Here is a 72,089-nt window from a genome sequence, read left to right as displayed (position 1 = left end):
TTCTTCTTGCCGAGAAGCCGACTGAGTTTTAGTGTGCAAAAGTCTAGATATTTTTCTGCTGTAGTACGTTTTTTTTAAAAAATGGTGTACTTCTCGAAGATTTATTCTCGAAGAATTATTTGCAGCTGGAAATTCCGTGATTTTTTTTTCAAGCGTCATAAGAATTACAAACGTCATGAAATAGACATTTCTAAATTTTTTCGAATAATTAAGAGGATATTTTGAACAACCTTAACACTTGGACGCATTTTTTTCCAGCTCTGCTACTAAACATATCCTTTCTTTCAGTGATTCTTATTTTATAACCTCTCCTTGATAATTTTTCTAATCGATATAGTTACATATGCTATTGGAAACTTTGCGTTATTAATTTGTAGAATCTTGCTTCACATATTGTTGTAACTTTTCCAATATCAGCGTTTGTAAAATGCGGTTGAAATAGTGTAAAATAGATTTAGTGGTCGGAGAATCAATGATGAATAAAATCAAAAATACATAATTTTTCCCATTCCTCAATTCTAACAAGGAATATCTATTATATAGAAACTATATGAAATATGGAAATTGGTATTAAACCTAAAATCTAGCTTGTGTGAAACACATTCTTGAACTCCAGAAAATAATTATGCCCGCGAAAGTTATGCATCACACACCTAAGCAATTCTTAAATCTTTCTGCGTTTTTCGGTTCATGTCTCTATAATGTTGACATCATAAGGAGCGTAATGAAATCACGTTCGTAGCCCAAAAAATAAAATTTCATTGGATGGAAAGATGTAACGAGCTGTAATATCTGCCGTAGAGGTGAAAATTATGTCCAAAATCCTCTCACCAAATTTATTCAGATTTAATTTCTCAAGTTTTCCTATGTGCGCTGTGACGCTAGAAAACTAAGAGTAACGTCTCGGTAATGCGCTAAGAAAATCCCAATGCTTCCCAACCTTCCTCTATCTCTCCCTCTCTTTTCTTTTTATGCCACCCGCATTCTCACCCAGCGCCAGCGTATAATTTATTTTTTCCCCTTTCCTCCGTAGCTTGTTTCCAACTTGTCCGTTACATCCCATCGCCTGCTCCAATCTCTCACTCACACATCAGAAAACAAATCCCTCCCTGCCGTCCCCACTCCCCGTTCCTTTCCTCATCCCTAACTCCCACCCTCTCCTCCCATCACTCCGCCTCATTCGAAGCCTTCATTTTCTCCTCCTCCTCTTTCTCCCCTCTCCCAACCCCTCTTCCCAAACCTACAAATACACGCCAACCCTCTCGGCTCTACCTTCTCCCCCACAGTCTCCCGCGTCTCTTATCTCGCCCACCCTCCACGCACCACAGCGGCAATCCGCCGACCGCCCCGTCCTAAGCAACACTACACCGGCCGCTCCCCCACCTTCGTCTCCGCCCACATTCTCCTCAGTAAACCCCATCCCGAAGAGTCCCGGCGCCACTACTACCCCGCCGTGGCTTAGGCACCCTCTCCCCTAACAACCCCCTCCAAATCCTCCGGAGCACCGTCTTTTTCCCCTCTTTTCTACCATCTCCGAACAATCTCCATTCACTTTTTTTTGTTAAGGGTGCCGTGAACTCTTCTGCTCAAATTCCACGCGATACGAGGCCGAGAAGTGTGCGTGCCCCTCCCGCCCCTCTCCTTCCCTCTCCCCTTACCTCCCCCGCAGGGCCACTATCTCAAACTGATTCCGCAGATGTGCTTTGGAGATGTTGAGTGCTTTCCTCGTCTCCTCTTTCGATTTAGATATTTGCCAACCCGGGACTCAAGCCCACATTTAAGGAATTGTTGCTCGGTCTGTTGTGGACGGGGAATTTTGCATGCAGGAGGGGAGATTCCGGGTGAAGATTTGAAATGTCATACATTTTGTGTTAGGGAATTGTTTCCGCTTCCGTAGAAGGGTATTATATTTTTCTTCTTTCATTTGTTGAAACAGTACCGTTTTCTTGCTTAAGTGACAGGAGTTGGAAAATCGAGGGCAATTTGCCTGAACTTAGTCAATTTATTCTTGCAGAAGAATTTTTCCCATTGTATGTTTTCGATGTCTCCCATCATTACTTACTTCAGTTACTCAGCTTATATTTAACTTGGTTGTATAAAAAGGAAATCCTATTGAATTGTTTTTTCGAAATATTAGAGAAAACTACCAAGCCCGTCGTTCGGGAGTAGATAAGGAAATATCACGCTTACTTGCTAAGGTTATTACATTGTACAATAACCAATTAATCTTAGCTAAAAATAGCCTACCTACTTCAGTCATTCTGTGCAAATATAATATGTCCGCAACAGACTTCTTTTAAGTCTTGAATTTGCAGTTTTTTTGTGATGCTTTTGTAACTAATTTCTTTAAATCTTTAAGTGGCTCTTCGTGTGTTTAGCTATAAGCAAATAAAGAAGGTATGAGAAATATTTAGTAATAATATTTTTTCACCATCAATACTATAGGAAATAATTAATAATTTTGAATTTTGAAAGTGTTGATTTGCTAATAATTACAGAAAATGTAGTTCATATTAATGCTTGTGCGCATACACACGCTCTCATCACACACAAAAATATGTATATGTATATGTATGTATATATATATATATATATATATATATATATATATATATATATATATATATATATATGTGTGTATACAATCAAACACGAAATCCCGCCAAACGGCGAACAAGTACTCATTTATATAGAAACGGCTATGCGTGCCACGAAACACACTGTTCTTATCCTTTATGATGTTGTATGATTCCTTTACTAGTTACCTTTCCTCTTGTGTGTCTTGTTTATTTACCCTTTGGTGGGTGAAACAGCTCCCTAACGCCATCTCTTGCCCAAAGAATCGGGGCACTTGTTTGCATAAAGCATCGCAGATCTCTGGGTAAATTACGTTTCCTGGATAGCTCAAGTGGTTGTGAGCCTCCGCCCGGCAAGTGGAAAGATCCGGAGTTCAAATCCCGGTCTAGGAAATATTTTTACATTCGTGATCTGCTGGATTCCGCCTTCCCCACTCTCCTGTGTTCGTCCTTTGTGTGTGTTCCTATCCCTTTTCCTTATATCTGTTTATATATATATATATATATATATATATATATATATGTATATATATATATATATATATATATATATACATGTATCTATATATATATATATATATAGATACATATATATACATGTATCTATATATATATATATATATATATATATATATATATATATATATATATATATATATATATACACATATATACATATATATACACATATATACACACACACACATATACTTATACATATACACCATCAAAAACCATAAAAACAGTAATCAACCCGAAGTTCGGTTTGGTAGGTGATGGTAGAGTTCACCCAGTACTAAGCCCGACGGCGTGTGAAATTCACACATCAGGGTAGGGGGGGCCAATTTCTTTCCCTGTGCCGGTTATGGTTTCCCAGGAAGACCTGGTACCCAAAAAATTACATAGCTTGGGTGGAGCTGCAGGTGCCCAGAGTGCCTTGCCCGGGAATCGATATGATATTATATACATTTACTTACGCAAATTACTTAAGATAAATTATCAATAATGTAAATTCAACTAGGAATTATTTGCAACATCCTTGCCTGCCAAGGCTAGCATAAGAAAGACCTTTGTATACAAAGCAACACTCATCAGAGAAATTTTACGCCAGTAAGTGGACTTCAGATTCCAAATAAATACAGTAATTGAAATGAATGTTTGCACACCTTTCCCATAAGGGCAAATAATTTGAATAATTTCGCGAGTAACCTCACCAGTAATGAATAGCTAATTACCGCTACTCTAATGCTGAGGGCAGGAATCAGCAGGAGTATTTTCTTGCGGATTCAAAATGTGCGAATATCATTTTGTCGAAGATTTCCACATTTAAGAGGGACGGCCGCCGCAGATGGACAAGGGAGAGGCAAGAGTTGGAGGGAACGTAAAAAAATCACGTATTTGCGAACGCTCCGGATGAAAAAAAACAGGTAATCTTTCCCCTTGGAAGTGGCCGGAGCGGGACTCCCCTAGAGTCTACCGATGGAAACGAGAAAGGCAGAAGGGAAGAAGTCGATGGTGGAAAGTGGGGCGGGGGAGCGGCTTCAAATGGAGTCTGGATAAAGAAAATGGAAGCAGAGAGGGAAAGGAAAGTCAAGTTTTGGTAGGAAGAGGGCGGAGATGGCGGGTTGCTGAGGGGTCCACGAGGGTGGAAACTAAAGATAGGCTAGGAAGGGAAGAACGCAAAGAAGAAAAGGTGAGAGGTAGAGGGAGAAGAGGAGGAAGATGGGAGTGATCTGGGAGAGAGGGAGCAGTAGATAGGGAGCGGGGCAGGGAAGGCTATGGGAGAGGGGAAGGAGGTTCCGTAGAATCCATAATTCAGTGGAATGTTGGAACCATCTGGTGCGTTACCTCCCCTTCCCGCCTCCCCCCCAACCCTCCCCTTACGGGGTCACGGTCCTCCTCTCTCCTCTGCTGCCTTCATCATGCCTCCGGCCCCATCCTCCTGTCTCCACTGTCCCCAACACCTTACCGCCCCATCTCACATCCCTGTCCGCCTGCTACCGATCCCCCCGCCTCTACCATTCTTCCCTCCTCGTCGCCCTTTCTCACTCCTTCCAGGTCCGAAAAATTCCCTCTCTCTCCCTCAATCTCTTTCCGAACCCTTCCCTCCCACCTACCTCACAACCTGCCCCCTCCCCAACGATTCACTCCGATGAAACCAGGCCGCCACCAACTCTGCCATCCTAAACCACTTCGCACCCCCTCTGACTATCCGCAGTTCGACACCGTTTCAACCTCTGAGAACTACCAAATCCGCCCACGGTGGACTTTTCCGCTCCCTCTACTCTCTCACCGATTCAGTTTCCCTCCCCCTTAGCATCCCTCTCCTGGTCCCGGTTCACTCCGGGAAGGATATTGTGGGTAAACCTTCCCTCCATAGCCCCTCCCTCCCACCTTCGTACCCCTTTCCCTTTCTTCCCACTCTTTCCGACTCTTTTATCCGCTCCAATCAATACCCTCACCTCTTATTTTACTAAATATTTTTCCCGTAAACATCTATTCCCGTTTTATTCTTCCACTCCCGTTCTTCCTAGAATAAGACTTTTCCAGCTATCGTTCCTGTAGCTACGATTAGCGGGTTGGGTTTGTCGTAATATTTTTATATTGCCATGCCTTCCGAGAAATGTTTTACCCAATCCGAAGGATATTTCCGTGTATTATTCCTCAAGTCCCAGGTAACCTCAAATTAGTTATCGTTTTTAAGACATTTCCGAAGGACTACTTCTTCCTGCTATCGAAATGATCAATAGCTGTTTCATTTGAATGGCTAGCGTTAGAATCATACGTCATTGAAGTCATAAACATTGCACAAGACGTCTCAGAGTTGAAGATGAAGGTTAGGATTGTCACTGGCTCACAAAACCAGAGATAGTTTCGATTTCTTTCCCTTTTCTTAGGACTTAAAATATTATATACTCTTTAAACTCTTCTCATATAACATATTTTCTTCAACCACAAAGTGACCATGAGTTGCGAAAACTACCCCATGTTATATTCACAGAAATTAGTGCATAGATTAACTGGTCGATGAAAGCACCTGAGGGCTCGAATGTTTTGAAAAATTCAGAAAAATTTAATAAATATTCTTCACAGGCTTACTATAAATGAAGTGAAGACTTTTTTTAGATGGTGATTTATTAGTTAGGAGTTAATAATAAGAAATACATATTTTCATGTTTCGGCATTTCTTTGATGAGAATTCATTATAATTTAGTTCAGACCACATCCGTTGCAACATAACCAAAACCAATTTTGACAGCCTATTTGATCTCCATCAGTTATTAAAAAAATGCGAAGTATAGTATCCCATGCTTTGCTTGTAACCTTTATTTTTGTTCAATAGGCTAAGGCGTTATTTCAAGTTATTTTCATTTTTCTAAACATCTTTCGTTTCTTCCTTAACATTTAGACAAGGATATTATCCATCCACTATTTGTGAGTTACTTTAATTTAATGTATCTTTGGCGACATGTTTCTCTTGGGTAAAAAAGTTACTCAGTTGAAATTTGATTGACAAACCTGACTAGCATAATTTTCCCCTGAATGGTAAGTAAGATCAAGGAATATTCCCTCTAAGGTTATAAAACACTTTGTATTTTTTTAGTATCAGGAATTAATTGAGCTCTTCCGACTATACATCGCAGCTTTAAAATACCTGTATTAAAGATTTTTGTATATCCTATGTTTGGTTTCGCGTCACTCAACGTGATATTCTTTCGTCAATATGTGCTCAAGTCATTATTTTTTTCAATCAAGCGAATTTCCATTATCGGTAGTGGCAAACAAGCCGCAAGGAAGCAAGTATTTGAGAGTCGATGATGTCTTATTTTAATGCAGCTACCTTCGAACATCTCTACTCTGCAAATTATTAGACCGTCAATATTTAATCTAACCATGAGATAACTTTTGAATCCTTTTAGAGGAATTTACTGCTTTATGAAGACGTAAAAAGGTTGTATTGATGGTAACATTTAGCTCAGAATTTCCACATAAATGCACTTTTTGATTTGTCGTATGACAACGCCGTTTTTCCCTGAATGACGACTTCCCGCGAGTGAATAAGCACTTAAATGTATTTAATTTATTATTGATGGTGATTAGAATTTTGTTTTCACGTTAATTCAGAATTCACCATAGCCGCGTAATGACAAATTAAAGTATTCTTTTTCATTCCATGAAGTATTTCAATTATCCTTAATTTCTTTTCAGTGATACTTTTGGATAAATATTTCAGGGAAAGTTAAATTATATGTAATTCTGGATTTTAAAAAGTTGAAAAAATATCGTGAAAAAATTGAAAATGAATAAACCTTACAAAGGGTAACACGAAATAATTAATGATGAAAATATTTTGATAATATTTATTTCGATATATTCTACTGTGACATATTTTACGAGATGGTCAAGGCTTCGGTTCTAAATATGACGTAAACAGGTGTAAAATATTTTTAGTGCATCGTTAAAAAGGGTGGGATTTGTCAAAAAGGTGCGTATATGATTAGAAATTATTCTCAGGCAAATTAATCGTTGCATTTTGTGAACAGGAGTGTATGATTTAAGGGTGAAAAGGATTAGAAGTGTATTCCTTTAATATTGAAATTTTATTTACTACGGATATTCCTTTATTTTTTCCGGACTTCGTCTTGAAAAGTGCTCGTAAAACCATTTTTTATGAAGCGATGGGATTTTTTTAACTATTGGTAGTCTACTCTTTTTAATTGGCTTTGGCATGGAAACAGACTACAAATAAATTTGCGGCGCTAAGTTTCTTTGCTTCTTCTGGAAAAACATAGCCAGTCATCACCTCACATGCATACATTAAAATGTTCGTCAAATCCACAAACTTTCTATCTCCCTTCATTCCGTCTGACATGCCTAAAATGTCCTCCTCTTACCTCGTCCCTCTAACTCTGTCAAATTACGATAATATATAATTTTAGTTTTTCCTGTGCTTAGACTCACAGTAATTTCCCAACGATTTTCTATAATACGCTTGTCTCAATGAAAAAAGGTTAATAATATTAATAATTATTTTTTAGATTTAAAAATAGGAATGACGTCATGACCGATTTAATAGTTATTCCGTCTTGGCAATCGAACAAAAAAATATAGTAATTTAACGGATATATGTATTTGTTTATGTACTGTTTTGACCAATTTCTTTTTTTAACGCGACGTATGGGTCATTTCAGAAGGTATCCAGTCAGTTCATACCGTTTGCCCCTTAGATGATGGCAACCGAAATTTTGCCGACTTTATAGGCGTTCTCACCCTTTTTTTCTGAAAGCTATTTTGATGCATTATTTGACTTTAAATAACTGCAATGAACCAAAAGCAAATAACCACATCAATTTGCAAGAATTTTAAGATAAAGCTATTCCATGCTTTGATTTCTAGTTAGTCTATCTCTAACAGCACTTTCATTAAGCTTCTTTGGATAATAATAATAACAATTAGCATAAAAATTTGTACCCCATCCTGTTTAGTTCAAATGCAAAATAATACAAAACAACAAATACATCTCGCAATAAAATTGCCTTTTGCGTATAGGCCACAAATTATAAAAAAATTAATTATATTAATGTACATCACTTGAATTTTAGAAGACCAGATCTGTTCCAAAAATATAAAACCTCGAAACGGCCTTAAAATATGACCTTATCAAAGTGATTCTACCGAAGTTGGCATTAATTCCAACTGTTATTTCCCATAGTCAATTCGTGTTTCTGTACGATTCATTTATTCTGTAATAATTAATATTCTTTGTAAATGATATGTAATATTTTCGTCATTTATAAGGTCAAAATCATTCCCATCGTACAAATATTCGCTCCTAGCGATGAACACTCTCATGAATTGTTATTTACATAACGATATAGCATCCGCAAATGGCCATGTGGGATTCAATTGCTTTGTTTTTCCGCATTATTTTCAATTATAACAGTAGTATATTTACTCGATGAGTATTCGACATTTCTGGATTCTCCCTCCTACATATTCTGGATTCACCCCCATAGCGATGAATAAGTTGACGCCCCCTCGGCTTCCCCTTCTCCCTTCCATCCGCAGTCTTCCACGTAACCATACCCTTCCCAAAACTTTGGTCATCGTTCCGCCATCCATCCGCCCCCTTCAACCTCCCCATGACCCTACTACACCTTCGAACTACGTCCTTCCCCTTATCTTGACCACCAAACGGATTAACCGTCATCGTCTTTCGACCTCTTGCCGGCATGCATTCATAACCACCAACCACATATCCCCGGTGTCAAGTGTTGCTTTTGTTTCGGTGGATGCAATTGATCTTCCGTGTTTTCAAAATGTTTCTTAATTCCTTAGTAGCTAGTACTTTTATGCCACGGTTGACTGGATTATTTCTGCTATTTATTTCCCGACTTGTTGTCATTCGTTTTGACATTCTGTCCTTTATTTTAAGCTATTTTCTGTTCCGTATGAAATGGAGTTTCCTTCCTTTTATCTTATTTATTTTAGTAGATTTTTTCTGCTGTGCCCGTTTTCTTTTCTTGTACTCCCGCCAGGGTGGCCCATTGCCATATCGGAATATATATTTCAGCACATCGGTCCTAAGTGCGTGTTTTTCATCCGGAAAAAAATCAAAACGCCCAGTTATACTGGCGAGATTGGAAATTACCGCCTTTAAAATGAATTCATAATTCTATTACCGAGTATGATGGGGTTCATGGAGTGATTTCTATTATGAAAACAGTATTGACTTCCTCGTTATAGAAGTGTATCTTCTATTTTTCTCCGCGAGGGAATATATTGTGGGCTATCACGCTTAAAACATGCATAATAGCATTAAAATACCTCGGCTTCCGATCCGTTTTTGGAGCAGTTTAAAACTGCGCATTGAAAAAAATAGCAATGGAATAACTCATAAGAAAATAATAAAAGTATTTTTAATGGCTGGATTATTATTGATAAAACGTTTTTGCGATGGAATATTTTCTGTGGCTGTTTACCGATACACTCATTCGAAGCAATTACACCTATTAATAAATCTCATCAATTTCCATGGTAAAAGAGGGTGCGATTTTCCTCCACGCCGTTTATAGTGTGAAATTCGTTATTGGATATATATTTTTTGCGCTGAATTGCAAAGAATCATTTATAGATTGCTTTCTTTTTCCACAATCTTATACTCTCTTCTCTCTTAAAGACCCTGGACTATAATTATCTGCAATGGAAACAGGTCATTCAAAAATAAATGATAAAAAATTCTTGGTCTTTTTAAAAATGTATACGGACATTTCCATCCCGGCAAGTGAAAAGTCCCACTGATGATATTGAGGAGGAAGCAGAATAAAAAATGGTTCTTTTAAATGTATTCCCTCACAAGTTGAGTATTTGCTACATTAATGAAAAACTTAATGAATTATGGAGCATATCTCATGGTGACGGGAGAAGGAGAGGAGAGTCTGAGAAAACTCACTCGGGTCTTGAAGCAGGCGGCCCGGGTAAATTACTCCAAAATGTTTCCATCGCAACTTTTGTCCTCTCTTGCCCATTTACTTGCCTTCGTGGAGCAAGATACGCCTTCTCGTCGAGCGAGTGTGCGGCCGCCACCGTGAGCGAATGACGAGTTAACAGAGTGGGAGGGTAAAAGTGGATTCATCCCCCCTTTGGTATTATATTCAGAGTGGGACGTGACAGTACGGGTTAGAACAAAGGTTCGAAGCTCCCGGCGTTCCCCGTTAGACTCAGGTGGGTGTCGGGAATCTGAGGAATGTATCCTCCGAAAGAGAGATATGCGAGATGGGTTGTGTGGGTGGAAGGGGAGGTGCACGATGTCCGTGTAAAAAGGGACCTCGAAAGAGAGGGGAAAATGTTATGATGGGCGCCACCTGTACGAGAAACCCGTTTGGGGATATTTTAGATTCTGGGAAGTTGGCCTCGCAGAACCAGCTGAGGGAAAAGTGAGGTAAACAACTTCGCAATTCTTTGTCTTCATCCGCCCCGTGTGTTGGGTGTCTCTATCTCTTTGCCACTCTCGCGTGAATTCAGTCATCATGGCCCCCGAGTGTCCCATAGGATTCATTAGTAATTTGCACCCAAGGAAAAAGTGCCCCATTCGCATTTGTCTGTCTCTGTTTACGTAATTGAATGACTTTATTAATTAGTACGGATTGCGAATTCACTGCCAATTTAATCGCAAACCCCAAAAACTGAAATTACGTTTTAACATTTTTTACATTAATTAGCTACGAAATTGGAAGGTTAATTTTGGTGGACAATTAGGTAATGACTGTTGCCGTTAACGATTAACTTTACTTTTTTGCTTCATGGAAAACAAACAATTTTTCCAATAGAAAACAAATTATTATTTCTTCAGTTAATATATCTACCGAGAAATAATTATCATTATGTGAATGCATCTAGCCACCGTAATAATATCTGTGGCAAACATAAATAGTCAATTTTGTGAAGACCCTCCCCCCCCGCATGTTTACAATCTCCTCTGCGATCATGAGTCCTCCTCGATCTTAATCAAACTTGACAAATCCCGTTCATTTAACTTTTTGTCGTTGCCGGCTCCAAATACTTCGAAGAACTATAAAAAAACCGTACTCCTTTAAAGGGATTTTGGTGTCACCAAGTTGGGAGCCGAGCGCTCTGTAAACAATGATGCCACATATGAGGGAATTGAGTTTGGGACTTCTTGAATGGAATCGGAGGACACGGAGGATTAGTTTTCGGCAGAGAGGGAGCTCAAACAGTCTTCCGGCATTGCCCTCTCTCCTTCCATCTACTTCTTCTAACTCACCCCTCCCTGCACTTTCTAAAACCACTCCTTTCCGCTTCGCCTCATCCGGTCAATGCGTTTGAAACTTTTTCTCCTCCTTCAGCCGGTTGGGTACCCTCTGCTATCAGCCTTGCCCTTCCGGGAACCTAACTGGGTAACTGGGTGCCCCAGCGCGTTTGGACTGTCTCTGGGGTCAGTCTAGGAAAGATTTAATTGTAACTGTTCTTTTCACATTTTTACGTTCGGTGTGCGGTTCCAATTGGTTCAAAATTCTTATATTTTAATATTATATTCGCCTGGTTTTTGACAGCACCCACCCCATTCTTGCATATATTTAATACGCGATTTGATAATATTCAGTGTGAATAATTAATTTAGCGTATCCTAAGCTTTATAATAAGCCTTATATTATTTCGTTAGCAGGAAATGATAAATTTTACTCCTCTTATCGGGAAATGGCTTAATAACTTAAAGGTAATTCTTTTAACTGTGTCAGTGATTACCTAACAATCCAGTCACGATTTTGATATTTTTTGTAGCCAAAGTCATCAAATTGGCGCCGATTGTCTCTGCATAAGATTGTATCTGCAATAACTGGAAAACTAGAGGGACAATAAAAATGAAAATGTGTACATTTACGCAATTGCATACATATACATGAATACATATTTAAGTTTCAGTTATCCGGGAAATAATGGTTGCAGGTGATGCAACCTAACAGTCGCTTTAATCTTTTATTACATTCAGTAATTTTTTCCATAATAAATCTTTAATTAGAACGAAGATTTCTTTGCCATCTATCGAATATTTTTGGGTCTAACACACATAATGTTCCCTTCATTTCTGAGATTTCGTCACCGATGGAATGAAATTGCCAATTAGCCTTAATTGCCTAAGATCTTTATTTGTCGGAGCAGCTTAAAGATTAACTTCCGATATAGTCTTTAAAATTTTAATGTGAAAACTTATCTTTCAAATTCCTCCAAACGGTTTTCCCTCTATAAAAGCGATCTGCGTTTGACTTGTGAAGTATATGTAATAATTTCATGCTCACATAAAATGAGCCTCGTGTCAGTGTCGAACGGAATAACGGCTCTCTCTGGTTCCAAAGCAACTACCGCTCGCATTACCCCAACAGCTTCCAGAAGTTAAACGTTTCTCACTCAAGGTATCTTCTTCAATGGCTTCTCCTGCATTCCAGTCTCATGGAATAACGCGCCCCCGTTTTCGGAGATGGCAGCCCACACACCACGGCGTCATTCAGCTTGTATGCTCAAGGGGGCGTGCAGGTGGCGGAGATTCCCATCCGACCAAGTTTGTGTACACACGACGAGTCCCTGGCATCACGGCTTCAACCAAGCCCACGACGTGAAGTGGGCGGAGTAGGAGGCGGTGGAGATATGGGTGCTTGAATCTGACGATCCAATTGCTTTGTCCATTCCCACCGAAGACGAATCTTGGTGCTTTGGAGTCGTTCGGGATCGTGTCTATCTCTTTAATTGCGTCCGGAGAGAAGCTTCGGTTCTCTCGCTTGCAGCCGTTCCAGAGTGTTAAATGCATCGCCGCACCGGTGTGGAGGGCAGGGGAATGTGGCAGGTAAAGTAAAAGGGATGGGCGAATGAGAAGGTGGAAGTGTATAATAGGATCATAGATGGAACCGAGCTTCGCGGGAGATGGCCCATCTCCCGCGAACTGAGTCCATGGCACGAGCAAGGATGTTAGGGAAGAACTTACGTTATGCCCACGCCATTCCCGTTTGCTTTCGGCGTTCCTTAATAGTAGGAGTTTGGAGGCGGCTCGCGGATGCTTTTACCGAGTAATAAATTGATCCCAAGTACTCGAGGAAGGACTATCCAGTTTAAGAGGCGCATAAGAACAATGGAGCAGTCTGACTTTTAGACCAATTTATGGTCTAAAAGTCAGAGTAGTCAAGACGGTAGTGGAATTCTTGCTTCAACTTTTTCATGGTGACAAAATTGCGTTCACGATAGAGCAAAAACTGTTGAATTTATTGAAAACAAGTTTAATTCTGCATGTGTCGGCGTGACAAAGATACGCGATTTTTTTTTTCTCAATGAGTCTCATCTTGATGTCGCGGATCTCACTGTTGCCTGACCTACTTCTAATTCATTACCTACTTGGTTTTATCCTAATGCGCAAATACATTTGTAAGTAATCTGAAGAAGTTGGAAGAGCCGTAACGAAAGAAGCAAACTCCGCCCATGATACTGCTCACAAATACCTTTTCTTATTTCGCCAATAGAATTTATCCATCTGATTTAATCGGATGTTCATGTTATTTATTACATCTTTATCTTATATGATAAAAAATAGGTTGGAGTGCAAGTGTCCTGTTTTTGCAGCACAAAAATTTTAGTAATGCCAAACTAAATGGTAAACAGGAAGAAATATTTATTTTTGTACTGCCGCCAAGTTGAACAGGGAATTTATATCCTGTTATTATCCCATGAAACTTTGTCTTCCTTATTTCTTCATTTCCCTCTGCACGTTTAAATTGAATGTTGGGAATTCTCTTTCGGAATCCCTCCCTCCTTATTTTTCTTCATTTTACTCGTCGAAGGGGCTTATTTTCTTTTTTGACATCTTTGTCGACGAGTATACGAACTTCAAGTTTAATGACCCTTAAACTGAATACGATAGTAGGAGCAAGGGCTTAAACCTAAGTCCGCCCTTGGGATTGAATCCTTGCGTGTCAATCTTTTTTTGCGTGAACGATACAAGTTGTTACACCCCAATCGCAGAAATGTAATTTAATCTCCCACTCGGAAAAAAGGTCCACGCTCTATCCTTTCATCTCTCTCTCTCCCTTCCTCCGTCAAATAGGCTCTGAAAAACAATCGGAAGTGCACGTATCTTGATAAAGTTTACCCTTCTTTTTTTATATGGTCGTCTAAAAAAATGTCCACAAAATTCCTCACTCCATCCGATCACCCCGTGGACGTGGGTCGATATTTTGGTCTTCTTCGCACCAATAAGATATATACACACATATATCTCTTTCTCCCTCCTCTCTTTCTTTTCCCCCTCTCTATCTTTTTTCACAAACCGTTTAATAAATCTTCCATTAATCCTATTCAATTAAGTCCCAGATCTTTCCGGAGCATTAGCATTCAATTGAAACGCGTCAACTCCCTCTCTGTAAACGATTTTCTTCCTTGCTTCTCCAATATTTTTCTTCTATCAGCTCACCCATTTTCCAAACCCGTCCTCCGTGAAAGAATCCCTACCCACAGAGACAAACCGACCCCGCCCCGACCCCGCCTATCCACATTCTCCCCCGCCAGGCGTCGTCCTCGTTTCGATTATATTTTTTCGCTAAGGGGGAGGCGTGGGGGACGGAAAAATAATGGCTATGGTAAACAGTGGGGCTAACTAACTGCACGATGCAGACGACTTCCACTATCCCCTGCCCCTTCGCCTCCGGGCCTGGCGCTCACACCACTCCGCCGTTGACTTATATTTACATCGCCACTTTTCCGTTCCATCCATCGCTAAATTCTCCCGTCCCTTCACCCCGGCCAATTTCCCCGCACTTCCCCTGGCCTTTGAGCCACGTAGAACGTTCCACCCGCTCCTCCACACTCCCCCACTCCTCACGGTCGAAGAGCATTGGTGGGAAATCCCCTCTCCAACACTCTATCTCCTTGGCCAACCGATTCGCTATCACAGTCTGCCGGCAGCTTCAATTTCTTTCGGATCCGCTACTGTATATATTGGTCCCGCAGATCTCTTCCTCGCGGAAAAAAACCTCTTTTGCCGCCCCAATTGGTTCTTATGTTTCTGTTTTTTCCCACCTCTTTTAAATTTTCCCAGTTTCTTCTGCATTCCCGCCGCAAGGTACATCCTCTGCTTGCTGGGAGTTGTGGGATTGTTAAGAAAAATTACTCCACAGGCGTGACGCATGGAGAATGCTCAGCGTAATATTTTGCCATTGAAATCACATTTTCTATTAATTTCCAAAATAAAAGATAAATACGTATTAATCTGTCATGGCATAAGGTTGATCACTAATGGTTCCAGTCTTTTTTCTTTCAAGAATATTTTTTTTAAATATTAGTTCTATTAGCATGGCGCACAAAGTTATTTGCATATATTTTACCGACTACCGACTCAATGATTCTAAATATAACAATAGTGTGCAATTAGCTTTTTTTGATCAATTTTACGATTTATTTATTTCTTGAAATATTTCTAATAAACTGGAAGAAAACGTATGTCCCATAATATGCTTTATGCTATTAAGCATTTCTAAGAAGGAAATAATTTTTCCATCCCGTTAAACTCATTTCCCCCTTCATTTGGCAAAAAAATGCGGATGTACCGTCCCCTACATTGCTTAAGCGGTATTTTCTATTTATGGGCTTCCTTCATTGCTGTCTACATTAAGTTATTTACCGTCTTTTCTTACAAATAAAATCCTAAATTTCTTATACGAGAAGGGATCTCTCGTATATCCCTGTCCACTGAGATATCTGCGCACATCCCGTTATTTTCCATCGTGGTTCTTATGGTTTCGTAATTTGTATACCCTCCTCACTTAAAAATTTGCCCCCAAACTTTAATTTTTTCTTTAATTTCCTATGTCTATCTCATATGATTTTGTTTAATAATTCTCATTTGATTTCATTTTCGAATGATTTTGTCTTTATTATTATCCCTGAGGGGTCCCGGGGAGGTAAATGCATCTATTGGCCTCATCCCAGGGAATATTATGCAAATTGACATTTATATTCTCGTACTAAGTTTTCTCCAACGTTAGTGCGAGTATTAAAGTGATTAGGAACGAGCGTGTTTGCGTATTAACTTGTGTGGGGTATTGCTCGTTCTTACTTCAACACTCTTCATGTAAAAATTGTTATGTTGTCTTTAACGCCTGATAATGCATTGGACTCAAGTTGTAATGTGAATATCCAATGCCAATTCTCACCAGAAAAGAAGCGATGACAAGCAATTCTGATTAATTAACTTGATAATTTTGCGCTCTTCTTTCCTAAATGCTTTTTCATTGTTTTAACATCTTACTTAGCTCACCGCCGAGTTGAATCTTATCGGACTTAGCAGTTTCCTTATTAGTAATTGTAATTTACTCATAATTTGATTATTTACTTGGATATGCATGCTTCCTAAAATCACTTTCACGCATGAATAGTGGAGACTCGTGAATCTAGGCATACCATGTTACAAGGGACCGGAGCAATCTTGACAGAAGTTTCATTAGCTTCCATAAAAGGAGGAACGATCTAATGAGATGACAAAATATCAGTTACATACCGAATGCTTTATAAACGAGGTATAAGGAATGTGGCCACCATCTGTGGCTCAAACTTCAATGGCTAACTTCAGAGTAACATTTCACAAATCGAATTACCATATTGCATTTAAATTCCCTTCATGTAGATGAAACTTTCCTTTGCAAATGAAACTGCGGGTTGGTAATTAGTTGCCGTAGCTGAAGTAATGAACACTGACTAATTTGCATGCATTGTTTATTCATTGAGTCATTTGTTTTGTGGAAAGAACGTCTCATTCTCGCCTTTCATGTAACGTCTTCTCGAAGTTCACTGAAATGCAGTCGGCGTATCAGGAATGCCAGGCCAAGAACAATGTTAGCAAAGAAATGAACTCAAGTATCTAATGTTTCAAAGTCTCTCTCCTATTTAAGAATATCAAACAAGATTCCTTAGATGCCACATCACATTCATTTGATCATTTATTAAGCATAACAGCAATACAAAGATTTATAAACGAGAAAATGATAAAAAATGCTGATGCTGATCGAATTCCTCTTCACTTTTTAAAATTTTCCTCCTCAAAGCCCTTAAATTTCGTTTCGTTGCCATTGTCTTCACCTGTCTCTCAGTCCTCGTGTGTTAGTTTCATTTTTTTCAATATTAAGACATAGACTTCTTCTCTCGAACCTCAGGGTTATCGTTTCCCTAACAGAAGACTCGCTCTGTATCCTTCAACGTATCTTAGTCCACAGCTGTAAGCTTACGACACACAAGTCTCTGTATGCACTTTTCTTCAGTGATTATTACGCAGTTCAAATTGAAAAAAATGACTAACAATTCTAAATAAATAAAGCCACGACTTCATTCTTCTGTTCCGAAGAAAAGTCAATAAAAACGGATAATGTATTGTTTCATCAAAATATCATTTCATTGTTCAATTACCCCAAAAAAATATGATCAATGGAAGTCGTTAAAATAAATGGAGATACAGAAATTATGGGAATTATTTTTGGTGATATCTTTCTGTTTTTATGTCCGTAATTTAAAATATTAGCTTGGTATTCATTTTATTACATTCTGAATGCGCGTATTTACATGAAAATCTATTATTTTATTCATTATTCACCAAGGATGGTAAAGCATTGGTAACAATTTAATGTCACCTTAACACTATATAATATGTAGACTATATTAATGATGCTATACTTCAGGGGTAACTGGGTACGGAGATTCACTTTTTTGCGAAAAGATGATGTAGTACATCAAGAAAGGACATTTATGTTTCTTAAATGCAGTGATCTCGGCTCCATGAGTCATCACTTTATTCATTGTTGTTTACTTGGGAAAGTATGTAAAGAGTTTTTCTAATGAAGAAGTTATTTTGAACTAACTTAGATTTTATTAATATTAAATTGTTCTTTCAATGTGATTACTGCTATTGATTTGAGTGGCAAGAGTCTCTGTGACGACTCGAGATTAACCATCCTTTATTGGTTTTTTGTCACTATCAATTAATTTCGTTCATTACTGGGAAAAATTTTGGATAGCACCCTTCTCCGTCTCATTCATCTATCTTAGTTTCATGATATAGTCATGGATCCAACTTGACACGAACGTCAGTTAATTTATTAACTTACCTGGTCTTTCAACGTCTTCCCCATTCAGATAACATATTAAACTTCACATGAGCCACTTTAAAAATATCCTCCCCCCCCCTATTCTTTCCCCGGCCCTCCCCACACCTCACATAACGAACACAAATGAACGCTCGGCTGGCCCCATTTTTAACTTGTTACGCCCCTCCGAACTCCGCCTCTCCCCTCAGCACCGTTGTTTTTCTTCGTGCCACCCCTCATACTTGCCCACGCCGTACCCTCGCCCCTTTCACTTCCTCCCCCTCCCTCCAAAACCCTCTGTTCTACCGCCGCCCGCCCCTAACAGTCCTCTCTCCCCACCTCCTCCGCAACCCCTCTCCCCAGAACCAGCACCTTTCACTTGTTTCAAACTTGCATCGTCTCGAATACATGAAAGTTTAATAAGAAGCTCTGTTCCTCCGGGGCGCCATTGGTCCTCCTCCTCCCACATCCCTCTCCTGCGTATCTCTCCCTCCGGTCTTCTCTCTCTCTCTCTCCTCTCCCCTTCTAGTAGTCGTCCTCCGGCCAGGTAGCCTCTCAGAATGGAGACACTTTCAAACCCCCTCCCCTCTTCCGCCTTTACCTCCATACTCTCGCCAACTCGTGGAAAAAGGTTGAAGGATGGTCGTTTTAAAAGGGCCCTGGTGTCCCTTCCTCATCTTCGTCTACTCTCTTTCCTAAAATACCTTGCATATCCCTTTTACCCCTCAGTACACAGTCATCGGAAAGTCCCTTGGTCCAGAATGGTGGGTGGCTGAATGTTCCATCGTCCTGGTTACACCGCGTGCGCCGTCGGGGGATCGTGTTGGAGGCCGAGAGGCCCATCGTGAAAAGAGGGGAGAGTGTGGGGGAGGGGGGCTTAATAGGAAGACAATCCACCCACACTTCCAGAGCGGTGATTAGCATCGTGGGAGAATTTACGACGGACCATACCACGTGAAACTAGGGTTATTATCTACCGCGCTAGATGTTTAGCATCCCTACTCTCCTCCACCGTTATGCAATCGCAATATCTGGAGAGGGTTCTGCTAGCGCCTTGAAGGATGCCGATGAGGCATATGACCAGGAGTTTTTGATCACCCTCCATTAGATGGGCAGAGGACGGGTTAAAGTGGTTTATTGAAAAAAAGAGGAATAAGGAGATTTGCATATTAAATTAAATTTGATTGTATATTTTATTTTTATTGCGCGTACGTATACTGTGGTATAAATATCATAGTGCAAATGGCGCATGAGAAGTATATCTGAGTTTATTACTAATTTCATATTGATAGTAATTTGTGTGATGTGTACATTTGACTGCAGGTCGAGACATATAAACTTGCATTCAAAACGAATTACCTGTATTTTCCGTCTAGGTGTAAACACACAAGTATAAACTATTTATGCCTGGAAATTAATGGCGTGAATGAAAATAATGTTTAGTTTATCGAGCACAGCGAAATACTAATGATAGGTGATGTATTCCAACGGAAATATAGTTACTAAGCCAATGTTCTTTGACAAAATGTGTGCAAATATCATAAATTAACGAGCACTATTACAAAAATACTATCAAAGTATATTTTAGTTATAATATTGAACCGAAACCGCCCATAGAACTCCTAAGCTCATACTCAATGATTAAAAAAGCATTCACTCCACAAAGGCGTTGAATTCGGTGTTGTCGGTAGCTTAACGTCGTTGACAACATTCTGAGTTTTCGCACATGAATGATTTTGAGGCAGGAAATTAGCCCACGATAGGCTACATACAAGACGACTGCATAGATCCTAAAGTTATTGTTTTTGTGATATTTCCAGCTTTCACTCGAAATGTGATTTTGTGATTTTTCATGATATCTTTCTCTCGAATAATAATTCAAGGATTTATTTTTCTCAGTCCTTAGGATTCAGTAAATGAATCCTAGCCTTGTTGTGAATGAACAATAAATCATCTATCTGCTGGCATTTTCTTTTATGTCTTCCATAATCTGTGTTCAGCAGACTCTACTGTATCAAATATGACCAATGGTATCATACTTTCTATTCAGTGTTGGGGAATGTGACATAAAGAATGCATCGCAAAGTGAACATCCCGGAAGAGCTTGCTTCGGTGGGGGTTATGCGAGCATTTTAGAAATTACGTGACGGTTTCACGTGTAGTAGAGTGCTGCAAATGCACTCGAAGCGATGGGGTAATGCGCGATGAAAACTGACCATTCGTATATGCAAAATGTAAGTTGGAGTGAAGGTATTTCTTTTGCGATAAAAATTGGACAGTCAGTGGAGGACGTTGGAAATTTGTGTATTCTAACGAACGCTGGAAGCTGAACGCTCGAACTGAAACGTGTGATGTATTAAAATTGTTGATTCGATTTTCATTCATTAATCGCATTTTGCTCGAAAAACAAAGTACGCGTACGCTAGAAAACAGCATTAACCAAACCAATCCATGCACGTCAGCTGTTATCTGGATTTCTGGTTTTGTTTCCGTGTTGACTTATGGCGTATGTACTCATTCCTCGCGTGTTAGTCTGCTTCGTGTTTCAGACTTTTTTCTTGCATAGCAAACACCTTTTTCAAAATGGAAGTGTTTACTGCATTATATTAAAATACTATGAATAATACTTTGAACGAGGAATCACATTGAAAAATATTTTTTACATACAATGGAATCTGTAAATTCCTATTTTTATGAGTCAGGAAAACGCTCTAAAACACTTGAATAGCGCGAATGTTATTAATTACACGTTAAACTTTTGAAAATCCTTTTGGTGTAGAATATTCTTCTTTGTGACCTTAATTGTTGACGCTGAAGTTTTTATTAGAAATGAAATAAGTGAACTTTTTACTAGGAATTAGAATATCATGAATACAATTATAACTCGGGTAGGACGATGAATCTGTCTCATCGAAATTCATCCCTCTTAAAGAATTCGTAGCGAATGCTCTGCACTATTATTCATAGCTAAATACAGTATTAAAATATTTTATATTAAAATTTTTTTACATAAATATTTGGATTTAGTAGAACAAAAATGCGTAGTAACTTCCATAAATATTTTAGCATTACTCAGAAAATAAACGTTCAATGCTCACTATCAACACGTATATGTCTAAATGAATTTTTGCGATAACTTTTAAGGTAGTGTTTGAATTACCTTATAATTCAGCTAATAGGTGTATAAGGCACTTTATTTTAATGTATTATACCTATGATTAAAGGTAATTTGGATGTACGAGGGTCATCCGGAAAGTAGTACCCGTTCGTGCCGCATGAAGTGCTGACGACGCGAGTAGCCGCTGGACGAGGTCAGATAGCTTCAGTGGCTTGTCTGCCTTCTCTGAGCCAAGTTGCGTGACGCTAGCATTGCCTGTGTTGTTTCTGTGATTGTTTACAATGTTTAAAAAAATTGAGAACGCCGCCAGTTGTGAAGTGAGGGCAGTGATTAAATTCCTCAATGCAAGAAACGTTCGCCCATGTGATATTCATCGCCAATTAAAGGAGGTGTATGGAGACAATGTAATGGACGAGTCGTCTGTTCGGCGGTGGTGTCGCAACTTCAACATGGGGAGGGGGAACACACACGACGATGAGCGTTCGGAGAGACCGTCTGTCATTACAGACCAACTGGTGAGCTCAGTTGACGAATTCGTGAGGAACGATCGGCGCGTCACAATTGATGACATCTGTGAGCATTTTCCCAATGTTTCTCGAACAATTGTTCATGAAATTGTTAAACACCATCTGCATTATGCAAAAATTTGTGCAAGATGGGTCCCTCGCGTATCTCAATGAGCTGGCGGCGAAGGACTATGCAGCAGGAATACAGAAACTTGTCACACGTTATGACAAATGCCTTAATTTGCTTGGAGATTATGTTGAGAAGTAGTTTAAAGTATCCTCTTTCAAATAAAATTTTTTATGTTTGTTAATATTTACTTTTGTGTCTTTATTTCACGAACGGGTACTACTTTCCGGATGACCCTCGTATGTAATCGTCAAATTGCTTTATCAATGTTCAAAGTCCAATGTAAAGGTCGAAGTGCTGTATCCTACTAATGCAAAGTAAATAAATATTTTGTATCGCCCGACAAAGTTAGCACTTTTGTTACTTGTTATGTTGCTTGGCTCTAGCCCCTAAGTATATAAAATTGTTGCACTTTGTGTTTTGATTATTTCATGTGGCAAAATTCTCTTATTTTGTAAATTTATATCACGGAGGTAAAATGCAACGAATTTTTCTTTTTTGGAAAATAAATGTGCTATTCTTCGGAACTGAAATTAATTGCTTACGAATGACCTATTATGTTGTAGCTTCTCAACTTTTTTGTGGTCTCTCTCTTCAAATGCGCGTAGGAGAATTTACATTGAAAAACTATGAAAATCAATACACGAAGTTGAATTGTTGCTTCAATAAATTAAAAATGAAATAAGTTTATTCTAGAGGGGATTTGATTGCACTAATTGATTTTTGACTTCATATTGTTGCATATTTCTTGCTTTTTGTGTTGAAATTAATGGTAATGTTTCTGGTGTATAGTTCTTAACTTGATAGGATACGGCAATACAGAGATATTTTTTCTTTTTCACTGTCATATGCTGAATTATGCATTCTGCGTATATTTCTTATTTTTTTGCCCGAAGGGCATTCAATTTAAATAGACTAACTCGTGATGCTGGTTTCAATATTACTCCAAATTCGCAATTCATTCGGGGTTTATTTTGCACGGAAAAAATGTTATTACTGGCAAACAATTTAAATTTTTAAAGAATTAGTTTAAACTTGCAATTTTATGATACGCACTTATGTTTATTACTTGGGAAAAGATTCAAAGTAATTCACCATATTTTTCTTATATGTTCACAGATATTTTTGTGATTTGATACACCTGCTTATCCCAGGTCATCATATTCCATTTATGTTTCATATTTATTACTAAATGAAATATTTCTACCCGTAAAATAGCAATCGTATAAAATGTTTAAATATCGGAGGTAATGATGTTAAATACTTAATGTCGAATTTGTTTTTTTTGTATCAATTTCAAGTAAGTACTTGAAATTCACAGGTCTTCGGAAAATCAATCAATAATGCCCTTACCCCAATGAGAAGGCATTACTGTTCCATTATTACGCTTCGTGTGACGGAGTCTCTGTTTTTTGCTGCTGCTCCTTCGTTTTTAGCCGACGAACTTTGGTAAGGGTTGATAGCTTGTCTAGCTTGTTTAACGTCGCTTTCTCACGCTTGCTCGCTTAAGTCCCCCTCTCCATCCATTCCTCCCGTTCCATACACTTCGATAGTTGGTACAGATTTCCCATCTGAGGGCCCCTTCTCTCTCTCTTGCTGTCACTTTTGTCTCCCCTTATCCCTCTTCCATTCACTCCACCCTTCGTGTGTGTATTCTCGTGTCCATCTCGACCAACTCTCTCATTTCATACAAATCACTGATCCATCGTCGAAGTCTTCATTCCGCTTAAAAAGTTCTTTCTATCGGCCATCCACCACTGTAACAGGTTTATGAACAAGTATACCAAAGCCTCCATTTTACTCAACGCTCGTTGTTTCAAAGCATATGCTGTTCAATTAAGCTGCAAATACACGGTTAAATATTGTCATTCGTGTAGCTGCAAGTTTATTTATGAACCAGTGATCATTTTTCGCAGTTCTTACCGGTTTGTTTAAATTTGTAATTATTTAATCAAATCACTCCCCAGAGCCTGCATCAATGTACTCGTAAGTGAGGCCATGGTGATCTGCTCATATTTTTCTTTTTTTAGGATGGTTTGTAGAATGAAAGACTACATGTTTCTTTTAATTCCGTGTTAAAAAAATAGAGCCACTTATTCGTATTTTAGATTTTCATTTTTTACTTGAGCCTAGGAAGAAAAGAACTATATCATTTGTGTCAATAGACTAGTTGTTTTCGATTTGAAAGGTTGTTCTTTGCGGAACTTCTTCCAAGAATATCTTATCTATAATTAGATTCCTATTATATTTCCCATGACGTACTTCCCTTAGAATGTGATATTACAAATGTGCAACTTAATTTTGGTTCATTCCTTGCAAAGCCATATCAAAAAAGCTAATACTTTTCTTCCTTTTTTTAGCCTTCTTTTCTTTCAATGGCTCAGCTTTGTGATATTCCATTACTCGTCTGAGGAACGTTAGGTGAACCGGGATAAATAGGAATTCCTAAGTAGTCACGAAATCGTAAACTGCGAAACTAAGGAATTCTTGAGAGGAGAAAAAAAAGGAGACGTTCTTTTACGCCTGAATTCATTATCCACCCCTCATTTTGATGCCTTTTATGAAATAAAACGAAAACAATCCGCCATTTTTCAGGCCTTTCCGCCATTTTTCAGGCATTTACACTTCCGTCAATCCTTTTTTTTTCCTCTCCCATCTCCGTTTCTCGTTCGACCCCTATAACTCCTAAATGTTTTCCTCTTTCTAAATCTTTCTCTCTACTTCTCCCACTCCTTACGCTTCAGTCCGACTCCTAGTCATTCATATTCTTTACTCTCGTCCAGTAAACCAGTGCCCTTCCTCCTACCCCCACCCATTTCGTCCTTCCCAGCACACGGTAGCCTCGCCTCCACTTTCCTTCCTTCTCAGCCTCCACGTCACCGAGCCTCCGCGCAGCAAGCACGTGAAGGAAAATCATTAGTGTTGTTGAATTCTCCCGTGCTCCAGGGATTTTGACTCACTCCGCGGTCTTACCACCCCTCCTCACGTTCCCCTCTCCGACCAAGATTTTCTTTGCATATTCCTTGCTCCCGCTCCCGCGCGTCCACCATTTCTCCCTCTCCCCATTCACCTTCTTATCTCCGTCTTTCATACCTCCTTACCTTCGCCTTTTCTAAGAGAACATCGAGACTACGCAGGGGGAGGCACGGGCCGAGGGTTGAGGGTTGTGGAGGAGGAAGAAGAAAGACTGAGAGCCCACAAAAGAAACTCTTTTCTTCCTTTTGATCTGCTTTCTCTCGCTCCGTTTGGTTGGAAAATTATATACCTGTCCTCATCCGTCCTCTTTTCCTCTCTTATTATATTTTATTTTATAATGTATGTAAAAATGTCATGTGGCGCTTGGTATATTTTCTTTCACCAATGCCAAAGGAGAACTTGAGATGTTTGTAATCGACCGCCGAGTGTGTAAGGTAGAGGTAAGTATAGTGGAGAACATTTCAAAATAAAGGTTGGCAAAGGGTGTTTTTGAGGACCGTGCACCTATGTATTCCATAGGAATTAAATATAATATCGATCTGGTGAATTTGGAGTAAAGGCTTGAAGACCGTTTTTAGAGTCGATGGGTGAAAAAATGGGAAATAAGAGGAGTTGGGTATCATATTTGAACATTCTTACTGTTTACGAAGTTTAAATTGAAAGCCTTTGGAGTATGACAGGCTTGGCTCACCTCCACATTTTCTCTATCGGTTTGATTGAAAAGATGGTTTGGTGTAAATATTATTGCTCCGAAAAGACAAACATATATGATTTGAAAGGAAACTTATTCTTCAGAAAGGAGTAAAAATAAGGTTTTTTTAGTTGAATTGGCTATCTTCTGAAATGTAATGGAAGTAACACAAAATTGGGACTGTAACCGCGTCTAAAATGAATTCACGTATATACAAATACAGTTTTGACTATACTATATCCGAGATAGTTCCTTTCAAAGTACCCGTATTTTATTGCAGCATTTGTTTTACTAAGTTAATATTTACGTGCTCCTATTTTCACAAAGCATGATAAACTTCATGTGATTCCTATTTCAAATGATTCTGTAAAATACGCTGAAATGGAAATACCGACCCAGATCCGTGAATGAGGTTAATCAAGTCATTAATACATAAGACTCTGAGCTAAATTTCAATCCAAATGTACGTTCATACTCATTGGACTCTCATTATAACGTATGCATAGTATAACTGCATGTCAGTGTAACGCATTTGAACCTGATGGAGATTCTGTTTCCATTGAATTAAATACACCATCACATCTCTCTCTGTTATTCATATTCGTGGGTACTAAGTCAAGGAACAAACTGTCAATTGTGTTTTACCAGTAGCATTGATTAGTATCTGTGGTTGATTTTGTGGCTAAATTGATATCGCATCCCCCCTTCTGATTCGCAGAAGGTATTGCATGGTCCTAATCAATGTGAACCAATTGGGACAAGAAAATAATCGAACTTCAAGCCTCAATGGTTTATGATCTAACTAGCCTAATCATTTGGACGTGCACAGCTTAAAATATTGTCTGCTGTTTTTTCCTTAGTGCTTCATAACTCAATAATTTCTATCCTGTTTCTGTGTTCAATGTGGTGGAAATGCGTTCTTCATAAAATTCACAGTTCGGCCAAATGTTGCTGGAAACCCATTGATGTCCTTTTACGCACTTAAATAAGGAACTTGTTCTCAGTTTTTCCTTCCTTAAATTTAATCTCTCGAAGGAGTTATAAATGAATAACTTTATATTAACCCCTCCCCCAAATCAAATTGTTGAAAAAAAAGTTAAGCGCGTTTCATAAATTGCTTCAAAACTACTTAAAATTAGGTACGCTTGCATAATTAGCTGCTAGTCGGCACGGCAGACGTGGCCAAACACCTGCTGTGGCAGAAGTTGTTTGGTCACCAGAAATCAGGATAATCGGATATTTTAAGATTTTCATGTCATCATAGTTTCAGGTAGTTCGAATTACCAAGTATCAGAATATAAAGTCATTCCACCTGCTTTGTCAGTTAACTCATACAGTTTTTATTTTTTCTGTAGGTTCAAACCCTGCACGTAAAGGTTGTGATTACTGTGGCTCTTAACTAATTGTAAGCCAGTTTTTAGCCATTCTGGTGTGACACATCTGCCCATCTATACAGTATTTTCACGAATAAGGTATTTCTTTGCAACCTTTTTAATTAAGAAATTATGCCCTTTCTTATAAAGGTTCCAAATGTGGACGCTTGTTCAGGGTGTAGTCTTATCAGATATAAACAGGTGCTCTCCGTAACTTTTCCACTCAGTTTTTTTTCTAATTTACCCTTTAAGAAGACAGGTCAGGGTAGCTACTTCTCAGGCAGCTACTTCTCAGATATCCCTTGTGTTTTATCCATGTCAGATGCTATATTCGTGCCACTCCCATTTTCCTCCTGGAAAAATACAATCGTAAAATATTTCAAGTCGTATGAATGTACGTATAACTAAATTATTATTAAGTAGGAATCAATTGAGTTCAACTTTTAACTCTGTAGCATCAATAAAATATTGTAATATTAATCGCAGGGTCGTTGTGTCAAACTAACGGAACATTTGCGTTTTCAAAGTGATACTTAAGATGATTATTTGTTCTATTGAATTGAAATTTCCTTAATGGTGGTTTTCCCAAGACAGTGACTTTGCTTCCATAACCAATTTCAAAGTTATTATACTCCGCCTCCTCACCGGGAACCCTTTCTCCCGTCAATCCCCATAGTCATATTTCTTCGTTGCCATTAAACGGATTTCGCGAAAATCCCACCTATTATAGAAGGATTTCTCTGAAACTTGTCCTCATATTCATTTTTGTAAGCGAATGCCTTCGTTCATTCTTTCTTTTCTACTGTGCAAGGGAGCGAGTAAAACTCAAGCGTCAGTTAGTCGAATTGAATCAGTTATTTCTGCGAAAATGGGTAGTGGTTCTCTTTATTCCAAATTCCCACAATTCTTTTCCGCCGCTACATTATTTTTCATCCTTTTCTTTGGATCTTTTGCGGAGCAAATAGACACTCCCGAGATTTTGGCTCCCTCTTTTTGCTCTCCTGTCATTCGTCCCATTTATTTATCATGAAATTCCATTCCTATCTCTCTTAAAACACTTGCCGAAATCTTTAAAACTTTTTATATTTTACGGAGTTTCTTTCCGACTTTGGACGCACCAGAGGCAAACAAAACAAATTTGTACGGAGGGAAACTACTTTCGGCGAATGATTGTAAATCGGGTGATTTTTCCGGTGAAGTTCACAAATGAACATACGCAAATCCTGTCCGTAGTCATGTACCGGACTCCCGGAAAATAACTTGTCTCGCAAACTTGACAAATTTGTCCTTTTCCTAGCAATTACCAGGATTCGAAAAATAGTGCTTAGACTTAGTTCGTGTGCCTCTTTGGGAAAAATTAACACATCAAGTAATGTACGAAGGATGTTTAGTAAACAATGACCATATATTCTTTTCCAATTATTTAATGTTTAGGTAATGAATTTTATGATTTGTCGTTAGTTTAATGTACTCAATGTATATATTGTTTTTCTTTACATTGAGTTGTCGCTAGTATTTCCTCTAATTCTACGAAAGTGTGTAATAGCTTCTTGCGTTTACGTAAAATGAATGTTACTTGCCTGATCTGTAATCATCGCTTTCCGCGCATACGAGCGATATATTCCTTGGTACCGTGCAGCTGTGGGTATAGAAACAAATAGGTGGTACTGATTACTCGTAGAAAAAATAGAAAATGTATGTTTAGATTGCAATGTTTTAACACGGAAAAATTGCTGTGAATGTTTGATTAATTTCGGTTAATTTTAATGTTCATACTGACCATAGACTGAAATAACTTTCACAATTTATTATGATCATGCTCATAAGTTATCTAATCGGTGATTTTGAAAATAAACGCTTCCTGGCACATAACTTTAACCATGCACGGCTAGGAATCTGGTGCATAATTAATATGAATTTATTTGGTATTCCTTTTTTAAATGGATATTTACCATTAGTGGAACGTGTTTCCAGCAACTTAAGTACCCAAATAGAATACAGCTTATTTGCACTAATTAAAGTTACGTACTCTTTTAATAAGTTGACAATAAAAACGTTAAAACTTCTAATTTTTTCCCTTGCTCAAGAGTTAAAATTTCTCTAAATTAAATACCGAAGTTTAAAACAGAATGGAAATCACTGATGAATACCCGTTGCTCGATGTGATGTAAAAATAGTAAGAAAACATTTCTCAGACGTTTAAGAAGCAATTATCTATTCGTGTGTTGCGAATGAGATATAATTAGGAGAGCAGTTATTTTTTGCGTCCATTGGCGCCGTGGGGCCTAACAATAAACTACCTATAAAATTTTAATACGATTAATATTGGTATAAATTCCATTAAAACTTCCTATTATTTATTTGGAATTCTTATGATAAGTATGGCAGAAAATGATACACACGCACGCGCGCGCGCGCACACACACACACACGCACACACAATACATATTATCTATTATATATTTTATATATATATATATATACTACCTTGATCAAAAAGTTCCCGGAATAACCACCGTGTGGCGCTCCCATCGTTACGATTTGAGTTCTGTTTTTTTTTGTTAAATTGGTACATCTGTTGTTGATATTCCCTTTAAATCTTAGTGTCATAACTTGACATTTGCAAAAGTTACGTAGCCAAGAGTACATCTATCTCTGTGTGTGTTGGCGATTTTTTACAATTTCAGAAATGGATTTAAATTTGCAACAACGAACTTGTATTAAATTTTGCGTAAAAAACGGATTTAGTGGCGCACGGACGTTGGAAATGTTGGAAAAGTGTTTCGGCAACGATTCTCTAAAAAAAAACGGTCGTTTACCAGTGGCACGAGCGGTTCAGAAGTGGTCGTGAGTCAATCGAAGATGATGAACGCAGTGGCAGACCATCGACATCGAAAGTCGGTGAAAAAATTGATAAAGTAAAAGAAATGTTGGTCAATAACCGCAAATTAACCATCAGAGAAATAGCGGAGGACTTGAACATTGCCTATGGATCCGCCCAAGACATTGTGGTTAATGATTTGGGTTTCCGTCGTGTAGCAGCAAAGTTGGTGCCTCAAAAAGACCTCAATTTCATGCAAAAAAGAGACCGTGTTGACGTCGCAAAAGACATGATTTGCGAGGCTGAATCCGATCCCACATTCATCAAAAGGATCATTACTGGAGACGAGACGTGGGTTTATGAGTACGACACGCAATCCAGACATCAGGCAAGTGAATGGCGTTCACCAAATGAGCCGAGACCAAAAAAACCACGTCGTTTTCAGTCAAAAAAGAAGGCAATGCTGACGGTTTTCATGGATTACAACGGTGTAGTGCATCATGAATTTTTGCCAGAAGGCCAGACAGTAAACAAAGAGTATTATTTGGGCGTTATGAGACGTTTGCGTGAAGCAATTCGCCGAAAGAGACCAGAAATGTGGGCAGAAAACTCGTGGATTTTGCACCATGATAACGCACCGTCGCACAGTGCTATCATTATTCGTAATTTTTTGACGAAAAATGCAACAAATACCATCCAACAGCCACCGAATTCACCTGATTTGGCTCCCTGTGACTTCTTTCTGTTCAATCGAGTTAAAGAACCATTACGGGGAACGCGTTTTAGCAGCCGAGAGGAAGTAATGGAAAAATCGCAGGAAGCACTGATGGACATACCGAAAACCGACCGTAACTTTTGTAAATGTCAAGTTATGACACTAAGATTTAAAGGGAATATCAACAACAGATGTACCAATTTAACAAAAAAAACAGAACTCAAATCGGAACGATGGGAGCGCCACACGGTGGTTATTCCGGGAACTTTTTGATCAAGGTAGTATATATATATATATATATATATATATAAATCGTAGAAATAGTAATCAACCCAAAGTTCGGTTTGGCAGGTGATGGTAGATTTTACCCAGTGCTAAGCCCCAGGGCGTGTGAAATTCACACATCAGTTCATCTGTCACAAGGCTAGGCCTACCACTGCGGTCCTCAAATTGAACATTTGTGCCGCCTTTTTTAAACTGAATGCACTACTGCTTCAATCCGCCTTAACTCATTAATCCGTCGCCTACTCTTCACAAATTTGCCTTTGAATTTCAATTAGGCTGTGATTTTATGCCAGTTAAAACCTAATTACATACAGCACTTCACCACTAGTAGTCACCCAATTTCAATTCTTCTTACTCTAGGCACGCTATGCATGTAGTAACGTTCCGTCTTGATCAGACAGGTGAATCGATTGGGGGTAAGTTGTAGAAAGGGGTGGTAGGTATCGGAGGTGAGAGCGGTTTCACCGACTGCGAGATGTGAGACCAGGTCGGACCGTGGTCCCGTCCCCCTGCTCTCTCATTCCTTTTTCACCTACTTCCTGCTCTCTTCCCCTTCAGTCCTCTCGCCTGCTTTCCCTCCTCTCCCCAATCCCTGCCCCCATGAATCCCTTCTCCAACAACTCGTGCATAATAAGTAGAAAGTGGAACGACGACGGCTTAAGACATATACATAAACATTAATGTGTGCTGAATTAGTGAGTTTGGGTTTTATCTGGATGATTCTGTGTTCCCTCCGTAGAGCATGTGTTTGTGCGCTATTTGAATGTATGTTTGAGCTTGGTGTGTTTGGGGGTACCTTAAGAATTGTGTATCTATCGCTAAAATTAGGTGCGTATCGTCGCACGGCGTGGAGAAGTGGAAAGAGGAGGAAGAAGTAAAGTGAAAGGGTGGAGGGGGATTAGACAAGGAACAAGTAACTTAAGTATTCCAACAACGATCACTCACGCACGAGGCTAAATAGGAAGGTGTAATACCAATTCCTGTGCTTTAATTATTTTATATTGACGATACTTTACCTTATCTTTGAGTTGACTCCTTAATGCATGTCAGAAAATGGGGCATCGACCAAATGTTCGAGGAAGTTTTGTTTTGGCAGAGGCTAGGCGGATTCTGTATATCCTTTGACCTCACGCTGTAAACGACGTTGCTCCCCTACTTCGAAGGTTTTTGTAAGTTTTGAAGCCGAAGTCTCAGATCAGCCTATTGCGTATCGCCACTGGCTTTGCGACATCTATAATTCCCATATAATGAGTAATAGGCATGCTTACGTGAGTGCCAATAACGGGACGGACCTCCACTCTTTTCAACGGCTTATTACGATGGACCTCGTAGCTCGGTAAGGTAAAACGGTATGTTTAACTGAACTGCCTTTAAGTGCTACTGGTAGACATTAATTTTTAATTCCTGCGAAGTCCTCCCTCTTTAGGATCCTTTAGTCTCTTTCTTCAAACCTCCCTTCGCTCTTTTCGTCTTCCTTTTGCCTCACTTCCTCTCTCTTCCCTTCCGCCCATGCTCTTTTACTCCCTCCCTCACCTCACCTCTTTCCCCCTCTTTATTTTCTCCATAAGTTGCTCACGCTCTCATATTTCATAAAGCCCTAAGTATGGCTCTATCCCTTATTTCCGTTTTTCACGAGGCCCGTTTTTTTTATTTCTCCTGCTTCGCTCCGAGCGGCGGCTTTTGAAGTCGGTAGAAAATAGGATTGTGGGGGTACAGTCGTGTGTAATAGACGCGCCTACTTTTGGTCCAAATTCTTCTCCTTCACTTGTCGCACGTGTAAATTTTTCGTTTTATTTAATTTGTTCTCACTTTTCACTTCCGCGTAAATGGTTGAGATTATTGAACAATATCATGCCGTTTTTCAAATTCAGCTGAGTTACCGCGCCCCTTTCAGAGTGATTTATTCAAGGAAGTCACTTATCGGTTGCCTGGGAACATTTTAATGTTTATGCCCTTAGATATTTGTAACTTTTTCTGTTGGGTTCCCATAACGCATTATATAACATATGATCGAATGAGATGCCTACTATTTAGATTCTTCTGGAAGTTCTGCCGTGAAAACCTGAGCTTAATGACTGCATGGTATGCTAAAACCATGTGCTCTCGTGCAAGTGCTCTTGGGTTTTTGCATGTACTGCATGAGTGTGATACTTGACACTCATGCAATTAATTATTAGTTACCTCATGAGAATACAAAATTACACGTTTTAATAACATTTTCTACGAATTAATTGACTAATAAATGCAAGATTAAGAATAACATTTCCATTAAAGTTTTCTAAGATCGGTCATTTATTATAATTACTTTTTATATTAATTGTGTTGGCATAATTTAATGTTACTACAAGTAATATCCTCCGTTCCTTTTCTTTTTTTATTTACGAAGTTCATCGTTAAAAATGTCAAATTTCGTAAAGATTTATTTGTATAGGAAACATTTTTTCAAGGCTGTTAGGGATAATAGTAAGAACGAATTTTCATTGAAACTTCGTTCTCTTAATTTTATCTTTTTCCGTAAACTTTTCTTTCATTGGAAACTTTGATGTGTATTTCCCAGCCAAGTTTAAAGTTACCCTTAGAAAAATCTTAGAATTTTCCCCGGAGTTTACCAAGAAGAAGACACTGCGATTATTATATGGTGTCTTTGTATAGCAAAACAATACAGCAGTTGACTCCAGAAAAAAGGTTGAACCAGCCGACGCCCACGTCAGTTGAAGAATTTTGTGTTTGTGTATTCTTTCAGCGCAGATACCGATGAGTTTTATTCCGACGACATATTACTTTCAAGAAGCGCAAAAGTTTTTGAAGCATTTAGAGAAATCACCCGATATGTGTGGGTTGTCTTCGGTAAAATTATTCTTTCGCGTCACATTACCTTTTTGTGAGCGTCTAAACTTTTTATGCTCATTTATTTCATCTTACTCTTTACCAACCGCGAGGTATGTGTTACCTGAAGGCATCACGGAAAGATTTTAATGAAAATTCAACACTTCCTGCATAAATACAGGAAATATGGTTTTTTGGAGTACTTTGTTGTATGGGCTCGCCACGTCTAAAGATAAATTTCTTACGTTAAAATGAATGCTGCCAAATATTCATATTGTATAATAGCATTCTACTTCACAGCATGATGTATTTCATGTTCTCATTCATGTTCCCTTTCTTCAACTCTGCAAACGATAACCCATATAGTCACTTCCACCAGAGAACGTTCGCTAGGCTGTTTCGACAGCCATAGTTATGACAACAGGGTAAAGGGTTTCTAAATAAGGAATAAGTAAACTAGGATACTGGGGTTGTTGTGTTTTATGGGAATGACGAATAGCCCTGGGTATTCTTCCTCTCCGCAACACCATCAAATTAACGTGCGTACTTCTAAACTTCATTCACTCCTCCAAGATTAAGACTTCCTAAATAAGAAATTCCTTGTAACAAGTTTGGCGACCGCGTTCATGATTGCAGTGGCGTAGAGGCATTCTGAGGGCCGTCTTCTAGCGGGAATCGAGTCGCTCTTGATGTCCTAACATCTATCCACCCAACTGTGGCGCCTGACTAATTTACCCTTCTAACTCGCACGAAGGAGAGTCTACGACGGTGCCCGCTCGCTAACCCCCTTCCCATCCACCCTCCCCATCATTCCTTTTCATCCTCCCTCCATGGCGCCCCCTTTTTTCATTCCGCAGTGGATTCGGGGCGAGTTCTTTCGCCCGCGCGGTGCAATCGCCACGGTCATCACCGTTTTCGCGAACGCCTTCCGCCCTAAGTGACTTAAATGCCAGCGCCACCCCCGACTCTCCCATCCATCCACGGAGATCCCGTTTCTCTACTTCCATCACTCCCTCTCTCTCTCTTCTCTTAACTGTCTCATTCCCTTGGTCTCCCTTCTTCACGTCCTCTCTCTCTCTTTCGTCGCCATTTCCCTCCACTCGTACCTTCCTGGCCGCAACCTGACGCCCGAGATACAGTCAGGACGGGGAATTCGCGTGTATCTCTCTTTTTGCTTTTTATTTTTATCTTCCCGCACTGCAACTTTGTTTTTACAGCCCAGAACGTCTCTCCCCCTTTGTCTTCTTTGGGATCCTGTCGAATTGAAATGAGGCTAAGGAGATATTTAAAAAGGTTTTTAATATGAGTTTACATGCAGTTTGACTTTAGTATGTAAAATTTTAATGACTAGAGATTCAAGTTCACGATGAGGAATTAATAGAAACGATCGGTTAAAACAATGCGTGGTGTAGTTTTTGACTTTATTTACTGGTAATATTACTTTAAAAGTGTACTCTCACAAATAATTTATTTAAATTCTATAATTTTTGCGATAGCAACTAGAGTAAATCATCTTTTTTTTGTAAAATGCATAACTTTGGATTTACCTGTGTTCCTATCCACAAAGAACAAATAATTATTATAGGATAATTTTAAAATTTTTGTGATACCGAGTTCTCTTTTTTTTATTCATCCTTAGACGTGTGAACGCAATTGTAAGTTACCATTCATTCAAATATAACCTTGAGAGAGGATCTTTTCATAAGGGAAATTATATTAAATGGTCCTCTATTTCATTTCTTACATTGACTTGTGAATTACGCATATTTGCCTCAATAAAGCAATCTGTGTTCTGATAATTTCTTAGTGGACCCGATAAAGCTGATTTCAGAGTTATTTTTTAGTTTCCGTTTCCGAATTCGTGCTCTTCGCGACTGTTTCTTCTTAAGTACATGTATGCAACTCTTCATCCCCGTGTCGATTCTTCACCCTCGATGCGATTGAATCATTATACCATGGATCCTATTCTTTTGACTCATCTGTGTTTGTACGATGACCTGCTGATTTTTAGAGATGCAGTACCTTGAATCCCAAGCACCCTCGCATAGCGTGACTTTATAATACGTACTTGTTCAAAAGTATAAATGATGAAGTAACAGATTTTATTTTCACCAGATCAACTATTTCTGGATATTCTTTTTGTTCCTAATGCGTTGAGGATAGTTTACCAGAGTATTTGGGCAGGGAACGTGAGAACTTCTGTTGCCATGGAATCAGATAATTTGAGGGAGATGAACTATGTTGACGCCTGTGAATTTAGTGTGGCAAGCTGCTTTATTAGCAGCAAGCGTTGGCCAACGTTTAGCCGGTAGAAGTTTTGTTTCCTAAGCGTTTACCACTTGTCCCGAGGGAAAAAGGCACAGAAAACAGATAAGTTGGGAAAGTAAATTCAAAGGAACGAGGAGTTGTTGCGACCGCCCCTCCCACCCCCCCCCCCCCCCCCAAAAAAATAGAGAACGAATGAGCAGAGGCCCTCAGTGGCAGTCGAGGTAACTATCGTCGAAGTGGAAGTAATTCTCCGGAGTGCTCAACGGCAATGCCTCATCGCCGCGTTTTTTGTCGTCCGCCCTGCGTAGAGCGCCCTAAATGAGCTTGGTATGAATTACAGGGAGGGAGGGACCACAAAACATTTTATTTACTCGATTGTATGCTTTAGGCGTAAGGGAAGCATTGGGAAGGATGATATGGTAGTTAACGTCGTCGGGCTTTGGGTGCAAGAACTGTTAATGCGGTTGATACTCTCCTTTTGCCAAGGATATGGAAATAAATATGAATACAGGAAGTGTTCTCTATGAACAGCCTCCGCCGCTGGCTAAAATCGAGGTCAATTTGCTCTCTCGATCCTGGCGGAATAATCACTGAGAAATGGCTCAGCGAAATAGTCATTATTTGTCTTGTTTTAAATTTTATAGGAAGTGTAGAAAAATAGTTAATTGGATATAAAATGCAACATTTAAAATATGGGAAATGGTGTAGAAATACTTATTTTGTTCATGTTTTCCATTTAAATCCTGGTAGCCCAGTGAAAGAGCCTTTATGTATTAGAGCATATTTTTTATTCAATGTACTTTTCTCTGAAGAGCTTCCTTCACGTCAAAAGATTCATCATCATCGTTAATTCGGTCTCTCAGTTGCATCACATGGCAACGACCATGCACTTCTTTTGAAGAAGGAAAAACATGAAAAAGAATTAACTATTTCTTCCGCTAAAAACTTAACGAGTAATTGGATTGACAAGGACTCTTGCCGTGAGGGTCCTGATACACGCTTATAAATATTTATCATCATCAAATGTCAAGAATTCCGGGTTATTACTTCGATTTTCAAAGAAAAAGCGCCTCTCGCTAATTGTCCACAGATTTTCCGCTCTTCCGCGTCTTCGATTGGCAGAGCGTTTGATCTGATCTCCCCTTCCTTCCTTCCCGTCTGACAATCTCGATAAAGAGATATATTGAAAGATATAAGTGAAGCATGGAATAGATGGGACGTTCTTTGAAGATGGAATATATTTTCGTCTCCTCCCTCTCGGGGGCATAAGGAGGAGGTGGAGAGGGAGATGGTGGGAGGGTTGACGGGTTCGGTGGAGATGAGGGTTGAGGCGAAGGAGTAAGGTAAAGGTGGAAGGACGGTGACGGTGGATTGGGAGGAGGGGGAAAGAGGGAGGGGCCTTCCAGCGATGGGGGATTTGGAAGGGGGAAAAGCTTTGGCTCGCGGGGGAGGGAAAAATCTATCAGCGAATTTCAATATTGCGTCTGCACACCACTCACTATATTCACCCCGAGGCTAACCCTCCTTGGCCTCATATATGCCCCCGTCGCGCGGCTTTCCTCCCTTCCCCTCCCAGCACCCACGTTCGTCGCCCCCTCGTACTTCGCCGGCGCCCGGGACCCCTGGCTACGCCTCCCGTCCCCCCCGCGAATCCATCCCCAGCAGGTATTCATTCCCATGGACTCCTCTCCCTTTCCACTTTCATTCGTTCGTCCTCTCTCTCTCTCTCTCTCTCTCTCTCTCTCTCTCTCTCTCTCTCTCTCTCTCTCTCTCTCTCTCTCTCTCTTTGCCCCTCCCCACCTGTTCTCCTCCCTCTAGAACTCATCGCAAAACACTTTCCTTGCCCACCCCTTTTCCCCGGCACTTCCTCTTTTAAGCCATGCAATGAACACCCGGCAGAACCCGCCTTGCTCCTTCCACAACCGCTCCCGCCTCCCGTCTTCACTTGAGGAAGAGGAACCATATCCCTCTTTCCTCACGATTCCCGTCCTGCCCGCCCGTTATTTCACCGCTCCCGTTCCCCTGCCCGTAAGATATTCCTCTTTGCCTTGCGTCACACTCCTCCTCTTCCAACCCCTCCACCCATCGCAATTCCCCAAGATTCTTCCCTTTCGTTTGCCCCGGGGGCTCAAGTTCTTCTTGCCCACTCTTCTCTCCCTTCCCTTAGTTCCTCCGCCCCATTCTCAGTCTGTACCTCTCGAAATCTGCTCCCTTTACCTCGCACCCAAAACCCGCATATATGTCCTCCTTTCCCGGATCTTGCTAATTGATTTTTTCTTCGCGTATTTTTATTATCATTATTATTCTTTTTAATCTCCCCGCACGATCCTTCGTTGGAGGGGACTCGCGGAATACATTACACCCACCTTTAATGTGACAGTGTGTACAGATATAAGCTCCTCTATAATATAAGAATATATTGCTCCTCATTTATCTCCAGGAAAGTGTTTCCTTTGAGGGAAAGAGTCTGGTCGCGGAGAAATGGCGAAAAGGGGCTCATAACTGGTAGTTTGAGGATTAATGCGGCCATCAATGATCCCTAAGCAAAAGATGAAGTGTTCAATCTCATGTTTAAGAAAATCAAACTAATTTTACGTTTTTCAAAAATTATATGGTTAATTATATCATTAAAATCTCATCGAGTAATTAATCATCTTCACATGTTTCATTATAGACAATATTCGATATTTTTTTCAAATGATCTGTCTTTATTCCTTTATGGTTGATCAGTTTCCCAATTCCATAAATGGCGAAAGTGTATAGATATAATTTTCCCGTTAATGGGAGTGGATTTATGCTAAACTCTAATTGGTAATTCATTTCGTTTTGATGTTGGTAAATGAATATTTTGGATAGTGTCAGAGCATGGGAATGAATATTTTTTCGCGGATCACGCTTTCTTTGTGACTTAAATCCCCACTGCTTAATTTTTTTTTTCAAATCTCTCTGAAGTTGAGCCGTGGTAAACTTTGCAGAGCAAAGGTCAGAATGAAATGCAGATGTCGTCTGATTTGAATAATCCCCTCTTGGAAGAAAACAGAAAGATTTTTGTTGCAAGAGAATTAATTTTAGGAATACAAATTCCGTGGAATAAGATTTTTGTCCTGTTTTAAAGTTGAATCGTCAAAGGATTTGAAATTCATAAAAATATATCATTACATCGAGTGGGCACTTCCACATCGAATAAGATTTGTATTTTTTCTGAATCTATGCATTCAGATTATTTTTATCTCTTAAGTGCCCCTGTATATATTTTGCATTGGGATGACAAAAAAAAATTTAAAAAAATACTGGATTCGTTTAAAGAGTACAACATTTTACTGAAAGAAATTAGTGTTACGCTATTCCCCTAGAAATAAGCATCAAACTAGAACGAAGATAGATTACTCCAGTTTCCACCACCCAAAGCATTCTTTATCTATGCCATATATTCCTCCACCATTACAACCTCCATAATAATCCTTTTATATCTCACGTATTAATCGCTGAGCTTTAACTCATAGAATTGTTCATTTGTCAATAACGAGAACAATCGATCGAAGAAACTACAGTTCATTCCGACACATTCTAATTTCAACTCTTTTACGTGAGCTAATAAGGTTCATTTCCGGGCGACTATGTGACTTCGTTTAGATGAAGATAGTGATTTCCAGCTATCCCACTTTGACGCGACTTAGTTTTCCACTTCCCGCTTTTATCCCTCTCAGCAAGGTACCATCGGGCTGAAGGGCATACGCTCCCGTCGCACATGCTTCCACCGTCCCGTCCCGCTCAATCACCTTCCGGGTTGCTCATACGGGCCGCAGTTGATTGGATCTGAATTTTTCAAGACCGTCAAATAAAACTCTCGCTCAATCCGTGCGCTACAATTTACAGCGCGTTATTCGCTGTGCTCTATCTCGCGTATCGTCCCCGTTTTTGGATTTCTCCCTCTCCTTCCTCTAGCTATCACTCCCGATTTTTTTCCAGTTTTTCGAAACTGAGGTATTCAAGATTTCAGCCCCAAATTGCTAGGTATTATAAGGGAGAAATTACGATGCAAATTTCATGCATGATTCTGCTTGTCTCTCTGCTATAATCCATATTTAGACTTTCGGATGTATAACTGGCCGATTTCATTGCGAAATTTTGTATTTGTCATGTGATGTGTGACTTTTCCCCATGTCGGCTAATGAACCGATTTCCCGGGGGCTTGCGGCTGCAGTTGAGTCCTCTACGCCAAAAAAATATTATCATTGCTTCGTCGATATGATAGAGATTGAATCTCTTTAAACAACTGTTTCATAGGCTAGTTTTGAAAAAATTTTCTTTCGAATCATTTATTGCATACAACATACAGCTGATTGGGGAAAACTCCTTGCTTAAAGTTTATTTAGATTTGCTAAAATGTTGCTGCTTGTATTAATGGAGAGAGACTTTAAATGAAATTTTGCTTTATGGTGATGCAATCTAACTTCAACGAATAAGTTATCTAACCTCCTTATTATCTCCATTAATACGGATAATCCACTCGTAGTTTGGATTTTTTTACAATGACGACTAATGATTTCATGGATGTCGATTTCATTTTTTGGAGTGAGACATGCAACACAGGTATTTTTGGTATTATAAAACTTTTCACAAAACTTTACCTGCATCGCGTTTCTTAGCGTCTATGAGAGATCACCAAGTTATTTTTTTTTGTAACTTGAGTAGAAACTGTAATATGTAACTTAAACACTATGTTTAACTTGTGCTAATTGGATATATACGAGGATTTATTATATATTACCTACATGTTAACTAGGATTCTAGCGTTACAATGTATATTCCATCGTGTATAGTACTACAGAGTAGGCTGATGAATAACATTGTATGCCCTGTAAAATCTTTAATTTCGCAGCTATTTCTCACTAATGCATGCAAGTATATTTTAAAAAGAAACTGCTCATCCACAATTTATTAACACTCATCGAGGTAGTAAATCACTAGGGCCTGATGATGCTGCACAGCAGTGAAACCACGGTCGTGAGTGATGAAAAAGTGTAAAGTGTGGACTTGCAGTGTTTCCTTTTATCATTCACTGGAATATGTAGAAATTCCACGCAGCTGAGCCTGAGACAGAATCCTACGAAAGGATATTTGAATTCTTCTGGAATACGAAATGAGGGGCCGTTCGATTTTCTAATTTTCAATAGTGTTATTTCTTTCATAGACTTTCCGGTTACTTATGAAGAAATGTATTTTAATGGGTGTAACCTCGCAAAAAATCTCTCTAACTAAATTAGCACTTATGAAAGTTTTCCTAAATATTTATAAAATGAGTGCATATTACACTCCCATGAGCATTTGAACATTCGTCCACATGAAATTGAGTTTTATTGGTTGTTAATGTAATGTCTGACTCAGCTGATTCTAAGCATAGAGCACGAGAATTGTTTAGGGTATGTGGCATATATGAGCTATAAGCGGCATGTAGGGCAGGAGGCCCTGTCCCCCAGGTATCCAGAAAATAAGTACTGTATCTTGAGCTTATGTGGGGATTTCCAGAGACCTGGATTCAAACTCGGAATCGGGTTTTAAAGTCGGAACTCTTTGAATAAGTATCAAACGCTCTATCCTCTAGTCTTAGAGTTCACCAGTGGCATGTAGCGGGGGCTAAAGTTATCATGAGATAGTGTCAATAATACATAGATGTGAAATGCATTGAAAAGGCGTAACACGTGAACTTTAAAACCCTCGGTTTTTATATCCCGAATGGGTACTTATGGACCCCTTTATCTAATTATATTAATCTCACACTTGCTCGCTAATTTCTCAGTATCTAATCTCGAAATAGGGTATACATGCCTGCTGGGCGTTCCTTTGTTAGGGCTTTGCATAATCCTGTAATGTGTGGCAATGATTAGGTGGGTACATATAGCGTGATGATCCTTTTAGCTGTTGAAGCTTTGAAGGATTTGGCCCAAGATGTGTTCCACATTAAATAACAAGATTGGACCACCTTTATAGGGAGGGGCACAAGTTGATATTAACACCGCCCTGTGTCACCAGAGAAGATTTATTAATCCATCCTTGATCCGTCTGGATCGACTACCTAGTTTGAAGTCAAATTTCGCGTCATCCATAAGTACGCATCATAATGTCGCCGGACGCCATCCCAGTAATAACTTCCACTTTCGGCCGTGCACGGCGAAGGTGAATGCCTAATTTGAAGGTTATTGCCAAACAGCTCGAGTGCCACCTGCGGCCGGCCGCAGAGCTATGTGACGACCGCCCCTCATTGAAATGCCTTCGCTCGCGTCATCCCCATGTGCGTGCGTGTGTGTGTGTGTATGTGGGCAGCAAGAATCGCCGGCCCCCTCCACACTCTTTCTGCTAATGGCGGACACGGCCCGAAAACCGAATTCGGTCCCATCTCCCTCCCCCATCCTTCCCTCCCGCCAACGTCAACCCGACGCTACCCCATCATCTGACCCCATCCTTTTACATTCAGACACACGCACGGACACACGCGGACACGGACCGTGCAACCCTTTTCCCCCGTCCTTCCTTCCTACACCTTGCTACACCTACCCGAACAGGCGACGCCGCCGCCGCCAAATCGATGGCCCTGCCCTCCGACGTTATCCTAGTCTTTCCAACCGCCCCACTTCGTTTCCTTTCTCTCTCTCTCTCTCTCTCTCTCTCTCTCTCTCTCTCTATGTATCTCCGTCCTCGGTTACGCCCTCTTTCAGCATTCTCTCCTTCTCCTCTTCCATTCCCTACTTGAGCCATTCGACTTTTACCCTCCTTCTCCCTGCCTTTTCTCCCGCAAATCCCCTTTCGCCTTCTCCTTTCGCTCGCACTCGGGAGCACAGTGTTGCTCTCCCCTCGACACGAGGTCGGCGTCCGGCCCATCTGAACCAGACTCTCCCGTGTCATTCCCACAAACCTCAGCCTCGTTCTCCCGCATATTTTAATTAGTTTAGTTCGGATGTTTTCGGGGGGTATGGTTTTTTTTTCGCTGTAGCACATGTTGCAAATTCAGTCCTCCCGTTTGTGGTGAGTTCATAATTTTTTCGTTGGAAACGATTTTTAAATATTTTTAGGAACCCAAGTCAAACCTTAGAAATGATCGTTAAAATTATATTTAACTCACTATTTGGACTGGGTTTGGTATATTGGACAGTAGCATTATTTTAATCGACCTTTGAGTTTTATAAAATAGTTAGCTAAGAGACCACCAAATAACTATAGAAAAGGAGAAGTTTGCTCCTTTTTGATTAGAAATAATACCCTGTCTTACCTTATCTCCCTTCTCTCATCGAGTCACAGTCACTTTGTCAGTTAACGGAGCGAAATATGTTACATCTAAGGTCACCATCTGTCATTTTTAATTAAAAACTATGTGTCTTTACGGGGAAGTATTGTGAATGCTTAGTAAAACGTGGAACTATTTCAGATCCCGAGTATTAAATTTGAATAAAGCAATTCTTTATATAACCCTGGTTTATCCGATAATTTGGTTCCGAGATCGTTTATTTTGAAAATTTTGAGCAATAAAAGTACTGAATAGGCTTTTTCCTATTTATGGTTCTCAATCTTTAAGTTAATATGAGTGATTCAGTTTAATTACAATTCAGTTTTCGACTCATAATTAATTTTGGCGTACCCTAGTAGGGAGTATTATGCCCTTTAGCAGTGAAATATTTCCTGGTGTCCAATCACCATCGTTAATTTGCATCAGCGTTCACAATTGATGAAGGATTTTATCAACTTTTGTGGCTGACATCGATTAGTCATCATAATTTAGTAGTTTTATTTCAGATATTCCATTAATTATTGTATTTGAATTTTTTTTTAATAAAATTTAGTGGAGGGTAATCCTCAAATGATAATATGGTTATCCTGCGAGTACTCCATAATTTATTTTTCTTAGTATTCCGCGTCCCTTCTCTTATATTTCATGTCGATGGTCCCTGTTCCCCTCTCATCTTCTCCTCCGCTCCACACGCCATTTTACTCTGACCTCTGCGCGTAATATCCTCCTTCCAAACCCTCCTCCCGATGCCAACTCTATCCACCCGCTCAACTCTCAAAGAGGAGGAGCGGCCATACACCCACCCTCACACCAGCATTCAAACTCAACTCCATCTCTTCCTATCTCTGGCGCCACTACCGTAGTAAAACGGCAGCATAGACGGCTCGAAGAGAGAAAAAAACACCGTTCGGAGCGGGATGAGGTAGAGAGAGAGGCGAGCATTCCAACGACCGGCAATTTACCGGCGTGGCGCAACACGCGCGTGCACCCGGAATGGGGTTTTGTTACAAGCTTTACGTCGGCTCCGTAGCTTGCCTTCGGTTCGAATGAAGGAGGGGGATTGAAGAGAAAAGAATTGGGCGGCACGTAGGCAATTATCCGCAAAACGTTAAATGGATACGCAATTAATCGTGGACCTTTCGTTAACTTAGTCGAATAATCTGTGGTCGTGGATTAATTTAATGCAATATAAAGAGCTGGCCAATATTCAATCAGCTCTTTTTATTTCCGTATTGCATTCGAGATGATTTGGCGAAGCGGGCAGGTCCGACTAATGTGCTTGGTTTGAAATTACATGCCGAGCGAAAGATACTTTTGCCTCTAATCGGAAATTATTTGAAAGAGATTGACTTTGCATTCATTAACTGATGTTCAACACAGTAATCTCCATATTGCCAACACCTAAGAACCCCTATCAATGAATATTTTTTTGGAACTCTCTACGTTCTACTTGTGTCATTTTCCTGAACTAATAAATTATGCGTTTTCTCTTTGACTATGTTTACACTGGGACTATACTCCTACGATATAGAGTTTTACCTTTTCTCTGCCCAGAGAAATCAGTTGTTGAGTCCTTGATAACTGCCGCAAAGTTTTCAGGTTTCTGTGAACCGGGAGAGAGTCATTTTTCAAGTTTATTTAGTATATTAAAATGTATAAATATGTATGCAAGGAAAGTTGGTGGGCACCTTAAGTAAAGTTGTAAAGAATGGACTAAAACCTTTAATATGGAGCGTAGTTTTGTCTGGATGGGAAACTTCGTCGTTGAAACATGAAGGTAAGTGTTGGCTTGAGATTTTTGAGACGTGGTTGTGGAAAAGATTGGGAAATATAAAAAGGATAGAATGAAAGATAAACATGTAAGTTCCAGGCATGGTAAGGAAATGGAGAAGGGTTTTGGGAAATTCGAAGTAGAAAGGACGAGTGGATGCGGAACGAAAAAAAGGCAGGCTTTGGGATGCTGAAAAGTAGGTAATGAAGGAGGAATTGTAGTTAAAGTGAGGTAGATGGACGAAGACGTAGAAAAGGCATTACGGATCAAAATACGGAATTTGTAAAACTTGCATAGCTGAAGAACGTTTTATTGTAATACGTATGTAGTATGGCGTGTAGGAATAGTTTGTGTCTTGTTATCAAGGATTTGCAGGCTTAAAGAAGAATAGTTATATTTTAAATGCCCCTCAAAAATCTACCCTAACTAGTTAGAATGCTGACGAGGAGATTTTGCATTCCGTTTTCCAGGGATTTCAGAGCACATAAAACTATTTTTGAGTCACGGGCCTTGAGACTTCGTAAGTATAACGTCTCATGTGCAGTTCATTATGTTTTCATTATTTTAGTTTAGTCATAAGCCAAAATGCTCCATCAGACACGATGTGACCTTGCTAATTTTCTTGTTCTGAATACCTGGACTATTTGCTTGCAAGCCCTGTACTCCCTTTTCAGTCTTACCATGGACTGTTCACTTCTTCTCAGTCTATATCCATTCCTGACTAGTATAAAATGCGCTCAGCATTATTGTGACCTTTTCACATTTTTGGAACACGCTTCCGGAAGGTAATGATATTATTGCCGTGTCTGCGGATTGAAATTTATGATGAAAATTACATTGAACCTGATTTCAACACACGCGGATTAGTATGAAACGGACCATTTTCGGTAAACGACCGGTATTTTTGGCACAGAACCAAGGATTATGACTGCATTTGCTCCCAGTCGATTGGTCATTTCATTTCACATTCATACAATTTCCAGACAACTCAACCGTTTTAACACACTCCATTTCTCATCCCTTTATAATAATTATTCGCTTTCATATTAATTTCACTTGAATACTGTGTGATTCATTGTGCTCCAGCCGGCTGTGTTAATAAATTCATAATCTGTTAATGCGACTGTGTGCGGCGCTCTTTTTGCTTTCCGACGAAGGGGAAATTTTTTTTGCGGAATAAAATTCTGAAAGCAATGGATACGGTTGCTGGTGAAACCTCTTCCGTCCTCATAAATATTTCACTGCCGAAGCATTTTTGGCTCTGCTTTCTTCGTGCCGAGGTAAATGCCCGGAGCGTTCGAAGCGGTCGCTTAAAATTCTTAAAATAAATTCTACATTTCTCGACGATTATTCCCTCGCTCATGTCTCTGGAAGAGAGTGGACCAGCTTGACTCATAATAAATGAAGTAACTTTTTATAAAATAAAACCTACTAGAGATTGGGGAGGATGGGGACCAGACGGAAGGAGAGAGGAGGAAAATCCTCCGTCTTCAATCATTTAGCCAACCTCGATTTGTTTTCATTTGGAAGAACACGTTCCCTTCATAGGAAATCGGTAAATGCTGAGAGGGAGTTCGGGGCGGGAGTGGGAGAGTAGAATGGAATTCTCGGGTCGTGGTGGTGTGGGAAGTGAGGAAGGAGGGAGTTACAATGAAGGCTGATTTTTAAAGGGTAATACTTGAGGCAAGGGATCGAAGTAGGGTTGGCGTTGCACGACACGGAGAGTGGGGGAAAAGGGCCAAAGCGAAGATGCTGGAAGGTCAGTGTAATTTCAAAGTTACCGCGTACCCACAGGGGGTGGTTTGGCCGCGTATGCGGGGGAGACACACGAGAGGGCTCTCTCATCTCTGGGCGCTGTACGCTTAAGATTGAGAAAGCCAATTGAAGTCCAGGCGAAGGAGAAAATTTCCCTTCGGAAGGATAAGATGTTTTATAGTGGGGATGATTTTGACTATGTCCCTTTGTTTTTTATATATCACGTCTATTTAGAGGCCGCTCTTACCTTTACGAAGATATTTCAGCCAGAAAGAAAGTTTTAAAGGAGTAGTTCTTAACCTATTTTTAACTGGTGGGAAAATTTGCATATAACGACATTGGTTAATCTCAATACTCAACTGATCCTAATTGATAGGTACCGATTTACATATAAAAATGTGTTCCCTATACCTAAGTAGATATTTTTTTGTGAATTGAGTTCGGTCGTTACTAGGTAAAAAGTAAGTGATTCTGGTTACATTTAAAATTTCCGTTGAAGATTTTCAAATTTTAATTGATCTATCAATCATCTATATAAGTAAGTTAATCACAATTCAATTTCTTATATATTAACATGGCATATATCTTCGGAATTTAGTAAATTTAATTAAGATTCCTGATAGAGGTAGTTTATTTAAAAATCACAAAATGAAATTAAATTTGAAACGGTCGGTCTCAAGTCGTACCTTCTTTCGAGTTATACCTTGATACTTGAATATTTAGATTCTTTCTTAGGATCGTAACTATGATGCCCTTAGGATATGAATTCCAAGCAGAGGTAAGTGCCTTTATTCTAATAAAGATAGTTATTTTCATTTGGAATATAAAATTTGTCATACATATTACCTTATAATCTTTTGAGATTCCTCGGGTACCATTTACATAACACTTCCCACAGTGTTTTTTTGGTTCCAATATATTATATTATGTGCAATAATTTATATGATACTGATCTAATTCTGTTTTAATACCCGTTATTACTCAAAAGTGTCTCAAACGTAAATGGCATGCAAATGAGACAAAAGCTCTAGGGACGTTTTCTCTCATCCCATTTGATGTACTCTAGCCAAGAAAAGGCGACATATCTCCCAACCTTTGTCTTTAACATTATTCCACCTCTACATCTGCGACTTTTTGGGAAAAAAACTAGACCAAAGTAGTGCACTTCTTCAGAGACTCTATCCGTCTTTGTACCGGAATGGTCCGTTCCATTTTTCATCATTGTTCGGGTGGGGATATTTCATATGTCCCCGTTCGGCTCCCAGCAATCTGTATCCCCCCCTCCCATAGTCCCCTCCCAAACTTCGCCGCCCTTCGTTCGAGCCACCCTTTCCCGCTTCTTGTTTTCGCCAGGACTTCCCTTCCTTCACCCAATGCCCTCGGACCTCCCCCTCTGCCATTCCAGACCGTGAGACTTTTACACTAAGCAGACTTTACTTCCAAAAGATCGTCCATTTTTTCCGACCCAACTTTTCAATCTTTTATTCCTCCAGCTACCCACGTCTGTCCCACTTCTGCTTCTTCCCTTCTATGCCACGACCCAAAACCCTTTTTCTTTCCCCTTTCCCCTACTTCCATAGGCTCCCCAAGAAGAAATATGTATATGGCACTCTTCTCTTTTCCCCTCTCGCAAAACCGCGACACTGGTCTTCTTTTCTTCTGGTTCTCGGAGCAAAAATTAAAAAATGGAATTTAATTTCAATATTCCTCCCCATCGCCCTGTTTTTTATCTTCTTGAAGGAATGCATACTATCTCTTTGTTGCGCAAAAATAATTTGTGAGAGAAAGAGAGGTTCACCCAGGTTCACTCGGGAATTGCAAATTTCGAAATTACATTGTTAAGAGTGAAAATTAAAAGAAGTAGCATTTTTTAAGGGAGTTCTGTTCCTTGTGTGGTTATTTTTCCTCTTTCGTGCGAGGCTGATTTATATCCGGAATTTCCCCGGGTCACAGGCCGTTTTATGTGTAATTTCCTTTCGATCGAATTCAGTAAGTTAGCCCTTCTATTTCCGTTCATCCCTTGGTAATCCAGGCATAACTTCAAACCCATTTCAAGGATATTCGAGGGGATATTCGTGAAAAAAAATTGGACGCACATCCTATTCAGACTCTTACCTCTGCAAACAACATTCCAGTGAATTCCTGCCTAAAAGTCAAATGGAACCATAATATCTTCCTCTTAGCTTTAGAGCCACGAAAAATTATGTTATAACTCCAAAGATTAGCGAATGTTTAACTTTATATTCTAACAGGAAAGAATAACCAAGGTATTTTTTCCTATTGCCTAAGGGATCATAATGTATTTCTGGATGAAAAATACCCTTTAAAGTCGTAAGACTACAAAATATGTTCAAACTTTTTTGCTGCAAAACTATTCGTCGATCTATATCTTACAGATCCAAAAATTAACTAACTCATTTCTAAAATTATCAGTCATACGTGTGCATGTAAAATTAAATTTATCGTAACTAGGATATTTTGAAGTATATAATCGGCTACGCGTTTTAAAACCTAAAACATTATAGTTTTCATTCAGTGGTGGCAAAACTGAATCAAACTTAAAGTTACTTTTAACATTTTGTTAGAAGTTACTTTTTATTTCTCTGATATCACTATTAAATATGTCGTTTATTCGATTTTTTTAACCCGTTTGAGTTCTACGTCAGGAACTTTCCACGTGAGGGATTCAATAATAACGAATAATTTAATGGTATGAAAGTTCACATTTATGCATACATACATTGATATAACATGCATGATTATGCATGATAAACGCATCTTTTTCAATAGCGAATTCAAGCGACCATCCATCTTAGTTACTTGCATAATTCGCAAATCATCAGAAGGCACTAAGTTTTCATTATTAAATGTTATCATTTCCAAAATATTCCGGATTGATATTCTGTAGGGGTAGGTTATGGCCGATATCATCGTAAATGAGTTTTAAGCATTAAAATTTCTACAAAATGAAAGCTTTAAACTCATTAAAGTGAATTTTTATTATTGATCATTATTTCATGATGTAAAAATAACCTTGTGGTATCTTATCTAAACCTGATTTTGCTGTCAAAGTAAGAGCTAGTGATGGCTGATGAGGCGGGATGTTTCATTTAGAGAAAGAAAAGTTTGCCAATATAAATGTTTAGATGAAAGATGCATTGGTCGAGCACGATCTACAGAGATTATAGTTTTGAATGAATTCGCTTCTCCCTTTTCAAGCAGCAATATCTTATAATTGCTTATCTTCAGTTCAGTAAAAGCTTGGAAACTCTTGAATGGTAAGATACAATTCCCTTTTGTCAAAGTTTCCTGAATGTATTTTAATTAAAACGCACTCGAAACATTATCCATGTCCCCTTCTTGAATTTTTCTGGACGCCACTAATCTTTTTATTTGTATTTTTTTTTTTAACGTTTCGAACAATCTTCTCTCAAAATTCCATTATTATTTTGTCTCGTCGCTTCTCACAATCGAATGTCTTTAAAAAGATTTTAATAATGAAATTGAGATTACCAGCGACTCCAATGGCCGGTATAGACAATGATACGTCCACATCCTTGCCTTTCGTCGTAGCCTTGGAAGGTACATCATTTTTCCAGGAATCCTCTTGGCAGCACTGTTATTTTTGGAGGCTCTTGATTTCCTCCTGATTCAAGACAAGACACACGTTTCCCGTGTATGTCCTTTTCGCTCCATTTATTTTTTTTAACTTCTCCATTTAGTCTTAAAAAAACACAAGTCCATCTGTGGCTTCATCTTCGCGTTTTTCACCAACCTTTATAAGATCTGCACTGGGAAATCTTCTGTGTCCTTTTTGAGAGGTATGGCTGCTGGGCAGGAAGTGGGGAAGGTAGATTCATGAGTTGGCGTCGGGGCAGGGGGGAAGGGGAGCAGACGGCCCCTTGAAAAAGGATAAAGCAGAAATGGAGAGGGAAGGACTGGGAAGGGAAATGTAAGGAATGGTGAGGTAGTTAGGGATGGGAAGAAAAAGTGAAGGCGGCACCCCCACGGTGGATTAAGGGACGAGCTCTCCTCGCTCATCTCGAGCCATTAATCAAATGTGAACGATGAGAAATGGATTTTATGGACGTTTCATTAAAACCAAACTTTCCGAAGGATGCCAAGAAACCAATTCAGATAAGTGTCAATTGCAACTTTATTGGTAAAAGATATTAGGGTTGGAATTTTTTTTTCGGAAGCCTTCGTTGAGTGTTGATGAGTTTATGAGGGAGAGAAAAAATAATTACTCCGCGCATTTTAAATATAGAATTACGTACCACTTCGCGCAGAACGATGTACGAATAGATATCTGATAAATTACCTGCTTTTGTCTCTGTTGGAGGGGAATTGATAATTAATTTCAAGCTGGAGATGAAATTATCACAGAACTGAGGCATAGGGAAATTACGCGACATCGATGCTTAAGGTTCCTTTAAAATGCTCTCTGATGGCCTCATACGATTACCTTTATAGTAAACGAATCTTAATTAATCCGCCCGGCTGAGAAGCATTCTCTGAAACTAATAGCAAATAATACTCAACGATCCCAATAGAGAATATTTTTTCCAAAAATTTTTTTAGAGTTTTTTCTGTCTAAAATTCGATATATTTTGCGCTATTTATTATGACATGCGGATTCCATATTTAATCTTCCGTCATCGTGTTTCGTTAATTTTTATTCAAACGAATTAATGTTGCATACATACACGATTTCACAAATCCTAATTAATTAATATTTAAAATTAAAACCATTTGTTGAAACTGTGGCACTGAATAGAATGTGACTCTTCATTATTACGTTGTTTTACAGCGTAACTATATTCATTGAAATAGTTTTTTTATTTTGAAAAAAGTTAATACAGATAAAACAACGCGCCATATCCCAAATGTGCGGTGTAGCCCTTCACTTTCTGGAGAAAAACTCTTCCTTGATTGTTCGTAAACCGCTGCATTAATTTTCAACTGCACTATAACTATAAAAAAGAGACCTGTATTCTGATATTTTAACCTAGTTTCCTATCTCGTATTGTTTTCCCTGTAGATTTCATGCAACTCGATAATGCCGTCGCACCCGCTGAGAAACGTGGCACACGCTTCCTTATCTCTCACACCGGATTTCACCTTTCCCCCGCCATAAAAATTCTCCTTTTGCCACCACTTCCGTCCTCCCCCCTCCGCCTCTTAATTCCCAATCTTTCTTTCCCTCAATCCACGTGCACCCGGATAAGGAATAGGAGTCTGGAGCGGCGCCCTGGGCGAGCGACACAAAGAGGAATATCCATCGAAGATACACTCCGCCCCCTCTGATTCGGATTTCTCGACTTACGAATCCAATTAAGTGAATTTCTATTCCATCCCGTGCAATCTGCGAGCGCATTGTTCCCTTCGCTAATTTATTCCTCCTATTCCATCCTCCTTTTCATTTTCTTATCTCAATCTACCCCGACCCCAATCCACCCCACATTTCTTATGCCATCTCCTCTTAGCGTCGCAAGTTTTGTGTCCGATCTTTTGTTTTCCCCGCGTCGTCTCGAACGCTCTCTAGGCACAATAACTTTAACCCCTCTCCTCCACATCCATTCCCCAAACGCCTCCTTGTCGAAGAATTGTCATTAAGAGTGGATGTTGTCGGCGATGTTAAAATGGGTTATGATGGTACTTGGGAGTAGCTAGCTAAGCTCACTCATATGAGCTGCCTGCCTCATTTTTAGTCTCAAGACACTATCGTTGTAGTTTTAAAATCGTCGAGTGAAGCGTTTTCTCATTATTTAGTGCTTCCGTCGTGTTGGATTAAGGCGTGAGTTTTAATTTGACATGTCGGCTTCAGAGTGATGCAAGCGGTGACTATTAATATTCACTTAGTGAACCTTGCTTTCCGTTTTCTATTTATGTCGCCAAATGAAGAATGATCTGGTACTTTCCCGGCGAATAATGTTTTCCAAGATTATTCGGGTCTCCCACCGGGTCCACGTTCGTAGGGTTGCCGACGTTTCGATGGCCGAGTCGTCCATCGTCTTCAGGGCATGTCGGTACTCAGGTTTGGCCGCCTTATATAGTCTGGTCGGGAGGTCAGGTCACGTCTGATTGGTCGGACGCTTTCCCCCTCTTGTTTTGCCTTATTTTCCTCAAAATGGGTTTCCACGCATTACTGAGGGAGTATCCGCTGTCTCGGTTAATGGATTTGTTTTCGAGCCGGATCGCTATTGCTTCCTTAGTCAATCTTTCCCAGAATTTTTCTTCTCGGCAAAGGACCCTTGTCTCCTCCCACCGAATGCTGTGGTCGGAGATGATGCTGTGCTCTGCAATGGCCGACTTCTCAGGTTGGCACAGTCTGAGGTGTCTCCGGTGTTCTTTTAACCTTGTAGCGATGGTCCTTCCGGTCTCTCCCACGTAGACTTGGCCGCACTCGCAGGGTATTCGGTATACTCCCGGGGTCATGAGGCCACAGGGGTCCTTTGCCCTTACTAATTCGTCCCTGAGTTTGTTACAGGGACGGAAGTAGGTGTCGATGTTGTACCTCTTCAGTATTCTCGTGACCTTCCCCGAGACCGTGGAGACAAAGGGTAGACCCGCCCTTGCCAGTGGTTTTGGATCGGCTTCCTTCGGTGTGGAGGCCCGCGGCTTGACGGTCCTTTTTAGAGCCAAGGCGATTTCTCTCTCGCTGTAGCCATTTTGCCTGAAAGTCTTCTTAAGGTGCAGCAGCTCCTTGTGAAGACTTTCTGTGTCAGATATTGCTCTTGCTCGGTGTATAAGCGTTGATAGAACCGCCATTCTCTGGGAGGGGTGATGGTGACTTCTTCCGTTGAGGTAAAGGTCTGTGTGCGTCGGTTTGCGGTAGACGCTATGTCCCAATGACCCGTCTGCCCTCCGGTGGATGAGTATATCGAGAAATGGAAGGCTATTGTTGACCTCCACCTCCATGGTGAACTGTATATTTGGGTGCAGGCTATTCATGTGCTCCAGGAACTGCTTGAGGGTCTCCGATCCATGCGGCCAGATGATAAATGTGTCATCCACGTACCGGAAGAAACATTTAGGTTTGAGAGGGGCTGATGTTAGGGCCTTTTCTTCAAAATCTTCCATGAAGAAGTTGGCGATCACAGGAGACAGGGGAGATCCCATTGCCACCCCATCGGTCTGCTCGAAGAACTCGCCATCGTATTTGAAGTACGTGGAAGTCAGTGCGTGGTGAAAGAGATTCACCGTGTCACGATCAAACATGGCTTCCAGTAGTCTGAGAGTGTCTTTGAGAGGCACGCGAGTGAATAACGACACCACATCGAGGCTGATCATGAGGTCTCCTTCTTCGAGGCGAAATTCAGCCAAAGTTTTAACGAAGTTCAGTGAGTTCTTGATGTGGTGTTCACACAGTCCGACGTGAGGTGACAGGATTCCGGTGAGGTGTTTGGCCAAATTGTATGTGGGTGACCCAATGGCACTCACGATGGGTCTCAGGGGTACGCCGTCTTTATGAATCTTGGGTAATCCATAGAGTCTAGGAGGAGCAGGTGCTGGAGGAGACAGTTTTCTGGCCGCATCTGTGGGAAGGCCTGTCTTCTTGATCAAAGCGATCGTTTTCCTAGTGATGGAGTCAGTGGGATCTCTGGTGAGTTTCTGGTACGCTTGGTCCCGTAGGATGTCCTGCATCTTATGGCGGTAGTCCTCGGTGGTCATCAGTACCGTGGCGTTGCCTTTGTCCGCTGGTAGAACCGTGATGGCCTTGTTGTTACGTAGTGCACGGACGGCAGCCTTTTCCTCTCTCGTGGTGTTGGGCTTTGGTGGAACGGCCCTTTTTAGGACCAAGGCGATCTCTGCCCTCACTTCCTCAGCCAGGTCCCCGGGTAGCTTTTTGACGGCAGGTTCTATTCCGGCTACGAAGTCACTGATTGGTACGATACTGGGAGCTGAAGCGAAGTTGAGTCCTTTCGACAGGACCGACATCGTAGGTCCATCAAGCTTCTCTTTCGTCAGGTTGATCACCAACCTTTTTGGGTCCAGCGGCGAGATCACCGATTTTTTAGTAGGAAGACTGCTGAACTTCTTTTTCTGCCTTTCGGTGTCTTTGTGGAGCAGTAACTCTCCACTGGCTGTTGTGGCGCGGTCGATGTACTCCCAGTCCGAAGGGGAGAGCGTGGTTGCCAAGCGTAAGTGAAGCGTCATCAACTTCCTTCCGCACTGGTCTAGGTGTTTCCTCTTGTCATGGATGCGTTCACGGACTAAAGCTAGGCTTGCCCGCTTCAGGATACGCTTTGCAGCCGGTGTGTTGATTGACGACCGGACTGCGGCGAAAATAGGGATGGCCTCTTCGTCACGACATCGCAGGAGAAAGGTGAGCGAACTTAGGAGTCTCGCCTTCTCCTTACGCAAAGCTTCCAGTTTCCGGATGCTGTGGTGAATTTCCTCCCCGTAGAGGTTTGTGAAGAATGATCTGGTACTTTCCCGGCGAATAATGTTTTCCAAGATTATTCGGGTCTCCCACCGGGTCCACGTTCGTAGGGTTGCCGACGTTTCGATGGCCGAGTCGTCCATCGTCTTCAGGGCATGTCGGTACTCAGGTTTGGCCGCCTTATATAGTCTGGTCGGGAGGTCAGGTCACGTCTGATTGGTCGGACGCTTTCCCCCTCTTGTTTTGCCTTATTTTCCTCAAAATGGGTTTCCACGCATTACTGAGGGAGTATCCGCTGTCTCGGTTAATGGATTTGTTTTCGAGCCGGATCGCTATTGCTTCCTTAGTCAATCTTTCCCAGAATTTTTCTTCTCGGCAAAGGACCCTTGTCTCCTCCCACCGAATGCTGTGGTCGGAGATGATGCTGTGCTCTGCAATGGCCGACTTCTCAGGTTGGCACAGTCTGAGGTGTCTCCGGTGTTCTTTTAACCTTGTAGCGATGGTCCTTCCGGTCTCTCCCACGTAGACTTGGCCGCACTCGCAGGGTATTCGGTATACTCCCGGGGTCATGAGGCCACAGGGGTCCTTTGCCCTTACTAATTCGTCCCTGAGTTTGTTACAGGGACGGAAGTAGGTGTCGATGTTGTACCTCTTCAGTATTCTCGTGACCTTCCCCGAGACCGTGGAGACAAAGGGTAGACCCGCCCTTGCCAGTGGTTTTGGATCGGCTTCCTTCGGTGTGGAGGCCCGCGGCTTGACGGTCCTTTTTAGAGCCAAGGCGATTTCTCTCTCGCTGTAGCCATTTTGCCTGAAAGTCTTCTTAAGGTGCAGCAGCTCCTTGTGAAGACTTTCTGTGTCAGATATTGCTCTTGCTCGGTGTATAAGCGTTGATAGAACCGCCATTCTCTGGGAGGGGTGATGGTGACTTCTTCCGTTGAGGTAAAGGTCTGTGTGCGTCGGTTTGCGGTAGACGCTATGTCCCAATGACCCGTCTGCCCTCCGGTGGATGAGTATATCGAGAAATGGAAGGCTATTGTTGACCTCCACCTCCATGGTGAACTGTATATTTGGGTGCAGGCTATTCATGTGCTCCAGGAACTGCTTGAGGGTCTCCGATCCATGCGGCCAGATGATAAATGTGTCATCCACGTACCGGAAGAAACATTTAGGTTTGAGAGGGGCTGATGTTAGGGCCTTTTCTTCAAAATCTTCCATGAAGAAGTTGGCGATCACAGGAGACAGGGGAGATCCCATTGCCACCCCATCGGTCTGCTCGAAGAACTCGCCATCGTATTTGAAGTACGTGGAAGTCAGTGCGTGGTGAAAGAGATTCACCGTGTCACGATCAAACATGGCTTCCAGTAGTCTGAGAGTGTCTTTGAGAGGCACGCGAGTGAATAACGACACCACATCGAGGCTGATCATGAGGTCTCCTTCTTCGAGGCGAAATTCAGCCAAAGTTTTAACGAAGTTCAGTGAGTTCTTGATGTGGTGTTCACACAGTCCGACGTGAGGTGACAGGATTCCGGTGAGGTGTTTGGCCAAATTGTATGTGGGTGACCCAATGGCACTCACGATGGGTCTCAGGGGTACGCCGTCTTTATGAATCTTGGGTAATCCATAGAGTCTAGGAGGAGCAGGTGCTGGAGGAGACAGTTTTCTGGCCGCATCTGTGGGAAGGCCTGTCTTCTTGATCAAAGCGATCGTTTTCCTAGTGATGGAGTCAGTGGGATCTCTGGTGAGTTTCTGGTACGCTTGGTCCCGTAGGATGTCCTGCATCTTATGGCGGTAGTCCTCGGTGGTCATCAGTACCGTGGCGTTGCCTTTGTCCGCTGGTAGAACCGTGATGGCCTTGTTGTTACGTAGTGCACGGACGGCAGCCTTTTCCTCTCTCGTGGTGTTGGGCTTTGGTGGAACGGCCCTTTTTAGGACCAAGGCGATCTCTGCCCTCACTTCCTCAGCCAGGTCCCCGGGTAGCTTTTTGACGGCAGGTTCTATTCCGGCTACGAAGTCACTGATTGGTACGATACTGGGAGCTGAAGCGAAGTTGAGTCCTTTCGACAGGACCGACATCGTAGGTCCATCAAGCTTCTCTTTCGTCAGGTTGATCACCAACCTTTTTGGGTCCAGCGGCGAGATCACCGATTTTTTAGTAGGAAGACTGCTGAACTTCTTTTTCTGCCTTTCGGTGTCTTTGTGGAGCAGTAACTCTCCACTGGCTGTTGTGGCGCGGTCGATGTACTCCCAGTCCGAAGGGGAGAGCGTGGTTGCCAAGCGTAAGTGAAGCGTCATCAACTTCCTTCCGCACTGGTCTAGGTGTTTCCTCTTGTCATGGATGCGTTCACGGACTAAAGCTAGGCTTGCCCGCTTCAGGATACGCTTTGCAGCCGGTGTGTTGATTGACGACCGGACTGCGGCGAAAATAGGGATGGCCTCTTCGTCACGACATCGCAGGAGAAAGGTGAGCGAACTTAGGAGTCTCGCCTTCTCCTTACGCAAAGCTTCCAGTTTCCGGATGCTGTGGTGAATTTCCTCCCCGTAGAGGTTTGTGAAGAATGATCTGGTACTTTCCCGGCGAATAATGTTTTCCAAGATTATTCGGGTCTCCCACCGGGTCCACGTTCGTAGGGTTGCCGACGTTTCGATGGCCGAGTCGTCCATCGTCTTCAGGGCATGTCGGTACTCAGGTTTGGCCGCCTTATATAGTCTGGTCGGGAGGTCAGGTCACGTCTGATTGGTCGGACGCTTTCCCCCTCTTGTTTTGCCTTATTTTCCTCAAAATGGGTTTCCACGCATTACTGAGGGAGTATCCGCTGTCTCGGTTAATGGATTTGTTTTCGAGCCGGATCGCTATTGCTTCCTTAGTCAATCTTTCCCAGAATTTTTCTTCTCGGCAAAGGACCCTTGTCTCCTCCCACCGAATGCTGTGGTCGGAGATGATGCTGTGCTCTGCAATGGCCGACTTCTCAGGTTGGCACAGTCTGAGGTGTCTCCGGTGTTCTTTTAACCTTGTAGCGATGGTCCTTCCGGTCTCTCCCACGTAGACTTGGCCGCACTCGCAGGGTATTCGGTATACTCCCGGGGTCATGAGGCCACAGGGGTCCTTTGCCCTTACTAATTCGTCCCTGAGTTTGTTACAGGGACGGAAGTAGGTGTCGATGTTGTACCTCTTCAGTATTCTCGTGACCTTCCCCGAGACCGTGGAGACAAAGGGTAGACCCGCCCTTGCCAGTGGTTTTGGATCGGCTTCCTTCGGTGTGGAGGCCCGCGGCTTGACGGTCCTTTTTAGAGCCAAGGCGATTTCTCTCTCGCTGTAGCCATTTTGCCTGAAAGTCTTCTTAAGGTGCAGCAGCTCCTTGTGAAGACTTTCTGTGTCAGATATTGCTCTTGCTCGGTGTATAAGCGTTGATAGAACCGCCATTCTCTGGGAGGGGTGATGGTGACTTCTTCCGTTGAGGTAAAGGTCTGTGTGCGTCGGTTTGCGGTAGACGCTATGTCCCAATGACCCGTCTGCCCTCCGGTGGATGAGTATATCGAGAAATGGAAGGCTATTGTTGACCTCCACCTCCATGGTGAACTGTATATTTGGGTGCAGGCTATTCATGTGCTCCAGGAACTGCTTGAGGGTCTCCGATCCATGCGGCCAGATGATAAATGTGTCATCCACGTACCGGAAGAAACATTTAGGTTTGAGAGGGGCTGATGTTAGGGCCTTTTCTTCAAAATCTTCCATGAAGAAGTTGGCGATCACAGGAGACAGGGGAGATCCCATTGCCACCCCATCGGTCTGCTCGAAGAACTCGCCATCGTATTTGAAGTACGTGGAAGTCAGTGCGTGGTGAAAGAGATTCACCGTGTCACGATCAAACATGGCTTCCAGTAGTCTGAGAGTGTCTTTGAGAGGCACGCGAGTGAATAACGACACCACATCGAGGCTGATCATGAGGTCTCCTTCTTCGAGGCGAAATTCAGCCAAAGTTTTAACGAAGTTCAGTGAGTTCTTGATGTGGTGTTCACACAGTCCGACGTGAGGTGACAGGATTCCGGTGAGGTGTTTGGCCAAATTGTATGTGGGTGACCCAATGGCACTCACGATGGGTCTCAGGGGTACGCCGTCTTTATGAATCTTGGGTAATCCATAGAGTCTAGGAGGAGCAGGTGCTGGAGGAGACAGTTTTCTGGCCGCATCTGTGGGAAGGCCTGTCTTCTTGATCAAAGCGATCGTTTTCCTAGTGATGGAGTCAGTGGGATCTCTGGTGAGTTTCTGGTACGCTTGGTCCCGTAGGATGTCCTGCATCTTATGGCGGTAGTCCTCGGTGGTCATCAGTACCGTGGCGTTGCCTTTGTCCGCTGGTAGAACCGTGATGGCCTTGTTGTTACGTAGTGCACGGACGGCAGCCTTTTCCTCTCTCGTGGTGTTGGGCTTTGGTGGAACGGCCCTTTTTAGGACCAAGGCGATCTCTGCCCTCACTTCCTCAGCCAGGTCCCCGGGTAGCTTTTTGACGGCAGGTTCTATTCCGGCTACGAAGTCACTGATTGGTACGATACTGGGAGCTGAAGCGAAGTTGAGTCCTTTCGACAGGACCGACATCGTAGGTCCCTCAAGCTTCTCTTTCGTCAGGTTGATCACCAACCTTTTTGGGTCCAGCGGCGAGATCACCGATTTTTTAGTAGGACTCACCAGAGATCCCACTGACTCCATCACTAGGAAAACGATCGCTTTGATCAAGAAGACAGGCCTTCCCACAGATGCGGCCAGAAAACTGTCTCCTCCAGCACCTGCTCCTCCTAGACTCTATGGATTACCCAAGATTCATAAAGACGGCGTACCCCTGAGACCCATCGTGAGTGCCATTGGGTCACCCACATACAATTTGGCCAAACACCTCACCGGAATCCTGTCACCTCACGTCGGACTGTGTGAACACCACATCAAGAACTCACTGAACTTCGTTAAAACTTTGGCTGAATTTCGCCTCGAAGAAGGAGACCTCATGATCAGCCTCGATGTGGTGTCGTTATTCACTCGCGTGCCTCTCAAAGACACTCTCAGACTACTGGAAGCCATGTTTGATCGTGACACGGTGAATCTCTTTCACCACGCACTGACTTCCACGTACTTCAAATACGATGGCGAGTTCTTCGAGCAGACCGATGGGGTGGCAATGGGATCTCCCCTGTCTCCTGTGATCGCCAACTTCTTCATGGAAGATTTTGAAGAAAAGGCCCTAACATCAGCCCCTCTCAAACCTAAATGTTTCTTCCGGTACGTGGATGACACATTTATCATCTGGCCGCATGGATCGGAGACCCTCAAGCAGTTCCTGGAGCACATGAATAGCCTGCACCCAAATATACAGTTCACCATGGAGGTGGAGGTCAACAATAGCCTTCCATTTCTCGATATACTCATCCACCGGAGGGCAGACGGGTCATTGGGACATAGCGTCTACCGCAAACCGACGCACACAGACCTTTACCTCAACGGAAGAAGTCACCATCACCCCTCCCAGAGAATGGCGGTTCTATCAACGCTTATACACCGAGCAAGAGCAATATCTGACACAGAAAGTCTTCACAAGGAGCTGCTGCACCTTAAGAAGACTTTCAGGCAAAATGGCTACAGCGAGAGAGAAATCGCCTTGGCTCTAAAAAGGACCGTCAAGCCGCGGGCCTCCACACCGAAGGAAGCCGATCCAAAACCACTGGCAAGGGCGGGTCTACCCTTTGTCTCCACGGTCTCGGGGAAGGTCACGAGAATACTGAAGAGGTACAACATCGACACCTACTTCCGTCCCTGTAACAAACTCAGGGACGAATTAGTAAGGGCAAAGGACCCCTGTGGCCTCATGACCCCGGGAGTATACCGAATACCCTGCGAGTGCGGCCAAGTCTACGTGGGAGAGACCGGAAGGACCATCGCTACAAGGTTAAAAGAACACCGGAGACACCTCAGACTGTGCCAACCTGAGAAGTCGGCCATTGCAGAGCACAGCATCATCTCCGACCACAGCATTCGGTGGGAGGAGACAAGGGTCCTTTGCCGAGAAGAAAAATTCTGGGAAAGATTGACTAAGGAAGCAATAGCGATCCGGCTCGAAAACAAATCCATTAACCGAGACAGCGGATACTCCCTCAGTAATGCGTGGAAACCCATTTTGAGGAAAATAAGGCAAAACAAGAGGGGGAAAGCGTCCGACCAATCAGACGTGACCTGACCTCCCGACCAGACTATATAAGGCGGCCAAACCTGAGTACCGACATGCCCTGAAGACGATGGACGACTCGGCCATCGAAACGTCGGCAACCCTACGAACGTGGACCCGGTGGGAGACCCGAATAATCTTGGAAAACATTATTCGCCGGGAAAGTACCAGATCATTCTTCACAAACCTCTACGGGGAGGAAATTCACCACAGCATCCGGAAACTGGAAGCTTTGCGTAAGGAGAAGGCGAGACTCCTAAGTTCGCTCACCTTTCTCCTGCGATGTCGTGACGAAGAGGCCATCCCTATTTTCGCCGCAGTCCGGTCGTCAATCAACACACCGGCTGCAAAGCGTATCCTGAAGCGGGCAAGCCTAGCTTTAGTCCGTGAACGCATCCATGACAAGAGGAAACACCTAGACCAGTGCGGAAGGAAGTTGATGACGCTTCACTTACGCTTGGCAACCACGCTCTCCCCTTCGGACTGGGAGTACATCGACCGCGCCACAACAGCCAGTGGAGAGTTACTGCTCCACAAAGACACCGAAAGGCAGAAAAAGAAGTTCAGCAGTCTTCCTACTAAAAAATCGGTGATCTCGCCGCTGGACCCAAAAAGGTTGGTGATCAACCTGACGAAAGAGAAGCTTGATGGACCTACGATGTCGGTCCTGTCGAAAGGACTCAACTTCGCTTCAGCTCCCAGTATCGTACCAATCAGTGACTTCGTAGCCGGAATAGAACCTGCCGTCAAAAAGCTACCCGGGGACCTGGCTGAGGAAGTGAGGGCAGAGATCGCCTTGGTCCTAAAAAGGGCCGTTCCACCAAAGCCCAACACCACGAGAGAGGAAAAGGCTGCCGTCCGTGCACTACGTAACAACAAGGCCATCACGGTTCTACCAGCGGACAAAGGCAACGCCACGGTACTGATGACCACCGAGGACTACCGCCATAAGATGCAGGACATCCTACGGGACCAAGCGTACCAGAAACTCACCAGAGATCCCACTGACTCCATCACTAGGAAAACGATCGCTTTGATCAAGAAGACAGGCCTTCCCACAGATGCGGCCAGAAAACTGTCTCCTCCAGCACCTGCTCCTCCTAGACTCTATGGATTACCCAAGATTCATAAAGACGGCGTACCCCTGAGACCCATCGTGAGTGCCATTGGGTCACCCACATACAATTTGGCCAAACACCTCACCGGAATCCTGTCACCTCACGTCGGACTGTGTGAACACCACATCAAGAACTCACTGAACTTCGTTAAAACTTTGGCTGAATTTCGCCTCGAAGAAGGAGACCTCATGATCAGCCTCGATGTGGTGTCGTTATTCACTCGCGTGCCTCTCAAAGACACTCTCAGACTACTGGAAGCCATGTTTGATCGTGACACGGTGAATCTCTTTCACCACGCACTGACTTCCACGTACTTCAAATACGATGGCGAGTTCTTCGAGCAGACCGATGGGGTGGCAATGGGATCTCCCCTGTCTCCTGTGATCGCCAACTTCTTCATGGAAGATTTTGAAGAAAAGGCCCTAACATCAGCCCCTCTCAAACCTAAATGTTTCTTCCGGTACGTGGATGACACATTTATCATCTGGCCGCATGGATCGGAGACCCTCAAGCAGTTCCTGGAGCACATGAATAGCCTGCACCCAAATATACAGTTCACCATGGAGGTGGAGGTCAACAATAGCCTTCCATTTCTCGATATACTCATCCACCGGAGGGCAGACGGGTCATTGGGACATAGCGTCTACCGCAAACCGACGCACACAGACCTTTACCTCAACGGAAGAAGTCACCATCACCCCTCCCAGAGAATGGCGGTTCTATCAACGCTTATACACCGAGCAAGAGCAATATCTGACACAGAAAGTCTTCACAAGGAGCTGCTGCACCTTAAGAAGACTTTCAGGCAAAATGGCTACAGCGAGAGAGAAATCGCCTTGGCTCTAAAAAGGACCGTCAAGCCGCGGGCCTCCACACCGAAGGAAGCCGATCCAAAACCACTGGCAAGGGCGGGTCTACCCTTTGTCTCCACGGTCTCGGGGAAGGTCACGAGAATACTGAAGAGGTACAACATCGACACCTACTTCCGTCCCTGTAACAAACTCAGGGACGAATTAGTAAGGGCAAAGGACCCCTGTGGCCTCATGACCCCGGGAGTATACCGAATACCCTGCGAGTGCGGCCAAGTCTACGTGGGAGAGACCGGAAGGACCATCGCTACAAGGTTAAAAGAACACCGGAGACACCTCAGACTGTGCCAACCTGAGAAGTCGGCCATTGCAGAGCACAGCATCATCTCCGACCACAGCATTCGGTGGGAGGAGACAAGGGTCCTTTGCCGAGAAGAAAAATTCTGGGAAAGATTGACTAAGGAAGCAATAGCGATCCGGCTCGAAAACAAATCCATTAACCGAGACAGCGGATACTCCCTCAGTAATGCGTGGAAACCCATTTTGAGGAAAATAAGGCAAAACAAGAGGGGGAAAGCGTCCGACCAATCAGACGTGACCTGACCTCCCGACCAGACTATATAAGGCGGCCAAACCTGAGTACCGACATGCCCTGAAGACGATGGACGACTCGGCCATCGAAACGTCGGCAACCCTACGAACGTGGACCCGGTGGGAGACCCGAATAATCTTGGAAAATATGTCGCCAAATATTTCCAATTAAACTCCTCGCATTACGAGAAATTTTGTGACCTCGTCAGCAATGCCTAAATTCTGTTCCGTAAATTTTCTTCCATCTTACCTGAAGTTTGAAAAAATTATTTGAAAATGATTATGATATTCCTTATAAATTTTCCAGAAATGACGAAATTCATCGCATTTTTTCTCTAATAGCAAGTATTTTTCTCTCTCATTGAAATTATTCAACGAATAAAATTTTAAAAAATATTAAAAGATTTTCCGTTTTGTTTCTCCCGCTTGGTTTTTTTTATTTTCATAACAGCCAGGCAATTTATAATAAGTTATATCAATGTAATCTATCCGAAAAATGACAACATTGCCTGGGAATCCGAGAGACACGAAGTATTATCAATTTTTTGAAACCCAATCTTGCCAATTTTTAATCGTGGAGAAAGATACTCCGCCCACATGTGCGACGTGTCTAACTCGAAGGAAGAACCGAAAATGAGGTCAGCCAATAGATCGTCTGAGAGTTCCAACAGAAGTACTTCCTCTTGAATAAAGGATTCTTTATGACCATTGTAGACTAAAAGTATGAGTTGGTGATCGGAGTGATGATATTACCAGCGTTTCATCTCGGCAAATTTAGTACGTACTTACATTGTTTCAGATTCGATAAGGTAGACGACCAGATGTCGTAGGTTTATGCTGAAATTGAGATATGAGTCATCAATTGTGTCAGCCATTTTGTTTAACGGTCGAAACTGCCTTCTAAAACTCAATTCTTTTATCTCCAACTTTTCTTAATTTTCATAAATATCGTTCAGTGTTCATCCCATTAATTAATAGCATATTAAAAAAAATTCAAGCCAATATTTCTCTTACATGTGTATATTTTCTGAATGTATTTTTGTTTCGTATCATTCGCGAATATTTTTTCTTCCATAGTGCTTTTTTGATGTTACCTCCCAAAAAACGTTCAATTCAGCGTAGCGAATTTCACTGATAAATTTTAATGATATAATTTTATTTAAACAATAGTATTTCAGTTTTATGTTTTAAATGCCAAATTTCAGAAAATATAAATTTATTTTTATTCTCACATTTAAAAAAAAACGGTGTTTCAACATCCATATATTTCTGTTTGTCAATTCTGAAAATGAAGAAAACTTGTAATGCTGTCCCCGCGACAACATGGGATCCATTTCTTTTAACTGCCAATGTATTTATCCCGCCTTAGTGAAATACAGAAAAGGAAACACTCATGAAGTCTTGCATGAACGTTTCAGGGTTTTACCGACGAACAGGACGTGTCTCTTCTCGTCACCGACTAAACGTCCGTCTTATCTCTCCTCCCCAAAATCTCATCCCCGGATCCCTCCATTAGTCCCCTCCCTCCCCCTCTTAAGTCTGCCCAAAATTGTGTCCTAACTGCCCCTCTAATTTACTCCTCTCCGCGTTTACCCTCCCCCTACATCCCTTCCTCCCCATCATCTCACAGCCCGACTACAACCCCTCCACCTCAGGCAAGACGACGCCTATCTGTGATGTGGTCAAACAAAGTGGTCGACACGTTTCTCAAATGAAGCTGTCCGAGGCGTCTCGTTTTCTCACTCTTTCAATTTTCAAAAAAAAAATTAATTTTTTTCATGTCCCTCGTTCTCACTGCTCAAAGGTCTCTTTTTTTTCCTTTCCCCTCCCTCTACTCGCCTTCTTAATTTTCACGTTGTCTTCTTTTGCCTAATCTCTCTTTCTCTCTCTCTCTCTCCCTACCTCCTCCACACATTCCGTCCCGTTCCTCGTCGTCCTTCTCCATCCTCCACTTACTCCATCTCCCTCGTGAAATTCATTTCGTGAAACCAGACGAGGGGACTTCCATTCAAAATTTTGTGTTTTCGGAGGCTTCTGTGACAAAACATTGCAAGATGTTATATCTTTTCCCCGTTATAGGAGTGCACACGTTTGTGTTCTACTTAATTTTGCCGAGTGCTCTCATTAATGCTTAGAGTTAATTTCCGTAAGTCAGGTGTTCTCTTTGACACCTCGGTCATTATATAGACAGCGAAAATTATTCTTATTTATGCAGCGGGTAATATGTCTGTATTTGTTATTCCCACAAAAAACTTATACTCACTTTTGTGCATTAAATAAAGAATATAAAATTTGAATGCATAGATTTGTATGTATCTACCGGTTAAGGTATGTTTTGGATGACAACACATGTACATGTGTGTGTGTGTGTGTAAATACTTAAATATATACACATAGTACACATATATACAAATGAATGCATATATATATATATATATATATATATATATATATATATATATATATATATATGTATATATATTTATATATTTACATATATATATATATAATCTTCAAACGTCAGCTGGAACAATTTTATTTCAATTATCTATTAAATATTGAGCCTTAAATCTTGGTGAAGATTTAGAACCCAGTCTACTTATTAACTCTAATGACCCATTTAACATTTTCAAGAATAATTTGATGAACAGCCATAGGATTTTTCGGCATTTTTAACGGCTGACGTGGTATTTCTCCTGCGGATCGAGTATAGTACCCTGAGATTCTACACTCGTATAATACGTGAGCAGAGGATTTTTAATGTATTTCCGACGTCTAGAGGTTTAAGATCGTGAACATTTCGTTTTTTCCATTGATTTCGCATAATTCCAGCATAGTGATGAAGGAGGTTGGTGATGTATAATCGCCTAGGCGGTTCGAAGAAGTAGTTACGATATTAAAAATATGGCGTGTGAGGTGTATGTACGCTGGGACTTGTAACGGTTAGAAGGGGAGTGGATAAGCGATAAGGGAGCGGGTAAGATGACGTATGCTTCGTAATATTCCTCGGAAATCCATTTCCGGCCGCCGTTTCTCTCTGCTCCTCTCACCCTCTTCCTTCCTCATCCTCTCTCCGCCTCTCTCACTCCACCCTCTTCATTTTTTGTCCATTCAGCCGTAACACAGCCTCTCCCCCGTCCCGTCCCCGACCCATTCTGTATTCGGTCCTATGCCACAGAGCTTCCTTTGGCCCCGGTCCGCCCCTGCGGCACTCCCGCCTCAAACCCACCCCTGGCTCCCCTTTCTGCTTTCTCTCTCGCTCTATCTCTCTTTCTCTTCTTCCCCCGCACTCTCCCCGCCCCTTCTCTCACCGGTACATCCCCTAGGCACGGCGTATGGATGGGCACCGCGTCGGGGATGAATCGAGGCTGTGGGAGAGGTAGAGACGATAAGAAAGGATAAAGAACCGGTCATAGTTCCGCTCCTAAAAAGGGCATCCTCCGGCCTTTTGGATCCGGAAATATAAAAATGCCTCGGAGCGAAGGGTTTGCGAGGGGGAGGGGTTTGGGATTGACGGCGTATGGGATCGTGGCCGGTGGAGAAGGGTGCGCCCAAGCCCGTACATGCTTTTTGAACATTGGAGTTGCAATACTTTATGCGCGGGGTTTGCATGTGCCCGGTGGTCGTGCGGTTGAAAATCCATTTGAATGGGAAATTGGGATGATTCTCATGGAAGAGGGTAGGAGGGAAAGGTAGAATACTTCCGAAGGGAGAGAGGAAAAAAAAGAGGAGTTAATGCTGCTTCTCGGATTTTAATGCCAAAGGGAAAGAAAACAGGCCATTTCAAGGGGAAGATAAAAACCTGCTGATGTCACTGTTTCCCAGGGAAAAGTGAATGAATTATCGTCCCTTGGAATTTTTGGCCTTAAAAAACCTTGAGCTGGAAGAAATAAGAAATAATGAAATCATTTCGAAGAATTCGATACATTACTCTTCCAATGTATTTCCTATGTGTGTTTTTATGTTTGTAATTTATAATGCGCTGACTTTTCTCTAGCACGATAAAAGCTTTCTGTTCATCCAATAGGGTATCAATTTTTTGTGGCAATAATTTATAGTATAACTGGGGAAATTCGCTTAGTGACGCCGAAATTCTCTCTAATGGGAAAATGAGATTATAATGGGCTCCACCATTAGCGTGGTCTAATAAATTATATTGCAGCTATTTAACTCCATTACTTAATTATGACCGTATTTTCTCAAGTTGCTCAAACATTTATTGTGGGTAAAAACATTCAGCAGAGAAGGCTTTCTTGTTTCTGAAAGGAAAGAGAATCAACTCGTTTTAGGAGCCGTTGGTTGATGCGGAATTATTACCCTTAAATGTGATTTGGCTAGATATCGAGTTGCTTTCGATTTCCTAGATTTATTGAGCCTGGTTCTGTATGGATACGAGATGATAAATGTTTGCCAAGTGAGCATAAATATCATTTTGACTCTACGCTCGAATTTTCCCTGTTCCTTATTTCCATAGGAAACCTTCCTGCTGTAGCAGTGATATCTGAACTGCTAATTATAAGCAAATCAAAATATTTGTGTGAATGTAGGAATCCTGTACTTTGGTGGAAAATGTGCATTTCTCACGACAATTTGTGGAACATCATATAAAGAGTTTTTTGCTGCAAAAATTCTAAATTATTTAGAAATTACATTGACTTGAGTTCACAAAATCTTAAAATGAACCTCGAAATAATATTGAAGAAATTGAATGATGTCGTTTAAATGAAATAATAAGCTCATGGAAATTCCTATGCGCAATAATTGGCGCGAATGCCAAAGTGAGAAGATTAGTTGTTAAACGTATGGTGGCAAATAGACATTTAATGCGAAGAATAATTTTTCAATGCTTAGAGTGAGGCAAGTATTTATTTAACTGTTACCAGCTGACCTCGCCGCTAAGCAGCAAAGGCGTTTTATATGATACTCGTTAATATACATAAAAATGGAACATCAGAAGTTTTAATTTAGACGCTCTTTTATGATTATCATCTCTGTCTCAGAACACCTGTCTTTAATTTCATATCTCACATTCGTACTTACATTCGTGTCTCATTTTCATTTGTTCAAATCCCTAAGCCTAATATTAAGCACCTGCTTTTTGTCAAGGAAAAACTCTCGAGTTTCGTAACTGGTAGCTAATTAATACTGCCGACTGATATCTTCACTTTCCCATTAGTCGTATTTAACTACGCAGCTAGTGTCGGAATAGAAAAATATAATTCAACGTACGAGCAGTAAAAAAGGTTGCATTGAAAAGCGCCCGTTTATTTCAATCGGTACGAGGTCTATGACACCATTTAGTTGTTTGACTCCACACAAAATATATAATCAATAATCTACTATATACTGGAACGACGTTATATGTTTTATTTACTGCCTATTACTTTAAGTACTTCTCTGCAGTTATTTTCAATATTTTTGTTTCATTCTTTAGATAGCACTAGGAGGCCATATAGTTCTCTTCAATTATTATTGTTCTCTGGCTTTAATTATATATATATATATATATATATATATATATATATATATATATATATATAGATATTTAAATATCCGATATTAATTTAATCTCTGTTATTCCATACCATCCGAGCTCCCCTTCGACGGTTTTATATTGCCCCTCTCTCTCTCTCTAGGTTTTTCTACTTCTTGAAAGAATTTTCCATTAGTTTCATATGGATGATGAAGTGAAGTCTCTTCGAAATGACCTTTGGATTGTGCGTGCCACGAAGCCTTCTCCATGGGATATTTAAGTATCCACAGATAAGTGTTTTGCACATCCCGCCACCTAATCCACTTCTGGAATGCAGCAACGGCAGCCTTTCGTTCCCATCCAAAAATTACCCGACAAGACCGGGGATAACGCCCGAGATCGTCGCCTCCTGAGACCTGTAGCTCAAGCCTGGGACGGAGATTTTGCCTCGCATTTTATTTACCCATACCATGGTCCCTTCTTTCACGCTGATCCCTTCCTCCTTCCATTACATTTCTCGTCCCTATGGAGCGAAATTAATTGCGTGCGCCGTGCATGCTGAACTATCGCGACTCTCCCCGCCTTCGTTGGTTATTGGTTTTCTCCATCTCTCTCCGGTTCTTTGCCTCTCCCCTACCCGCAATCCTCCTGGCAAATCCTATCGTCGCCCTCGCCCCGCCTCGCACTCCCGTCCGTCCTCGAAGCTCCCAGTTTAATCCCGCCCCCGGAGATCCCCCGGCCTGCCTCCATCCTCCCTCATCCCCTAGCCCCTCTCCCCCCTGACTTCTTCCCGTTCGTTTTAAGGACCGGTCCAATGACTCCTTATTCCTTCCCGTCTCCGCAGTCCTGCTCATCCAATTCCCATGGCGGCTTTCTCCGCGCCTCCTCCAGCCCCACGTCCATTCACTCATCTCTCCTGCGGTCCGGAATCCTCTCCCCGAAAACCTTTGTGTCGCCGTCTCATTCCCCGTCCAAACCCGCTTCACGCCCAAGCGCCCCTTTATCCCACGTCCTCTAATTCGCATCTCATCGCGACGGATTCTTCTCGCTAAATCCTCCGTCAGTGTACTACATGATCCCATAATACCCTTCACCTCCATACATATGATCCGTTCGAAACCAATTCACCGATATTATTATCTCCGTGGCCCTCTCCCGGCAAGAAGGGAGACTGGTGGCGCTCCAGCCGCACTCTCCTCTCATTTCCGCGTTGTCAGCCCGGGTTATTGGGGCGGGCCGTAGCCTTGGCGACCGACAATAGTCACGGGCATGGAACCTTCTCGGTTCATTGATGTGGTAACGTCCAATAGCCAAGGTAAACTGGCCGAACGGTAAGAGGGCACTCCTATCTCCGGGGTTGAAATTTCAAGGAATTTTAAGAAACATATTATTAACGTTGTGAATTCTCCAGGGCCTGATTCTAAATCACGACCTAATATACTGTTTTTCAAGCCTTCGGTAAAGCATTGAAACCTTCATTTGACTTACGGATTAATTTAATTATGTAAAAAGATGAAATAATATGGTTATCTTCGAATGCGATTAAAAGAATTCTCCAATATTACCCCGACGAATTAAACCAGAATTTATTCATCCGTCATCATCTGTGTATATTTAATTCCTTATTTTTACTTATTTTTAGTTCTCAGTGATTTAATTCATGTCATATTAAGCTGGAAAGTTTATATATGCGAAATTTTTTCAATGAACCCAAATGTTGGCAGCCAGTCACGTTATTTTAAAATCCTTAAATATTAAAATGCTTAGGCTAAGACAGAGATCTACTAAAATTTATCTGTGTTGAGTTGCGATCGTAGTTTTTGTCTTCAGGGAATTATTTCCAAATATTCTGCTTTATTCGATATATTTCGGACGTGTGTTCCTTACAGAGCCACTCTTATGTGTATTACAGAAGAGTACTTAGGATGGGTATACGCATAAAATGTAAAATTCCTCCAAGTATTAAAACGATCTCTAAGGTTACGACATTCAATTCAGCAAGTCCCATATTGGAAGGTATATCGTTGAGCATCATATTGCGGATAAGCACAGAATCCAACATCGTGTTATACACCTACATGAATTATCTTGGTGTCTCTAAAATCCTTAAAAATACGTAGACTAGGGCGTCCTAACACGTTCTTCATTTCACAGATCCTGTCTCTTTTCAACGCATTATCCTTTTAAAATATCTCTCATTTCTTTGATTCTTCCTCCTTACTGCCTTCCTCGTACTATGAACTCGACCATTGAACCTTTGGTATTTCTAACGCGTTTTCCATAATAAATGCATCATTTCACCCCTGTATGTACAATACCACTTCCTTGTCCGTTCCTCATCGTTTATCAGATCTGGTATTAGTGATTATGGTTTTTATTTTCTCTGCCGGTGTTTTCCTTTTATTACTCTATATCTTGTAGTTTTTATCTTCATTCGTGCATAATACTCACTGTGGCACAAATAGACTAACCCGATGAGAATCAAGATTAATACGCTTACATGATGGTGCAGACGGGATGTTTCAGTAGATTGGTAGAGCATAATCAAATCGGTGGATTCTGTTTCCAACTACGTGTTTCATTTTCCATCACCTAAAATTAATGCCGGAATGCTGGGCATATCCTCTGAATCCTCTCCCATTCACGTTATTTAGCTTTTAAAATGAAAGTAATGCACTAAAGTTAGGGTAAAATTAATATAGGGACGTAAAATATTTTCAAAATATTTAGAAATTAATTGTCAAAATTCTATGTTGCTAAAACATTACGTTTTTTATGACCTTC

Source organism: Hetaerina americana, unplaced genomic scaffold, assembly GCF_022747635.1.
Source record: "Hetaerina americana unplaced genomic scaffold, ioHetAmer1.1.p SCAF_2, whole genome shotgun sequence".
NCBI classification, from domain to species: Eukaryota; Metazoa; Arthropoda; class Insecta; order Odonata; family Calopterygidae; genus Hetaerina; species Hetaerina americana.
The sequence above is the reverse complement of the archived record's forward strand: the minus strand, read 5'-3'. Positions refer to the sequence as shown.